Source organism: Peromyscus maniculatus, chromosome 1, assembly GCF_049852395.1.
Source record: "Peromyscus maniculatus bairdii isolate BWxNUB_F1_BW_parent chromosome 1, HU_Pman_BW_mat_3.1, whole genome shotgun sequence".
Taxonomy (NCBI): domain Eukaryota; kingdom Metazoa; phylum Chordata; class Mammalia; order Rodentia; family Cricetidae; genus Peromyscus; species Peromyscus maniculatus.
This window is the reverse complement of record NC_134852.1, coordinates 108,019,474-108,081,899: the sequence shown is the minus strand read 5'-3', so window position 1 is coordinate 108,081,899 and position 62,426 is coordinate 108,019,474. Positions and strand designations below refer to the sequence as shown.

Sequence of the window (62,426 nt, the reverse complement as noted above, 5' to 3'; positions counted from 1 at the left end):
TGCATGCATGCACACACCTTAATATAATACCTGTTATCAGAAAACAGCTAAACAAATTATGGATAATTATTATGAATAATATTCATCCTCTAAAGAGAATAAGGTATCCATAGAAGCATAGATTATTGATAACCAAGACTTGTGAGAGAGAAGAATGGGAGATTATTGCTTAATCCATGCAGAAGGGTGTTTTTTTGAGATAGGAGTTCTCCATGGAGCCCAAATTGGCCTGGAAGTCCTGGTCCTGCCTCTGCCTCCTTCTTGATGTGATTATATGTATTCCCAGGCCCAGCTTGGGTGCAGAGTTTCTGTTTGGGGATCACTGATTGATATTTTGATGTAGCCAACACACACACACACACACACACACACACACACACACACACACACACACTCACACACACTTAAATACACACACACTGTCACCAAATTACAGATTCGTATGTACACTAACATGGAAGATGTTCAAGATGAAATGAAAAGGGAAACTGGGACTTTACGGTATAAATTGTAAAGTGTGTGAGTGTGTTTGTGTGTGCTCACAGAAAGGAACCATGTCACTTTCTTAGCAATTGTTGAGGGGGGTGGGATTGGCTAGGCAGGCAAGGAAGGGGGAAATTCTTGGTCTTTTATGGTAACAAAAAAAAGTACTGGATTATGGATGAATCAGAATTTTTTTTTTCAAGACAGGGTTTCTCTGTGTAGTTTTGGTGCATGTCCTGGATCTCACTCTGTAGACCAGGCTGGCCTCAAACTCACAGGGATCTGCCCAACTCTTCCTCCTGAGTGCTGGGATTAAAGGCGTGCGCCACCGACACCCCACTGATTCCCATTTTTTTTTTTTTATTTATTCACTTAGTGGTGTGTATATGTGTGTGTTTTCCTCTGAAAAAGATTAAACAAAACCACCATCCTTGTCTTCAAAGATGTCAGAATCAAGTGAGCAGTTATATTGGGGCAGCATATCAGAATACTTAGTGTAGAAGCCAGTGAGGGAAAACTTGGACCAGCTAGAAGACGTCAGGCGAGGGACTCCCTGCAAGAGGTGACATTTTGGCTTCAAATGCCAAAAGGTGGTCACCAACGGGAGAGGCAGAGCTCCAGAATGAGACCAGCCTTTTTAGCTGCCAGCCGGATTCCAGACCCCATGGAATATGGGAAGGCGGTTTTCGCAAGCCTGTCTTCTGGTGTTAGGTGAAGGGGACAGACAGACAGCTCCTTCTATTTCCTGGTTGGATAGAGGTTGTGGGGACAAGCCAGGAGAGCTTTGGCGGTTCTCCAAAGAAATATCCCCTCCAAGTTCCTGAGGGAGTTCCATTTGCTCTCTGAGGTCGGGGGTGGTGGTGGTGGTGGTGATTTTAGGTTTTCCCTCCTGTTTTATGAGCCCTGTGTCCTGGAAGCCCACAGGACTGCCCGGCAGCGCCCTCTGTCGGCGGGAACCAGAGCGGCAGGCTCTCGCCCTTGCGCCTGGGTTCGGACCAGTCCCGGTGGTTAAACAAGAGACAGCCTGGATGGACTCATACTTAAGCCGGCATGAGAGCCAGTTCCACAGGGGGAGAGGGGAGATCTTGCCAGGAAACCCAGCTATTGGGAGTGAGGCTGGACTTGAGGAGTTAAGATAAAAAGAAGAAAGATTAGGAAAGCTACCTGGAGTTTGGGAGAGAGCTACAGCCCTGCCAAATCCTGTATATAGCTCCCTCCCTAACTCTGTTACAGGGTCTCATTAATACCCGAGGCTGTTCTTGAACTCATCACTTTCCTTCCTCAGTCTCCAGAGTCCTGGAGTGCTGGGACTGCAATGTGCACCACTATGTCTGGCTTTTTTCTAAGTAGTGTTAAAAAATATCAGATATTTATAAATATCAACATGCTCATTTCTAGGCTTGATAACAAGACTCAGCAAATGTAAAGTAACTATACCCCCCCCCCCTCAAGTGATGGCTGTTAAATTTGTGGTTTTCATCATGTGGTAAGTTTTTCTCATTTGAAATGCTGGAAACAGAATCACAGCCCTATGCTAATACTAAGCATTGAATTATACCCTGCCCCCTTTATTAAAATAGTTTATTTATTTTTTCTTATGTGTATGGGTGTTTTGCCTGTGTGTATGTGAGTGAGCCATGTGCTCGCAGGCACGGAGTCCAGAGGAAGACATCAGATCCCCTGGAACTGGAGTTACAGATGACTGGAAGGGAGCCTCCATGTGGGGACGGGGAACTGAACCTGGTCCTCCACAAGACTAGTCAATACTCCTGACCACTGAGCAATCTCTCCAGTCCCCCTCCCCCCCACACTTTTTTTTTTTTTGCCATAGGGTCTCACCACATGGCCCAGGCTGACCTCCAATAGGCAATCCTCCTGCCTCAGCCTCTCAAGTGCTGAGATTAGTTTTGTGACACCAAGAGTAGCCTTATGTAAGTTTCCATTTACTGCATATTTATATACTCATAATGTAAAGATGCATGAAACCAGAAAAATTATGATGCATCCTTTATTATATACTGTGCCACATATATAGCTCATGGCATGCAATATATGTATATATGCTACATGTAGTACAGTAGTGTGTATCTGCCTGTGCATGTGTATGTGTGGATATGTATATTATATGGAGAGAAGGACGGGAGAAAAGAAAGGAAGGATGGAGGAAGAGGGAGAGGGAGAAACTCTTTCTCCCTTAACATTCTGCATTTGAGATTATTCCCAACTTTTTCTTCATTGCTAAACCCACAAAGTGATTAATTCTTCTGGAAACTTCTCCGGACTCCCAGGCTAAGCCAAACACTTCTTATCTCCATCTGCCTGTGCTTTTGTGCTCACCTGTTTCTGCTGAACCAGCACATTTGGTGCTTGTCTGTCCTTCCCTGACAGCCTCAGACCCTGAGCTTCCTGGGGTCCGACTGGGAGTGTCTTGGAAAGATGGGAGGATTTTTCTCCTGCCACCTGCCACCGGTGAACAAGCAGATGCTTCTGAGTCTGGAAACACATGGTGTGTGTGTGTGTGTGTGTGTGTGTGTGTGTGTGTGTGTGTGTGTGCTCAGACTGGAACTTGGCATGGAGGTGAGGTCAGGTTAGTTCACTGCTGGCAGGGAATAAGGCCAGGAAGGCCAGTGAGACCAGGATTCGGCTTTGAACTTTCATCGGCAGGTGGGTCTCTAGATGGACTTTGTGGCGGCTCCTCGTTCGTTCTCCCAGGTGACCCGAGAGCTAACGTCAGAGGACGACAGCCACAGCCTTCCTCACCTCGTGCAGCCCTGCCAGCTTCCTCTCTCTCTTATATGCTGGGCTTCAACGCAAAATTTCACTTAAATAAATATCATAGGCTGTGAAATCAAAGAGATGAGAAGTATGGCAGGCATAATAATGACCCTAAAGGTATCCGTCCCTTATCCCCTGGGACCTGTGGCTATGACGGCTTACACGCCAAAAGGGAATAAGGCTGCAGAAGAATTAAGATCGCTAATCAGGCCGGGCGGTGGTGGCGCACGCCTTTAATCCCAGCACTCGGGAGGCAGAGCCAGGTGGATCTCTGTGAGTTCGAGGCCAGCCTGGACTACCAAGTGAGTCCCAGGAAAGGCGCAAAGCTACACAGAGAAACCCTGTCTCGAAAAACCAAAAAAAAAAAAAAGATCGCTAATCAGCAAACACTGAGACTGGGGGGCATCTGGGACGATCCATGTGCTTAGAAAGAAGGGCAGAAGGGGGAAAGGGAAGGAGGCAACGGAGCTGAGAGAGAGGCCTTGATGGGAGAGGGAGAGGAAGGCATGCCCGATGAAGGAACACAACAGATTCTCGAAGCTGGGAAGGACCACAGAGTGAATCCCCTCCCCCAGCACCAGAGAGGTCTGCACTCTGCTGACATCTTGATTTTAGGTCAGTGAGATCCATTCTTGAACTTAGACCTCCAAAACTGTAATGTCATAAACAGATTTGTGTCCCTCGGAGACACTAGATTTATGGTGATGTGTGACAGCAGAGATATGAACAGAAGCGGCCATGGGAAATATATTCAGAAGGGAGGAATAGGGTTCCCGCACTGCAAGACTGACAGTGAGGGACAGAATCATGCAGAAGCCCGAACAGGAGTCTGGCCCTGTGAAGCTCTGGCCCAAAAGGAAGAAGGCTCTTTATGGATAGGTAAGGATGCTTGTGGTGGTATTGTGTTCCCCAAAATATTGTGTACCCTAATAAATTTATCTGGGGTCAGAGAACAGAAAAGCCACTAGATACTTAGGATGGGCAGTGGTAGCACACGCCTTTAATCCTAGCATTCCAAAGTCAGAAATCCATCTGTTCAAGGATACAGCCAAGCATGGTGACTCACACCTTTAATCCCAGAAATCGAGCCTTTAATCCCAGGGAGTGATGGTAGAAAGGAAAGATATATAAGGCATGAAGACCAGAAACTAGAAGCATTTGGCTGGTTAAGCTTTCAGGTTTTGAGCAGCACAGTTCAGCTGAGAGCCATTCAGATATGAGGACACAGAGGCTTCCAGTCTGAGGAAACAAAATCAGCTGAGAAGTTGGCCAGGTGAGGTTAGCTGTGGCTTGTTCTGTCTCTCTGATCTTCCAGTGTTCACCCCAATACTTGACTTCAGGTTTGATTTTATTAATAAGAACTTTTAAGATTCTTGCTACAGATGCTCAAGAGCCAGAAGTCTGAGAAAGTTTGGAAGAATGGCGTCTATTGGCCGAGCTTTGTTCTGGAGCTCCTTTTATTTTGAGACAGAATAGTTTGTGCAGCCCAGGCTGGCTTTGACCTCCAGATCCTCCTGCCTCTGACTCTCATGTGCTGGGAGGTGTGTGCCGCCACCTCCAGCAAGTTTATGGATCTTGATCATGGTCTCTTCCATCTCCAGCAAAGACTCCTGCCAGCACTTGTCCAGAGTGGGCAAGAGGTCCCCAATCACTTCCTGGGCACTGGCTAGATCCTAGCTTGGGGGCTGGCCCTGGAGGGTAAGATCCACCGTTCTAAATATGTGCAACTCACTGAGAAAGGGATTGACCAAGGCCGAGGATGCAAGCAAGCTCTTTGGGTCCTGGTCTTCCCAGATGAGCTCTCCCTGGCCAGTTCTTGACTCAGGGGAGCCCAGTGGAGTGAAAATAATAGAAGCAGTGAAAAATACAACCTGGAAGAGAGAGCGAGAAGCCAGATCCCCAGGCCTTTCCCTCACCACTTATCCTTTGGAGCACTTGAGGTGGAGTCAGGAGACCAAGTAGTTCAGGGCCAGCCTTAGCACATAGGGAGTTCCAAGCAAGCCTGGGCTGCACAAAACCTGTTTAAATAAATAAGTAAGAGCTGGGCACTGGTGGTACATGACTTTTTTTTTTTCTTCTTCTTTTTTTTGAGACAGGGTTTCTCTGTGTAGTTTTGGTGTCTATCCTGGAACTCACTCTGTAAACCAGGCTGGCCTCAAACTCACAGAGATCCACCTGGCTCTGCCTCCTGAGTGCTGGGATTAAAGGTGTGCACCACCACCTCCTGGCAGTGGTACATGCCTTTCATCCCAGCACTTGGAAGGCAGAGGCAGGTGTGAGTTCAAGGCCAGCCTGGTCTACAGAGCAAGTTCCAAGATAGCCAGGGTTGTTACACAGAGAAACCTTGTCTTGAAAATAAATAAGTAAAATAAATGCATAAATAAATAAATGCATAAATAAATATCATTCACCCTTTTGGTAAGCAAGGAAGGAAACAGGATCCTGAATTGCAGAGCAGAGGAAGAGGGAAGATCTGGACTGCCGAGGTCACTGAAGCCTGGGTTCAGGTCCCGAGGCGGGGAAGGAGCATTAGCTGGAAGAAATGAATTGTCCGACTACCAGATGAGTCTCCAGCCTCAAATAGCTACAGCTACCTTTATTCATGCATCAAAAACAAGCTGTTTTTCCATACTAACAAGTGTTCCCATCCTCCAGCGTTAACCGCTGGCAAAAACAAATATGCCAAATATGTTTTCTCCTGCCTTACATCAAAGCCTCTTTAAACCAAAACAACACTTACCATTTCACTAGCTTGGCCAAATATCAAGCCAGGTGCATCCTGTCTTTACAAAACTAAAGGGGATAAACACAGGTACACATTCTTTAAGAACAACAACAACAATGTTGTTCAGAACAGATTTATAGAAATGGGGGAGATCTACCTCAGATCCCATCAGCACTGAATCGGAACAGCTCCGGGGTCGCAAGTGACAGCTGGTATCCCCAGGCAAGAAACCTGAGAAGCATCAGCTCCCAAAGAATTTTAGGGGAATACATTGGAGAAAAACTGGGGTTTCCAGGAATGATCCCATCTTTCCAATGCATGATTGACAAATGACACTAAAACCGCCAAGAGAATCATCACTATTACTATAGAGAAGAGAGTGTGCAGGCCGCACGGTCCCAGCAGTATTCTGCACTGTCTCAAAGTCCACTGGTTCTTGCCATGTGAGACTGCCCCCGTGGGCTTTGCCTCATCTGGAGTCCCATTGGACAAGCACTCACATACTGATCCAAAACTAGGCCACAGGGCTCCCCACACTGGATTGCCTTCCAAGGGTTTCCAGATAAGCACAAAACAGTGACAAGCATTTTCTGGTGACAGGGTTTTAGAGTAAGTGACAAATGTGGCAGGTGAGGTTCTCCCAGCAGAGGAAAGCAAAATGTGGTTGGAAATAGAAACTGGGGTCTGTTTCCTCATCAGTAAACTTTAGGGGCTGGGTGGCCACATCACCATACAGTCTTGCAGCCATGAGCGTCTGATCTTTGTGACGGACAGGATGATGAGGGAGCACTCTGAGGAGGAGCACTCCTCCTGCTCGACAGTCTCGGGAGCCCAGTGTGGCCTGGGATACTGGCCCGTGATCCCATTGCATCAGCCACAGGAAGGACTGGTTTTTCCCAGAACTGGGGGTGGGGTGGGCTGGATGGGGGAAGTGGGCAGTGGGGCTGGAGAGCAAGACCTGCCAGCTTCCGGGGTCCACTCTGGTCAGGAGTTCGTACAGAGCCGTAACAGCCCTGCTTGCAGCGGGTTCTCTGAAGAGCAGACTCATATTACAGCCAGCAGAAGTAGAGAGAACCCGGCCCTCTTGGTATGACTGAGGACTCCAGGGAAGGGCCCCTGTCCCCTCTTCAATAAACAGTCCTTAGACTCTTGATGTCTCCATATCCAGAAGAATTTCTTTCAGCTCGAAAAATCGCCCCATTTAGCCCAGTTCCTCCAGTTTCTAGCGGGGAGACTGAGGTCTGCGGAGGCTTGTCGTGTGTGGAGCCAGCTGTCCCTTTCAGGGGGTTCGGGGGTGACAGAAAGCACTTGTTCCTTGGTCTTGGGGGATAGACCACAGAAGCTGGCTCCACTGTCTTCTTCCCAGGCTGGCCAGGGCCCGAGAAGCTGCGTGGCTGGTTTCTAAACAGCAGAGGCTGCTGCTTTGGAGGTCCCACGGGTGACTCTGGTGTGTTACCTTCCGTCTCCCTGATGTACGGCACAACGCGGACAGTGTGGTGGTGCAGCCAGGTTTCATAAGTTCACCACGGCTCTCCCCCAGATCGCAGCTGCCTGGCGGGACTCAGTGCTGACACACGGGAGGAGGCTCTGGGGCACTGGCTTCTCTAGGGCTTCGAGCGCACTGTGTGGGCTAAGCCACGGAGGGCAGGGACGGGGCAGATCAGAGAGAAGGCCTCTGACTTTGGGGTATGCACACATGTAAGTGGAGGTCAGACTCCCCGCTTTATACTGGGCTAGCTACACCCTTCGGTCTGTCATGCTTCTGACTCTGGACCTCACCTGTCAGGGCTGGAGTGAAACTGTCAAGGAAAACAGCCTAGAGGGTGGGGGTAGATGGTCAGTAGCAGGATGTATGCCTGAAAAGGCTCTAACTTTGTGTTTAGCCCAGAAAGGAGAGGGGAGAAGAGGGGAGGGGGAGGGAGAGAGAGGGGGAAAGGGAGAGGGAAAGAGAGAGATTTCTAGCAGCCTAGCAGAGCAGCTGGGGGCCCACAGACATTAGGTGACGCGTGCGTGTAGATAGCATTTTTAAACTGGAAAGGCTGTCCCTACTTTGGTCTGCAGTCACCTGGGCTCAGGGCCAGCTGAGGTTACTTGGGGCCTGGCAGCCTGGGTACCACTTGCTCAGCTTACCCTTGCACCACATCCACACGCTGTTCCTGGCCAGGCCCTTGACCGCAGTCCCTCTGGGGCCAATGCAGCTTGTCCAGCCTGGAGCACTCAGGGTGAGGTTACTCCAGGAGTCACGTTAGCCAGCCTCAGTTTCTCCATGTGGTTGTAGTCTTGGAAGGGAAGACGTGTGTGTGTGTGTGTGTGTGTGTGTGTGTGTGTGTGTGTGTGTGTGTGTGTGTGTGATCTCAGAACCCAGGGTCTCGCTGTTGCTAGGCAAGGGCTCTATCTGCAGAGCCATCTCCTCAGCCCCAGGCAGGGGAAATTAACTGTAGCTGGAGAACTAGGCCAGCTTCTACGCTTCTTTCCTCTCTGAGGGCCTCTCGCCTGCCTCGGCCCAGCTGAATCAGATATGGTATCTATAAAAGTAGGAACACTGTACCCCTGAAAAGACCCTGTTCCCCCTTCCTGCCTCCCTTCTTTCTCTAGAGCTAGAATGCCTGAGTCCAGCCTTCGGACTACTGTCTGTCTTTGTGCACCCGTGCGTGGGTGTGTGCATGAGTGTATGTGTGTATGCTTGCATGTAAAGGCCAAAGTTCAACCTTGGGTGTCATTCTTCAGGAATCCCCCCACTCTTTGAGATCGAGACTCTCCGGGACCTGGGGATCACCAATTCAGCTAGGCTTGCCAGCCCAAGGATTCCCTGGTTTCCATCTTCTCGGTGCTGGGTCATAAGCACACACTATCACACTCAGCATTTTATGTAGGAGCTGGCGAGCAAACTCAGGTCCCCGTGCCTGTGCAGCTCAGTCTGTCTTCTGATGGGAACACAGGCTGGTCACATTTTATCCAGGGCTTTCTGGCTGTCATGGAGACCTGGAGGCTGTCTTGGTCAGTAGTCTGCTGTCTGGGTGTTTCTGATCATGCAGACAGACACCTCTCACTCCTTCCTGTGGTTCCCATGTGTTCTGTGCCGGTTCATGCACACAGTTCATTTACTCACCTGATGGCTAACCTTGTTTTCCTTTCCTGCTAGCACACTCACTCACTCTGTTCCTCTGCTTCAAACCCAGAAACGTGTCTGGGAACAGGCTGGCTTCAGGTGGGATTTAAAGATCCACACAGAGGCAGAATAAACGCTGAAGCACACTGAGCAAGGAAGGCCACGCCTGTGATTCCAGCACTTGGGATCTGAATTCGAGGCCAGACTGGTCTACAGAGTGAGTTCCAGGACAGCCAGGACTACTCAAACCCCCCTCCCCCCAAAAAGCAACCCCAAACAACAAAACCGTGAGGCATGAGGGCCAGGTACCCTGGAGGAGCCCCCCGCCCTTGAATCTAAGGTGCGGAGGTCATAGCAAAGACTAACCCTTGAGGTTTCTAACTGCTGCAGAAGAGGCCCAGGGATGACCTGGCCACTGGGTGAAAGAGGCAGGAGGCAGCTGTTGCGGGGCCCTTCTGGCTGTCCTCCACGCCACGCTGGAGGCAGCTCTCCCGGGCCTGACCACAACAGAACACTTTGTTTACCAGTTCTCCCTTGCGGCCCTGGGCTTGGGCACTAGGCAGAGGGTAATGCCCTTAGGGACCTGGATGTGGATTCAAGAAGAGTTTCGCAACCAGGGCTGCAAAGGCCTTCCTTCCTCTGCAGAGTTCCAAACCTCCCGGTTTATAGGTGCATGCTCGAGCAGGGAGTCTTGCTGCATGGCGGCTGTGAGCAACACCTAACACCAGGACCCTAACGACACCGTCCTGCCTCACGGCCTTAGGTTGGACCCATGTTCAGCATGAGTACTGGAAGAAATTCTCTCCAGAAAGGGTAAAATACATGACTACAGGGCTAGAAGTTAACCAATGAAATACTTACTTCAAAGAGCACTTTTACCTCTCACAGAGGACCTGGGTTCAGTTCTCAGCACTCACATGATGTCTTACAACACCTGTAAATCCAGTTCCAGAGGATCCAGTACTCTCTCTCGGCTTCCGTAGGCATCAAGCATGAACATCACATGACCCATCCCCCAAACCCTCTTTAAAGGGGGCTTCGGTGATGGCTCAGCCGTTAAGAGCATTGGCCGCTCTTTCAGAAGACCTGGGTTTGATTCCCAGCACCCACACAGTGGCTCACAACTGTCTGTAACTCCAGTTCAGGGATCAGATGCCCTCTTCTGACCTCTTCAGGCACCAGGCACCGTGTAGTACACAGACATACAAACAGGCAAACCACTCATACATATAAAATAAAATGTTTAAAAACCGACCAATCAAAACCCTCATGTACGCAGGGCAGCAGCGGTGGTGGCGCACGCCTTTAATCCCAGCACTCAGGAGGCAGATCTCTGTGAGTTCGAGGCCAGCCTGGGCTACAAAGTAAGTTCCAGGAAAGGTGAAAAACTACACAGAGAAACCCTGTCTCGAAAAACCAAAACAAACAAACAAAACAAAACAAACAAAACAACAAACAAACAAAACCCTCATGTACTTAACTCTGTTCATTTGTTTATTTATTTTCTTTTGTGGTGATGTGATCAAATGCAGAGCCCCTGCACGTTATGAATCCTACTCCTGAGCGACATCTCCAAACCCGAAATTGTTTTTGGTTTTAGTTTTGGTTTTCTCTGAGGCCAGATTTTACTTTGTAGCCTATGCTGGCCTGGAACTCATTATTTAGCCCAGGCTGGCCTCAAACTGGTGGTGATCCCACTGCCTCAGCTTCCTGAGAGTTGGCCTGACTGGTTCCAGTCATCACAGCTGGCAAATTCTTTAACTTAACACATTTGGAAAAACTGCTCTTTCCCAATTCAGTTTAGGAAACAGTTGGATGCCGAGTCTTTGACTCCTGACTGATATGGGCTGTGCTGGGCTAATGTGTCCCTGCCAACAGCTCTGTCACAGGCAGGTGCTTGGTGGAAAAGTACTCCTGTAAAGAGGACAGCTAGGACTTAAGCATGACAACACCCGCTGTGACTGGACTGCCGGCCCTGGTTTCAGGGCTTTGCCTTGCAGCAAGCTCTTCCTTTTCAGGGTACTGTTCCTGTGTTCCTTTCCAAGCCAGTTACCTAGATTGAAGAAGTGAGTTGTGTGCGCTGGGCGGGAAGGGGGGGGGGAGCAAGGGGCAAAGAGGCAACCTGACTTCAGGTAACCTCAAAGAACTATTGATTGCCTGCAGTCAAGTGTACCGGCTGCCAAGGGGACAAAGCTTCCCTTTAACTGGCTGGGCAAGCTGCTGAAGGAAGAGCTGGCCTCTCACTGAGGCAGTCATGCAGACCTGAAATGACAAGCAGAAGGCTGGCAGGCTTGTCTCTCGGTAGATGGATCACCTGATACAGACACCGGGGACCAAACTCTGGGATTGGCTTAAAACAGGGCTGTGTTGGTCCAGTGGCTGGCTTTTGGCACTCTGTCAATCTGCTGTCTGCTCAAAAGCCTAGAAATAGTGCCGGGGCAGTCTGCTGGACTCTGTGTGAAAGGGAGCAGCCATGCAAGTTCTAACTAAACGCTACCCCAAGAACTGCCTGCTGACGGTCATGGATCGGTACTCGGCTGTGGTGCGGAACATGGAGCAGGTGGTGATGATCCCCAGCCTCCTGAGGGACGTGCAGCTGAGTGGGCACGGGGGTTCAGTCCAGGAGGGAGCCCCCGATCTCTATACCTACTTCACCATGCTCAAGACCATCTGTGTGGAAGTGGAGCACGGGCTGCTGCCGAGGGAGGAGTGGCAGGCTAAGGTGGCGGGCACCGAAGCCAGAGACCCTGAGAACGAGGCCGCCGAGGCAGAGGAGGCGGAAGAAGAGAGGCTCTCGGGGGAGCTGGACCTAGAAGCTCAGTTTCACCTGCACTTCTCCAGACTCCATCACATCCTTACCCACCTTACCCGGAAAGCCCAGGAGGTGACGCGGAAGTACCAGGAAATGACGGGACAGGTCCCGTAGGCCTCCAACTCCGAGGAAGGTAACGGCAGTCACGCTAGCCGGTGATAATCCATGAAGGGACACGTGGGAGGGAGGAGAGGAATGGTGCTATAGCTCAGCAGGAGGAGGCAAGGGAACTCTCCCGGCCAGGGTGTTGGGACTAACAAGTGGGAAGGCCCAGAGCTGGGCCTGCCTCCCTAGCATTCTCACCCAGAATTGATAAGCAATGACTGAACTCCTACAGAGAATGGAAATGTAGCCTATGAATCCTTCCCTCCTGAGTACACGGGTGCTCGAGTGCGTGTGTGCGTGCATGAGTGTGCGTACACGCGTGCTGTGCATTTGTTAGTAAATATATGAATGTTTGTAGACTATGACTGGAATGAATCTATTCTCAAAGTCAACCCACCCCCACCCTCAGACAGGGTTTCCCCTGGCTGTCCTGGAACTCGCTCTATAGTCCAGGCGGTCCTCACAGAGATCCACCTGCCTCTGCCTCCTGAGTACTGGGATCAAAGGTGTGTGCCACCATGTCCCGCTTTCAAGGTCAACTTTTTTAAAGCTTTTAAACTTTTGTTATTTTTTAGTGTATGTGTGAGTGGGGGGTGTGCCATGGCACACCTGGGAAGATCAGGGGACAACTTATGGGAGTCAATTCCTTCCACCATGTGGGTCCGGGGGATTGAACTCTCATCATCAGACTTGGTGGCAGGCACCATCATCTGCCTGGTCCTTTTATAAAGCTGCTATTATACTGTGTGTGTACATGATGTGTGTTATGAGAGAGTATGTGCTGGTATGCGTGTGGAACTCAGGACAATTCTGTGGAGTAAGTTCTCTCCTTCCTCCTTTAACTCCGGTTCCAGAGATCACACTCAGGTCTCCAGGCTCCGAGGGTGACCTTTACCTGCTGAGCCATCTCTCCACCCCAAAGCCACAACTCCTCCTCCTCTTCCTCCTCCTTCTTTGAGACAGGGTCTCTCTAGAAAGCTCTGGCTGTCCTAGAACTTGCTATGTAGATCAGGCTGGTCTGGCAACTCAGATTCTCTCCTGCCTCAGCCTCCAAGTACCAGGATTAAAGGCATACACCACTATGCTCAACTTCAAAGTCTACTTCTTTAAAAATATGATTATAGAGGGCCGGAGAGATGGTTCAGTGGTTACGAACACTGACTGCTTTTCCAGAGGACCTGGGTTCCATTCCCAGCACCCACATGGAAGCTAACAACTGTCTGTAACTCCAGGTTCAGAGGACCCGACACCCATAGCAAGACACCAATGTATATAAAATAAAAATACTTTCCATCCTCCTGCATGCCCCTCAGATTCTGGGACTGCAGCTGGCACTGTGCCTGCGTGCCAAAGATGAGGTTAGTGTTTTCATTTAGCAAGTGAAGATCCTAACCAGGATATGTGTTCGTGTATATGTGTTCTGTGACTTCTGCGTGTTGGTGCCCACACTGTCTCAGAGCATGGGAAACTGCCCTTTCCTGGCACACAGAGGCATGCAGGTAAAGCTGCTCCCAGTGCTCCTGAGATGGTCAGGGATGCTCTAACCATCCCAGGTTGCAACTGGACAAACAGCAACTGTCTTGAATTATGCCAGTCACAGGAGGGCATGACATGTGCCTGTTGGGAATCCCTGAGTCCATGTGCCCGTGCATAGAGGCTGGGACTGTGAAACAAGAATAAACAGCAAGCAAACAAGTCATGGTAAAGGGTAGCATGTAGGAAAAGGGCCTGGGTCATGGATCCCCCACAGGCAGGGATTGGGAGAAGTCAGATTGCAGCATCTGCTGGTTTTGACCAGGGGCCACCTGCCAGCCCATTTCAGTTACACACCACCTTATGCAGGACAGAGAGAGACTAGATTGGTACCTCCAGGGTGGGTGAGGTGGTTGGGCAGGTAAAGCTACCTGCCACCAAGTCTGACAACCTGATTTTGATCCCTGGGACTCAGATGGTGGTAGAGAGAGTCAACTTCTACAAGTTGTCCTCTGTGCCCCATATGTGCACTGTGGCCGGTGCGTTGCCCCCCCCCCCCCAATAAATATAAAAGAACTGTACCTCCATTTGTTAGTAAGGAAATTAAAGCTGGAGAATTGAGTGACTCTTCTGAAGTCATGGAGTTGGTAAAGGGACTAAAAGCCAGGTGAGACCTTGTGTACCCCTGACACCAGAGGCAGAAGCTGGAGAATTGGGAGGTCCAGACCGGCCTCAAAAAGCCCAAACCTAGGCCGGGTGGCAGTGCACACCTTTAATCCCAGCACTTAGGAGGCAAAGGCAGGGGTGGGTGGATCTCTATGAGTTTGAGGCCAGCCTGGTCTACAGAGCTAATTCCAGGACAGCCAGGGCTACACAGATGAACTCTGTCTCAAAAAAATCAAAAACTAAACCAAACCAAAAACCCCCAAACCAACAAAATCCCTAAACCTAACCAAGCAGACAAACACACACACACACAAACAAAAAGCAGGACCGGCCTGACTTTGAGCCGAGGGTCCCTCCCACCATACTCATTCCGTCCCTTTGGAAAGACCAGACCAACGCGCCTCCCTTCCCTCAGGGACCCGACAGAAACTCTGCTCCAGGTACTTTCCAAGCTGTTTTCCTTTCTCCACCTCAAACCTCACCTGTCAGCCTCGGCCCTCCTTCCCTTTCCCTCCAGGGGAAAGCCCAGCTTCCCAGGCTGCCTTCCAAGGAGCTCCTTGAATACAACCAGGCTGGGTCGACAGCCAGGAGCCTCAGGAGAGCCGAGCCTCATTTCCTGCTCATCGATGAACAGCAAAGAGCTGGGGAGCTGAGGAGGAGCTACTGTGATTCCTCGATTGTTTCTCCATAGCACATTAATAGTAGTCAAGTAATGACTGGCAATTGAATAGTGTTTAAATCACTTGCATATTAATTATTCGATGAATTACCATCACGTTAAAATTTTGTTATTATCGAATGGTTGGGGATTTAGCTCAGTCATTGAAGACTTTGCCTAGCAAGCCAAAGACTCTGGGTTTGGTCCTCGGTACCCCTCCTGGAGGGTGGGGAGAAATTATTATTGTTGTGTGTGTACGGTGTGTGTGTACGATATGTGTGTGTACGGTGTGTGTGTGTACGGTGTGTGTGTATGGTGTGTGTGTACGATGTGTGTGTACGGTGTGTGTGTGTGTATGGTGTGTGTGCAAGCACGGGCAGGCTCCTGTGCTGCAGGATAACCTTTGGAAGTTGGCCTCTCCTTCCACCAAGGGTTCCAGAGATCAAGGTCAGGCCACCCAGGATTATGCTGCCAGTGTTCTTAGTAGGTTAAGTCATCTTGCCAGTCCATTTTTTAAATTAACTGTTTTTTTGTTTTTGTTTTTCTGGAGCTGAGGACCGAAACCCAGGGCCTTGTGCTTACTAGGCAAGTGCTCTACCACTGAGCTAAATCCTCAACCCCTAAAATTAACTTTTATAGAAAGACATTGGAGACCTGTTAGGCATGGTGGTGCATGCCTGTAATTCCAGCATTTGGGAGGTAGAGGCAGGAGGATTAGAAGGTCAAGGCCACCCTAGGCTGCATGGCATGCTTGAGATCAGCCTGTGCTACACAGGTCCCTGTCTCCAAACCCACACCAAATCAATCCAACCAACCAAACACATGGAAAACACTGGAAGACTGAGAAGTAAGGTAAGCTTCCAAGCTGCTTACCCCAGCTTGACTCGGGTCTGTGTTCTCTAGAGCAACACAGCCTGCAGCCTGTGGTGGGAACGGGAACTGGGGACAGCAGAGGTGGTTGAAACCACATTCTCCAATGAACCAAACAACTTTAGAGGCCAGAGCAGCACTTGTATACCATAACAGCCCTATGGTATACGACCTGGTCTTCATCCACGGAGGCGGTATGGAGACGAGTTCAAAGACCCGGGCTCTTCTCTTAGCTCCACTATTGTCCGCTACGCACCCTAGGCCTCTCTGGAGCCTTGCTGCTTCTCAGCTTCTGTTAACAGGATGGAGAGAAAAGACAGTGGTAGCCCAGCTCTGACAGCCCTTGGTGCCTCAGGCTTGAAGTGCTACTAGCTTTCAAACAGTAACACTAGCACTCTTTGTCTTCCTCTGTTTCAGCAAGCAGGGGCAGTAGTTGTTTGAAATTACAGACAGAGTCCCCAGGGCTCTCACCAGGTTTCTGTCGCCCTCTCAAACCCACATCTTTGGCTCTCCACAGCCTGTGTACCCCACAGGGCCTCTGAGCAGAAGAATGAGGGCCACTCAGAGGTCAGAGTCCTTCCATGGGCCTAAAGGAAGGAACCCTCCGTCTGTACCCCACTCCCACGAGCGCTGCAAGTCCAGGCTTTGACACTATCTTGTTCTGTGATCTCGGAAGGAGCCTCGGCCCCTCGAGACCCACGAGCTTCTACACTCATGGGTCTTTGACTCATGACTATATAGATTCATGTAACTGAAAATAATTTTGTTTTGTTTTGTTTTTTGGGACAGGGTTTCTCTGTGTAACTGCTCTGGCTGTCCTGGAACTCACTCTGTAGACCAGGCTGGACTCAAATTCACAGAGATCCGCCTGCCTCTACCTCCCAAGTGCTGGGACTAAAGGTGTGCGGCACCACTGCCCGGCTTGATTACATTCTTTTTCTTTTGACGTTTGGCTTTGTAAACATTTACACATTCTGCAGATCGCTTTACCCGAGAGAGGGGAGACTCTGACGAGGGCTCAAAGGTGCTTCAGCCTTGAGATCAGAAAGGAAGGCCTGGACCCAGCCGGAAGTGAAGAGGACTTGTATCCGGCATGCTTCCCCAACCCCCGCTGATGGCGTTTGTGGACTCCGTTGCAAGCTCACCCTTAAGACTTTCTCTTCCTTCAACTTGCTTCAACCTCTCTTCCTTAGCAGTTTGAGGTGGTGACTGAGGTTCACACGGCGAAGATCCGTAGAAAGCGAAGGTATTACAAGTGGCCGAAGTTCACACCCCACCTTCTGGATGCCATTTGGTGCCCCATGTCTCAAGTGCCTTACCCCCCCGGAGCCCACATTCCCTCACATATGAGACAGAGTGCTGTATCTACCTCACATGGCATGTGCTGACATTCCAGCAGTCGGCGTTTCTCCTCCCTTCCTTAGAGGACATGCCGTATGTAGCTCTTGTTTTTCACTTCCTGAAGGGGGCTGAGGTAGTTGAGTGTGTGGGATGAGCTACTCACCCTGTTGGATCTGATGACCACTGATGAGGCTGAGCACAAGTGAACTATAAACCTATTTATTGCAGTAACAATTAAAAAGAAAAAAACAACATGGTGTGTTGGTATGTTTTTTTAAGCACTTTCTCTAATATAATTTCCACAAGTACATTCGCAGACACCAAATTCATCTGATTTTGCCCAGAAACAATTTGTTATATCCATACTGTTACCTAATTTGAAATCAAGTACCTACCAATTTTATTCACCTCTAAAATCTAATCTGATTATATATAGGTCTGTAAAGAAAAAAAGGGTTTGAGCAGCATTTGGATTTGATGAGCTGTAAAGAACTGTCTCTCTGGAGGCAGAGACAGGTGGATCGCTGTGAGTTAGTTCCAGGAGAGCCCAAGCTACATAAGACCCTGTACCAACACATACCTTCTGCCTCCTAGGTGTGGTCTTCTCGTGGCGATGTTTCAACAGATTATGGCAGCTACTGAGCTGTCTTTTCCAGCATGATCCGTCCAGGTGCAAAGCTTTGTCAGACTATCCATCCTGTTGAATCTGCCCAAACCCCACTCTAAAAATGTTTAAAGGGGCCTGGCAAGATGGAGCAGTGGGCAAGGATGCTTGCCACTAAGCCTGAAGACCTGGAGTTTGATCCCTAGAACTCACATAAGGAGAGAACCGTCCTCCACACACTCGACATGGCACGTGCACACCCCCCAAACATAAAGTGTAAATAAAAACCCTTTGGTGAGCCAAGAATGATGACACCTTAATCACAGTGCTTGGACAAACTGAGGCTGGAGATCAAAAGTGCAATGTCAGCTGGGCTACAAAGGAATGAAGTCTCATAAAATCCCAAACCCAAACCAAAGAAAACACCTTGGTTTTATTTACCCCAGAACTTATTGGGATCAAGTTGAAATCTCTTTGCACGACGCAAACCCTTCATAATCTCGCTTGGTTTTGTACCTCCTTGCACCAGAAGGAGGAACGGGAATGTTGGTGAAGGGTCAGATACTATCTCAGGCTTTACAAAGCAAAATTGTCACAACTATTCAAGTCTGTGGTTACAGCATTAAGGCAGCCACACACAGCTTTCTAATAAAACTTTATCAATACTGGGGCTTCAGATACAGCTCAGTTGGTAGAGTTCTTGCCCAGCATGCTTGAAGTTCTGGCTTCAGTCCCCAACACTGTATAAATTGGGTGCTATATGGCACACACATAACCACAGCACTGGGGAGGTAGAGGCAGAGGAACAGAAGTTTAGGGTCATCTTCGACTACATAATGAGTTCAAAGCCATCCTGGACTAGAGACCTTGCCGCCCCCCCCCCCACATACACAATCAAGCCTCCTCATAACTTTATCAGCAGTAAGCCAAATCTGACCTACATACTAGTTTTCCTAATGTATTTTTTGTATTTCTAGGAATGGAATCAGGGCCTTGTAGCTGGTAGAAAATGTTCTACTGTATATATACTCTACTGAGATATATCCACAGCCTCTAAACTTAAAAATATTTCAACTGGGGGCTGAAGAGATAGAATAGCACCTAGGAACACTGGCCGGCTGCTTTTCCAGAGGACCAGGGTTCAATTCCAATCCCCACATGGTGGCTATGGTGATATACTGTGTACCCTAATAAACTTGCCTGAAGATCAGAGAAGCAGAGCAGCCAGCCACTAGTTCTTTCCTCTACAAAATCCTCAGCCCAAAGAGAGTGAGTCCCTGTTTCCTCACACCTTATATACCTTTCTCTGCCCTGCCATATTACTTCCTGAGATTAAAGGTGTGTGTGCTCCCCAAGCAAAGGCATGAGATCTCAAGTGCTGGGATTAAAGGTGTGTGCCACCACCACCTGGTTCTGTTTTCGCTCCTATACTGATCAATCTCATGTAGCTCAGTGTGGCCTTGAACTCACAGAGATCCACATGGACCTCTGCCTCCTAAGTGATAAGATTAAAGGTGTGTGTCACTACTGCCTGACCTCTATGTCTAATCTAGTGGCTCTGTCCTCTGATCCTCAGGCAAGTTTATTAGGGTACACAATATATCACCACAGCTAACCACTAACCATAAGTCCAGTTCTAAGGGGACCCAGGGCCCTCTTCTGGCCTGAGCACACACTGCATACATACATGCAGGCAAAACACCCACAGATAAAATAAGCAAATTAATTAATATGAAAAAGAAAGGCCTGTACTGATATTCACTAATAAATTGTTTAAAAAATATTTCAGGGGGCTGGAGAGATGGCTCAGATGTTAAGAACCCTGGCTACTCTTCCAGAGGATTGGAGTTCAATCCCCAGCACCCACATGGAAGCTCATAATTGTCTGTAACTCCAAGATCTGACACCCTCACACAGACAAATGCGCAGGCAAAACACCAATGCACATAAAATAAAAATATATAATTTAAAAAAATATTTCAACTGCCTCCAGTTGGGGCTAGAGAGGCAGCTCAGTTCTTAAGAGCCCTGAGCACAGGCTGCTCTTCCTGAGGACCCAGTTGGATTCCTAGCACCATCGAGGCAGCTCCAAACCGGAATTCCTGTTGAAGGGGATCCGACACCCTTCCCTGCTTCTGAGGGTGCTCACTCTGTGCACAGACACACATGTAACCAAAACAACAAAATACATACAATAAAAAGAAATGAGTCTTTAAAAAAAAATCTTTCAAATGGGCTGGCAAGATGGCTTAGGGGTTAAAGGTACTGCTGCCAAGCCTAGAAACCTGAGTTTTATCCCAAGACCCATATAGTAGAAGAAAGGATTCCTGCAAATTCTTCTCTGATAAATAAATGCAAAATATCTTTAAGTCTTTCAGATGTCTTAAAAATGGGAGAATAAGGGGCCAAGGAAGAGGGTGGATCTATGGGTAAAGGCACCTTGACAACAAGCCTGATGACATGAGTTCAATCCCTGGGTCTCAGCTGGTGGAAGAAAACTGACTCCCGGAAAGACGCCCTCTGAGAGTCACACATGTCATGGTAAATACAAGTGTTTCTCTCTCTCTCTCTCTCTCTCTCTCTCTCTCTCTCTCTCTCTCTCTCTCTCACACACACACACACACACACACACACACACACACACACACACACAGATTAAAGGTGTACACTACCATGTCTAGCCAAAATGATTTTTTTTTGTATTGAACCAGTTTTCTTAAAAAAAAAAAACAAAAAACAAAAAACAAAGATTCAATGGGTTGGTGGTAATGCACACCTTTAATCCCAGCACTCGGGAGGCAGAGGCAGGCGAGTCTGAGGCCAGCCTGGTCTACAAAGTAAGTTCCAGGACAGCCACGGCCGTTACACAGAGAAACCTTGTCTTGAAAAACCAACAACAAACAAGGATTCAAAGAGGGGAAGGAGGAATTGGAGGAGCCAGAGAGGTGGAGGACACCAGGAGAACGCAGTCCACAGAATCAACTAAGCAGGGCTCATAGGGGCTCACAGAGACTCCAGTGGCAATCAGAGCTTGCATGGGTCTGCTAGGTCCTCTGCATATGCTATGGCTTCTGGCTTGGTGTTTTTGGGTGACTCCTGACAATGGGAGTTGGGGTGTGTGTGTCTCTGACTCTTTCACCTGCTCTTGGGACCCTTTTCCTCCTACTGGGGTTGCCTCACCCAACCTTGATGTGAGGGTTTATGCCTGGTCTTATTGTATCTTGTGCCATGTTCAGTTGATGTCCCTAGGAGGCCTGCTCTTTTTTGAAGGGGAAATGGGGGTAGGGTGGAGGGGTGGATCTAGGAGAGAGGGCAAGTGTGGGGGCTAGGAGGAGTGGAAGCTGCAGTCAGGATGTATTGTATGAGAAAAGGATAAATAAAAATTAAAACAAGGACTCAGAAGTCAGGCTGAGTGTTGGCATCCACCTATAATTCTAGCTAGCACTGGGAGGCTGAAGTAGGACTGCTGTTTTGAGGCTAGCCTGCGCTACACAGCAAAATTGTCTCAGGATGAGTATGGCAGTATGCACCTGAAACCTTCAAACTTAGGGGGGAAAGGTGGGAGGATCAGGGGTTCAAGGCCATTTTCAGGTCAGCTGGGTTATAGCAGATGCAGCTCCAAAACAAATATACAAATAAACAAATATTCATGTATTTATTTATTTATTTTTGGTTTTTTGAGACAGGGTTTCTCTGTGTAGCTTTGCGCCTTTCCTGGAACTCACGCTGCAGCCCAGGCTGGCCTCGAACTCACAGAGATCCGCCTGATTCTGCCTCCCAAGTGCTGGGATTAAAGGCATGTACCGCCGCTGCCGCCGCCGCCACCCGGCTTGGTTGTTTTTTTTTTTTTTTTTTTTTGAAACAGGGCCTCACAATGTAACCTTGGCTGACCTAGAACTTGCTATGTAGATCAGGCTGGCCAAAAACTCATAGGGATCTACCTGCTTCTACCTCCCCAGTGTTAGGATTAAAGGTGTGCACCACCACACCCAGCTAAATACATAAAAGAATTTTTTAAAAAGACCCTTGCTGAAGAGATGGCCCAACAGTTAAGAGTGTATACTGCTCTTGCAAGGACTGGAATTCAGTTCCAAGCACATACACTGGGCAGCTCACAAGCACCCATATAAACTCCAGTTCCAGGGCATTTGACATCCTCTGATGGCCTCCTTGGATACTCAAGTGTACAAACCTACACACACACACAGGCACTTGCATGAGCACACACACACACAATTAAAATAAACAGAAAACAGAAAAAAAGCAGAGTACTTATAATAACTTTAATTACACTGATTAACCTAAACTTCAACTGTCACAGAAAGATATTCCATAAATTCAGAAAATACTCAGGCTGTGGTGAACAGACAGGAGCCTTTGAAGAATTCAACGCACTGGATGGAATGTCTCAAGAATTTCACCGTAAGTCTTCTTCTCTGTGAAAGAATCATGGAAGATTCATTTTTAAGTTATACTTTAAAAATTCTATTTCTTGGGCTAGGGATGTGGCTCAGGAATAGAACATTTGCTGAGTGTGTATGAGGTCCCAGGCTTATTCTTCAGCATTCAAAATTAAACAGATACAGGTTAGTTAGGGTGGAGAGCTAGGCTCAGCAGTTAGGAGCACAGGCTGCTCATGACTGTCTGTGACTCCATTTCCAGAGGATCCAGCATCCTCTTCTGTGTATGCACAGACACACACATGGGCAAAACATCCATACACACACACACACACACACACACACACACACACACGATAATGATGATGATATAATTTAAAAAAAAAGATCAAAACAATTCACCTTATTGATGGAAACCCTGATGATGTTGGGTCTCCCCATAATTCATGTTGAAGCTCAGTTCTCAAAGCTTTACACAGAGAAACCCTGTCTCAAAAAACCAAGCCCCCCAAAAGAAGAGGTGGAGCCTTGGAATGTGACTAGGTGGTGAGACGGGGCCATTCGGAATGGACAGTTCTTAGAAAAGACATTTTATATGGACTCGAGATTCTGGTCTACAAAGAAGATGTAGGATGGAGTCCATACAACCAGACAGTACCTGAAGTCATGGACGACAGTAACCAGGAAAAATGAGACACAGTAAACAAAGAGGTTTTTCATTTTTCAATGAACATGAAATACCTTTTTCAGGAAAATCTTCTGGATGTAATTTCATATACCCAAACATGTCATGGTCCTTCACAGCATACAGATAGTTTTGACGTTTTAAAAAAAAATATCCAACAAAGTAAAAGGAAGTAACAAATAGAAGCTGGCGATGCAGACCTGTAATTGACAAATCCCCAAAGCAAAAATCAGTCAAAGTGCATAAAGAATTTCATGTTTATGTTACATCTCAGAGAACACTGCCCCGCCCCACCCCCAGGGTCTCACAGCCCAGGTTGGAGCTGGTACTTCCCTTCTTTCCTCTTCCTACCTTTCTCCCTCACAGAGAACGGCAAGACTCTTCACCAGAGTTGAGTACTCTTCCCCTTTATAGCCTCTTTCCCACCCCCCACCCCGAGTCCATCAATTCTTCTAGGGAAGTAGTTCTCCCCGTCAGGGAGTTTACCCCTTTCAGTGCAGAGCCCCTGCCAGCTTTCACCTGCTCACCTCTTACCCTCACTCTGCACTGGTTATCGCAGTGCCCAGTGACTACATCACATACCTGGTTCAAAAAAATCACCTGGCTGTTGTGGTGAGCACTTTTAATCCCAGCACTTGGGAGACAGGCAGGCCAATTTCTCTGAGTTCCAGTCTAGCCTAGTCTACATACTGAGACTTTGTCTCAAAAAACAAAAAAACAAGCCGGGCGGTGGTGGCGCACGCCTTTAATCCCAGCACTCGGGAGGCAGAGCCAGGCGGATCTCTGTGAGTTCGAGGCCAGCCTGGACTACCAAGTGAGTCCCAGGAAAGGCGCAAAGCTACACAGAGAAACCCTGTCTCGAAAAACCAAAAAAAGAAAAAAAAAAAACAAAACAAAACAAAAAAAAAAAAAAAAACAAACAAACAAAAAAAAAAAATCAAAAGACAAAACCAAAACCAAAAAACCCCTATACATTGGGGGTTACTTAAAAATTTCTTGGGCAAAGCATGCTGTGAGTAGAAACGGTTTAAGAATACTGAGCTAGACCAACCAAGTTTGTATTCAGTAAATGCTATAGAGGAAACCAGTCTTCAGCACCACCATCTCCAAAAGTAATACAAGATGTTGAAGGAATTCAGAAGGTCAGACTTCCAGTCCTAAGTGCTGTGTACATACTATTTTGTTTCTTACAGAGATAGGAAATTTCCTTGGAATTAAATCACTAGTAGGGTAGAGATAGTGTCACACCACAAAGCATATGTTCTTTTTCTTTTTGGAGAAAGGGGCTCACTGTGTGGCCTGGCTGTGTGGAACTCACTCTGTAGACCAGGCTGGCCTCAAACAAAAAGAGATCTGCCTGCCTCTGCCTCCCAGGTGTGAGCCACCACACCTGGCACAAAGCATCTGTTCATCTCCAGCTTCTTGAAGAAAAGCTGGACTGGAAACAATGACGTGCCAGCCCATCTGTACTTTCCATGGAACATTTTTCCTCATATTTGCACCTCTTTTATGCTCCCAAAGTACTCTCTATCACGTGGCTTCTATCAGAGCACACATCTACTACTCCAAGATCAATAACAGATATTTATTTGTATTTCTGACTGACTTGCTTCTTAAGGGCAGTTCTTCACCCCACATTCTTAATATGTACCTCAATGTCTGGCACAGAGAAAAGTTTAGTCAATTCCTTCTCATTCAGCATCTTTTGTGTGTTATGAATCTTATCTATAGAACTCACTGAACTGCCATAACAAACACATTAAGATCCATTATTCTCATTTATTAGATGAGGAAACTGGCAGATTGACCACATGACCTGCCCAAGTGACAGAAAACAATGGAATAAAAATATGTAGTTCTCAAGTGACAGGCTTTGATGAATGTGGTGTGTGTGTGTGTGTGTGTGTGTGTGTGTGTGTGAGAGAGAGAGAGAGAGAGAGAGAGAGATACAAACAAAAAGAGATCATGTCCATCTCATGCTGTCATCTGTCCCCCACATACCCACACACAAATAAATATAACAAAGTTCAAAGGCACCCAAAGTTTCTTCCTTCCTTCCTTCCTTCCTTCCTTCCTTCCTTCCTTCCCTCCTTTCTTTCTTTCTTTTTCTTTCTCTATCTTTGGGATTCTACAGTTCTTAGCACAGTCATTGTGTCAGCTATAACCAATCTTGACTTGAAAGCCAGTGGCATACTAGAATATAAGACTTGCTAGTTTATTGACACTCTCCAGCGTCTAGGAGTTTGCACATATTAGCCCCTTCCCCAGACTTATGAATCACATTAGTATTTTAACAGGATACCTATTCTTGCATGCTTCAAGTCTGTGAAGCACTGGTTCTGAACACACACTAACGCAAGTTCCTCTCCCTAACTCCTTAGTCATGTGACCATGGGCAAACTGCTTTTAACATGTCTTTCCCATGTCTTTTTTTTTTTTTTTTTTTTTTTTAGACCTACAGCCATCACGCTCAGAAGTGTGACAGCATGGAATGTGCAACAGTTTATTAAGCACGAAGTACAGCGCGAACTAACTGTGAGGTCTAGAATTCTCAGCCGCGCCGCTCTTGGGTTCCTTTAATCTGGTTCGGTTCGGTTCTGAGGAGCTCCAGGGGGCACACGGCTAGGCCGGAAAAGCACGCATCCGGGGGTGGACCATGGCGGGCAGCACCCAGCCCCTCCTCCGGGCGGCTCCCGTCTACGCAGCCCTCACCTGCTTGCAACACAGGCCTCCTCCACAACGCGTTATCCAGCAGGCCGGTGCAGTAGCCCAGGAAGCCAATGTAGACAAGCCGCGGGTCGGTGAGCTTGGGCGGGGGCAGGCTCCGGGCCTTATCCGGCAGAAATGTGAAGGGCTCGTTGCCCGGCCGTCCGGTCATCATATTGATGCCGGTTCTACGTGAGGTCTGACCTCAAGACTCCAACTATAAGAAAAACCACGACGACTACCGCCGCCACCGACACCGTTCTCCTCCGAGCTCCGGGCTGAAGGGCATAGCGTACGGCGGTGCAGCGTCCAAAAGCCTCCCCGCGTGCGCAGCCTTAGGGACACCTGCACACGAGGTTCCGGGCAACTAAGTGGCCCACAATCCGTGAAGGCTGCCGCTAACACTGGAGTGAGGGTTTGGGGGCAGATGCCAATCCAGTCCAGGGATACAGCAGATGACCCGAAGTGGGCAAAGACGAGGAGACACTGATATTTATTTTTGCCCACTTCTCACATAGGAAAAATTTCCCCAATTCTCCCTCATCTGCCCGCCCCCCTCCATGGCTCTTCAGAAAGATTGTATTCAACAAACACCCACAAGTGGTCGTGATGGATAGTTTATTGAGTGTTCCCTAAAGGATTAAGGAGTGAAAGAAAGAAGGTATCTGTAACGTTCTGTCAAGCAATTGCCTAGTCTCTGCTCACCTTCCTAGAATAAGGGACATTTCCAGATTTGAACAGTTCCTTTTTGAAAGCCCTTCCTGATACTAAACTAAAATGCCTTCGTGTTCCGTCCATTATTGGTGGCATTTAGCATTTTATCCAGAAGAATGCTCATTAAACCATAGGTCAATACTAATATATATGCATGGAAGACCTGAGTGCTAGTCAGAGGTGGTGGCACAAGCCTTTGACCCCAGTAGGCGGATCTCTGGGAGTTCCAGGCCAGCCTGGTCTACAAAGCGAGTTCCAGGACAGCCAGGGCAGTTACACAGAGAAATCTTGTCAAAAAAAAAAAAAAAAAAAAGAAAAGAAAAGAAAGAAAGAAAGAAAGAAAGAAAGAAAGAAAGAAAGAAAGAAAGAAAGAAAGAAAGAAAGAAAGAAGAAAAAGACCTGAGTGCTAAATACCAGCCCAGAGTAAATTGTGGGGATGTTCCCCCATTTTTGCGCTCTCCTTGAGAAAAATTCAGGGAGACACCCAGAGAAAAGCATCAGAGCGTGTGAGTGAAGCTCTATTAAAAGAATAGTTGTATGTGACCCGTAACCCTAGCAGCTGGCAAGCAGGATGGTCATCCTTGGGTACATGAGTCCCTGTCTAAAATTTTTTTTAATAAATAGACAAAAGCAACACAGTTTCATCAACACGTGCAGAGCTTGGGTGAGAGGAAGGGAAAAGGAGACGACATGGAGATGACATGGAGGGCCTGGGAGTCTACATAACCGCTATATCAGTCCTGTAATTAGAAGGTTAAATGGTTGTCTTTCCCCTGTATCTGTGTTCAGCGCTGGTTTGAACTGGAAGTTATTTCTTCCTTCTTGAGATTTGCTCACGGTTTTTCATTTGTCCCCACAGAGCCTGCTAGCTAATTATCCTGTTGTAAGGAAAGGAGGAAGGGGGCTTAAAAGAAGAAGGGCCGGAGTGTCCTATTAGGGCGCCCAAGGAAAAGAGTGAGACCCCTTTCCATGGCTCCAGCACTCACCTCTAATGTCTGCCTAACCAAAGACCGGGACTGTCAGGCCTGGTGGAACAGCCACTCGGGCGGGCAGATACACTTGGTTTGGGTTTTTGAGACAGGGTCTTCTCATGCCTCTGTGTAGCACTAACTGACCTGGAATTTGCTGTTTAGACCATGTGATCTTCAAATTAGTGGTTAGCCTCCTGTCTCTCCCCGCTGAGTGCTGGGATTAGAGCCCTATACAGCTCTGCTCACTTTCACCCTATCAAGAGAATTCTTCCTGACAAAAAAATGTACCCCTGAACTGAAATATTTTAAGTAAATATTTTCAAGTAGAAATTATTTGAGAAAGCATATTAGAATATTGTTGTTTTTGCTTCTTTGATGGGCCTGCCACCCAGCTTCCAAACAAATCAACACGGAGGCTTATTCTTAATTATGAATGAGTGGCCTTAGCTTGGCTTGTTTCTTGCCAGCTTTTCTTAATTTTAAATTAACCTGTCTTTTGCTTCTGGGCTTTTTTTTTTTTAGCCTTTCTCTATTTTTATATACCTTTCTTTTTTACTCTGTGGCTTGCTGTGTAGCTGGGTGGCTGGCTCCTGGAGTCCTCCTCCTTCTCTGGCTCCTTCTTTCCTCTCAGAGTTCTCCCTTTTTTTTTTTTTTTAAGATTTATTTATTATGTATACAGTGTTCTGCATGTATGCCTGCAGGCCAGAAGAGGGCACCAGATCTCATTACAGATGGTTGTGAGCCACCATGTGGTTGCTGGGAATTGAACTCAGGACCTCTGGAAGAGCAGTCAGTGTGCTTAACCTCTGAGCCATCTCTCCAGCCCCCAGAGTCCTCCTTCTATATATTATCTCTGCCTACCAGCCCCACCTATCCTTTCGCCTGCCTAGCTATTGGCTGTTCAGTTCTTTATTAGACCATCACGTGTTTTAGACAGGCACAGTAACACAGCTTCACAGAGTTAAACAAATGCAACATAAACAAAAGTAACACATCTTAAAATAATATTCTACAACATTAGAATTTTCCTGGAGTGCACCAAATGATTTGAAAGTTCACATCTTATGGCCCAGTAATTACACATCTCATAATCTGTTCTATAGAATAATAAAACATTGCAGCCGGGTGGCAGTGGCTCATGCCTTAATCCCAATACTAGGGAGGCAGAGGCAGGCGGATCTCTGTGAGTTAGAGGCCAGCCTGGAGAGAGCTCCAGGAAAGGCGCAAAGCTACACAGAGAAACCCTGTCTCGGGAAAAAAAAAAAAAAAAAAAAAAAAAAACATTGCATGGTGTGTTGGCTCACATCTATAATCCCGACACCTGGGGGCAGAGGAAACAGTTCTAAAAGTGGAGATCAGTTTTGACAACAGAGTGAGGCCCTGTCTCAAACAAAACAAAACAAAGAACAAACCAGGGGTCCGGAGATAGCAGTGATAGGACACTTGCTGAGTGTGGCTAAGCCCGAGTTCCACCCTCAGTTCACAAACACAGGCAGAACAAAAACTATTAACATGAAAAATCATTTCTGCATTTTTTTGAGATAGGGTCTTGAGTGCAGGAGAGATGCTTCAGTGGTTAAGAGTGCTTTCTGATCTTCCAGAGGACCAGCACCCACATTGTTGACTTATAAGTGCTTGTAACTCCAGCTCCAGAAAATCATAGGCCTTCCTGCAGCCTCTGGGCCATATACACACAGACATGCACATATGGTGATACTTTATTTGTACTGAAATGTGATTTTATTTGTATGTTAATAAATAAAGTTGCCTGGGGGTCAGAGCTAATAGTAAGCCATAGCAGAGCTGGGCATTGGTGGTGCATGCCTTTAATCCCAGCACTTGGTAGGCAGAGCTAGGTAGATCTCTGTGTGGTCAAGGATACAGCCAGCATTGGAGACACATGCCTTTAATCAGAATACCAACCATAGAAGACCTGGAGGTCTGTACAGACAGGCAGTGACGAGGCAGTCATGTGGTTGGGTTTACAACCAATGAGAAGGCACAACAGAAAGTCTATATAATGACAAACACACAGGAAGTAGGTTTCTCTTGGCTGAAGAGGATCGCTGAAAGAGGAAGGGTAAGGCTCTTAGCTCTGACCTCTTGGGCTTTTATCTTTGCATTGGCTCTGTGTTTCTTATTTAATAAGACAGTTACTTCTACACAGACACATAATAAAAACAAAGCCCAAGCTGGCCTCAAACACACTATGTAACTGAGACTGGCTTTGCACTCCTGACCTCCTGCCTCTGCCTCCCACAAACTGGGATCGGAGGTGTGTATCAGCACACCCGGTTTGCAGAGTGACTTCTTATTGTTGTTTTGCTTTGCTTTTTGCCACAGTGTTTATTTTTAAATTACACCAAGAGAATGAAAGCCACCAAAAATATTCTCCAGAAAGAATTCCGAATAATTAAACTACTAAACAAACACACACTTACACTATCACACATATTCTTGAACACACTAAGGGTCAGCTTCTCATTTGGGTGTAAGGGGCTCTGTAATGGCGGTTCACCCACCCATCCCCAGCACACCACTCCCACAATCCTCTGGGCCTCAATCTCAGACTTAATTTTTTTGACATGTATCTAGTATGTGTTTGTGCATGTGCACATGTGCCATGGACATATGTGGTGGACATATGACAACTTTTGGGAGTTTGTTCTCTCCTTTGATTCCCTGTGGGTTCTGGGGACCAAATGAAGGTTGTCAAGCTTAGTGATGTGTGCCTTTACACATTGGACCATCTCACCTGCCTGATTTATTTATTTTTTCCAAGACAGGGTTTCTCTATGTAGCCCTGGCTGTCCTGGAACTCACTATGTTGACCAGGCTGGACTTGAACTCAGAGATCACCTGCCTCTGCCTCCTGAGTGTTGGGACTAAACTCATCACCATTCTTGTGGTGGTTTGAAAGAAAATGGCCCCCCAAAAGAGTGGCACTGTTAGGAAGTATAGTCTTGTTGGAAGAAGTGTGAAGGTGGGCTCTGAGGTCTCTTTTCTCAAGTTTCACTCAGTGTGACAGCTGACTTCCTGTTGCCTGCCTATGAAAATGTAGGACTCTCAGCTCTAGTACATGTCTGCCTGCATGCTGCCCATGTTCCCCATAATGATGGGCTGAACCTCTGAACTGTAAGCAGCCACCACAACTAAATGTTTCCTTTGTAAGAGTTGCCATGGTCACGGTGTCTTTTCATAGCAATAAAAACCCAAACTGAGACAACTGTCCAGCTCCGATTTTTTTAAAGTAAAAAATTGAGAAGAAATTTACATAGTAATACATACTTGTAGTCTCAGCACTTGAGAAGTGGAAGCAGGATGATTCAGAGTTCAGGAGTATTCTCAGCTACATAGTGAGTTCAGGGTCAGCCTGACCAACACAGGGAGATCGTGTGTCAGCACATAAACAATTGAGTGCTGAGGATGGAGGCCTCATCCTAGCAAGGAAAGCTAGTTAGAGATGAGGAGAAGGAGGAAGGAAAGGGCCTTTCTCTCCGGGTTCTGGTTGTCTCTTGGCTGACACCGAGGAACTCGACATAACTGACCAGTCTACCTGAAAAAAAAAAAAGTACATACATCTTTTTTATAAACAAGATCTTAAAAAGGATTTTATTTATTTTTCTTTTTTCTTTTTATGTATTTACTATATTAAAAAGGAACATAGTAAAAATGCTCTGGTATAAATATTTTTCACAGAATAAATTCTTAATTTGCAGTGACCGAGCAACAGGATCTTGAAACAAGGAAGTTTTGTTAAAAAAATTTCAAAATTATAATCCTTGTCATCAAACATTTTGCCATTTTATCTGTGTATTAACATCATTGTTACTCTAAAAAGAATTTTCATCAACACTGTTTTTTATGTAAAAATATACATGTAGATGATATTTAACCTCCTGAGTGACTAATCATACATCAAATACAATTTGATGAAAGAATTTTAAAGTTCTTAGAATGAACTAGTATAGATTTATAATGTATGTTCAATTGTGATAAAATTCAAGAGCATACCACAGAATTTGTACTTAAATTCTGAGTTAGAAAATATGATTTATCCCCTAAGCAAAACCAATAAACTGTTTTAAATAAACTTAATAAAATGGATTACTGAGAAGTCCTATTTTCTCATTTATTAATAAAATGCAGATAGTCATTTCAGACTACCAACTTGGATGTTTCCTATTATAGACACCAAAAAGATTTCATTACCAAGAAATTTCTTGCAACACAAAAGGGTGAGATAATTAAAATATTTGCTTTATAATAAACCAATCTATACAATTCATCATTCCTAGGCTGAAATGACTGGAATGGCGGCCCATTCTCTTGTGTAAAATCCTTCTCTTCTGAAACCCTGAGGGAAGGTATTTTTTTTTTCCAAGACAGGGTGTAGTTTTGGTGCCTTTCCTGGAACTCACTCTGCAGACGAGGCTGGCCTCAAACTCACAGAGATCGCCTGGCTCTGCCTCCCGAGTGCTGGAATTAAGAGTGTGTGCCACTGCTGCCCGGCTGAGGGAAGGTAATTGAAGTAACAAATGTGGAGCCACAGTTCCCAGTTCTCTATGAAACTGTGCTGGCTTAAATTTTTTTCCTTTCCCAAAGACAGGTGGAAAATTGTGGGGCTACTCTGTACAGTTTTTAAAAGTACTTCCAGAACAACTTAATTAGAAGGGACTAAAATGGCCCTGTAAGCAATGTCCTTGGAATGCTTGTTAGAGATGAGGGCCATTTCCCACCTCTACTACTGTCCCTGTGTTATCACAGACATGGCTCCAGCCATTATGATCCCTGTCGTCAGAGTAGAAATCCTCTCGGCCTCCTCTGTAATGATAGTCAGACCCATGATCAGAGGAGCGCTGCTCACGGCTATAGTGTCTATCTCCTGGTTAGGGGTGAGAATTCCGTCTTTTTACGCTGTAATGACAGTGCATCTTGGTGCCACTGGGAGCTGGAAGACTGGTTAAAGCTGTGAGTGTGTGATTCACCTGATGGCGAAGATCCCAACTGATCTGCATGTGCAGAACCAAGTTTCCCAACACATGACATCTGTCTGAAAACATTGTTCACCACTGCTTGCCGCTGATAATCTTCTGGAGAAGAGAAGGACCTCTGGACCATCTGTGCTGATGGAGTTATATTACCCACCGTCCTTTCATAGCTGTTAGGAGATGTGGAGGTAGAGCTTGAATTTCCAACATGATGCTGGGGATATGACACAGTGGCATCCTGAGAGGAGTGACTACCTCCTGATCTAAACTGAATTTTGATAGGCCTCTTGAAAAGTTTGATGAGAAGATTCATGGTGTAAGGAACAGACACTTTGTGTTTGAAATTCACAAATGCAAACTGTTTCAGTTTGCCATCTTTATCTTTTGGGATTTTCACCTTTATGACTCGCCCAGCCTGGTGGAACAGCTCGAAGAGGAGCTCCTCTGTCACCCTGGTCTTCGGGTTGCCCATGAATAGAGTGCAGTCGGCCCCGCGGCTGCCGCCCCCACCTCCACGTCACTTCCAGTCTCGGGCCTAGTCTGGCAGTTCACAGCCAATAGGCTGGCCGACCCACCGACCAACCCTACTGCACATCTCAGGAAGACTGGATTTTATTTTAATTGTGTGTGTGTGTGTGTGTGTGTGTGTGTGTGTGTGTGTGTGTGTGTGTGTGTAAGTGCCCATCGAGGCCAGAAGAGGGCACTGGATTCCTGGAACTGGAATACTCACAAGCAGTTTATGAGGGGGGAACTGAACTAGGATCTTCTGCAAAAATAATATGGACTCTCAACCACCAAGTCATCTCTCCAGGCTCACAAACAATACTGTTAAAATGCTTAATGAACCAGGCCTGAAGTCCAAACTCCTTGCATGTACAAGGGTCCTGTATCAGTACATCTCCCAGCCCCCCCCCCTCCTTTTCCATCTGTGAGCTACACAGTGTACCTGGTAAACCTGTTCAGGGACAGAGTGTTGCAGAATATTCCTTTACACTGTGTGAAGATGTGTCACTGTGATTGGTTTAATAAAGCACTGAATGGTCAGCTGCTAGGCAGGAAGGGGTTAGGTGGGACTTCCGGGGACAGAGAAGACTCGGGGAAGAAGAAAGGTAGAGTCACCAGCCAGACTCGGAGAAAGCGGCACGAGCCGTAGAGACCTGAGGTAAGGAGGCACGTGACAGATCATAGATTAAAATAAATGGGTGAACTTAAGTTATAAGAGCTAGTGGGACAAGCTAAGGCCAAGCTCTCATAATTAATAAGTCTCCATGTTGTTAGTTGGGAGCTGGCAGTACAGAGAAAGACTTGCTACAACAGAGTTCTTTGGATAAGTAAATATACCAGTGATGCTGGAGGTGGAGCATAAGGCCCTGGGTTCAACCCTGAGCACCACATAAACTGGGTGTGAAACCTGGACAAACTCAGGCTGCCTTTTCTTTGTGTGTCATTTTTATTGTTGGGTTTTAAGACAGGTTCTCGTGTTTTCCAAGATGGCCTCAAACTTGCTATGTAGTTGAGGCTGACTTTGAATTCTGGATCTTCCCGACTCTAACTTTCAAGTGTTGAGATTACAGTCATGTGCCACAATGCCCAAGTATAAACTATTTTATTTTTAAATTGTGTGTGTGTGTGTGTGTGTGTGTCTGTGTGTGTGTGTCTGTGTGTGTGTGTGTGTGTGTGTAGGTGGTGGGGAAAGTATGTGCATGTGAGCGCATATACTGAGGCCCTAAGACAGCATCAGATTCTCTGGAGCTGGGATTATAGGTGGTTGTGAGCCACCCACTGTGGGTGCTGGGGACTGAACTCAGGTCCTCTGGAAGAGCAGTATACACTCTTAACTGCTGAGCCATCATTTTACTGACCCCCCCCCACTCCTAACATTTTTTTCTGAGGTCTTGTCTCTGCCACCATGCCCAGCTTTAATTTTTTTAAAGTTACATTTTACTTTTGTGTATATGTGTGTGGGTGGATGTCAGAAGGTGGATCTCTGTGAGTTTGAAGCCAGCCTGGTTACACAGAGAATCCCAGGACAGCCAGGGCTACATCGTGAGACCGCGTCTCAAAAGAAAACGAAACTGCTGCTTTACCTTCCTCATGGTGTGTGTGCTTTAAACCACGAGCAGCTTGCTACTAAGGCCACAGCCTGGGGGAACCCCCCCCCCCCCCATGGTCTTGTTGCTGCCTCCACAGGTAGCTTTAACTAAATCTCTAGCTAATAAAACTCAAGATTCAAAGGCTGGGGCAAAGCCCTGCGAGCTCAGAGTTAGAGTAGCATCTGGCTGACCTTCCCTCTGAGCGGCGACCGGAAGCCACTCTCCTTCCACGCTGCCCTGATTAAAAAACCACGCTAGGCTCCTCCCTGCTGCCCCTGTCAACTGGTTGCGACCCCGTCTCTCTGAGCCCAGGTTAACTTTATTAACGCAAATGCAACACATCTTTGCCTAGACAAATATTCCAGAACACAAAACAAGAGGGTGAGCACCCACTATCTGCCAAGTTTAAAAGTATGAATGCTAGCGGGGTACAGTGCCCGGAAAAGAATATTCCGGTATTCCGGGCACGATAGTCTAGGGACTGGTCTGTGTTGGTGGCAAAGGTGTATTCCTGTTTTTTTTTTTTTTTTTTTTTTTTTTTTTTTTTTTTTTAACCATGTCAGGGGTTGACTTACATTGACTAGGAAAAGAATTATGAAGCTAAATACTGACAACAGATCATTGTGTGGAGCCCAGCACCAACCGAAGCATCGCCAGCGCAACCCCTGCACCTGAGGCTCAGGGAACTTGGAGGAGGAGGGGGCAGATTGTGAGAGCCAGAGGAAGAGGGGCCTGCTGGGAGATGTCGTCTAGAAACGCCAGGGAAGCTACACCCATGATGTCTCATCAACATGGCCACCTAAATAAGCCCTGAGCCAGGGGGACACCCACAGACATGTTAACACGGAAAGAGTCAATCTCACAGTCCCCAAGCCCAGACCAAGAACTGCACACAGCTATTGAACTCTGAGAGTGGAGAGGACAGTTTTCCTCAAGGAAGAGCGCACCAGTGGGTGATCCAATACCAAGTGGTCAATCCCTGAAAACAGCCACACAAGTAACATTACATGGGCAGACACACATATATTTACACATTTAGGAGTGTGTGTGTGACAAGTGACAGAGACCAGCATGGAAGTGGTACACAGATGTGCACAGACGTGCATGCAGACAAAATAATCATACACACACAAGTAAATAAAAACAACAAAAACAAAGCAAAAAAATTGAGGCCAGAGGTCATAATTTGATTGTGGGGGTATGTGGGAGGGGCTGGAGGGAGGGAAGAAAAAAAGAGGGAAACAATGTATTTTAATTTCAAGAAAATTTTTAAAAATTAAAAAAAAATAGACCAAAGCGCACTTGCTTTGGTGGGAGTGGGGAGGAGCTCGGACTGCTCTGCCAAGCTCAGGAAATCCCCACGGCAGGCGGGCCTCTCCCCACAGCAGGCGGGCCTCTCACTCTGCCAACCTTCAGAGCAAGTCTACAAACCGTAATTTAATTTGCACTGGCATGGAATCCAAGTTGATCATGCCAGGTGTGTGCGTGCGTGCGTGCGTGCGTGCGTGCGTCCACTCTCTTGCACACACACACACATACATGCATGCACACACAGAAAACACAAGTCAGGCATGGTGGCACACGCCCTTAACCCCAGCACTGGGAGGCAGAGACAAGAGGAGCTTTGTGAGTTCAAAGACAGCTTGGTCTACATAGGGAACCCCACGACAGCCAGGGACAGACCTTGTCTCAAAAACAAACAAATAAAAAAACCTTTCACTTTTAGGTCTTTTAAATGGTGGTGGTACACTTGGTTTCTTGTGTTAGCTTATAGTAGTGTTTTTTGTTGTTGTTGAGACAAACAAGGGCTTCCTACGTAGCTTTGGCTGGCCTGAACTCAAGAGATCCTCCTGCCTGTTTTGTTTTTAAATTATATTTGTTTGTGTGTTTCACATGGCACATACAGAGGTCAGAGGGAAACTTTCAGGAGTCACTCTTGCCGTCCGTCCATGACTTCTGGGGATCGACAGAACTCAGGTGGCGGGGTCTGTGGCAGACACCTTTACCGTCATCTTGATAGCCCTATTTTGCTCTTTTACTTGAGTCAGGATTTTCATGTAGCTCAGGCTGGCCTCAACCTCACGATGCAGCCATGGATGCCCTTTAACTTCTGATCCTCTGGCCTCTACCTAAATGTTGGGACCTGTGTTGAAAGTCTAGACTCTCTTGTGTGAGCTGAGGAAAACAGGTAAAATAATACAGCTATTCATGGCAGCAGACCCGAGACAGCGGGAGCATATGTGGGAGATGGAAAGGAAGAGGAGAACAGAGGACTCAGATAAACAGCAACTGATAAACACCGAACATTTAAAACACATTTCAGGCTGGGCCAGGCACAGTGGCAAATGGCTATAATACCATCGCTCAGGAAGCTGAGGCAGGCAGAGCTCTGTAAATTCAAGGCTAGCCTGGTCTACATATTAAGTTCCAGGCCAGCCAGGGCTACACAATGAGACTGTCTTAACCATACCCCCCAACCCCCACCAAAGTTTCAAGTCTTCTTTTATACAATCATTTTAGAGATAAAGACACCATGGTAAAGAATGGTTAAATAATTTTCAAGATGGCTGTGAGTTAAGGTGCTTGCTACTAAATAATTGGCGTTCAACCACAGTACCCACAAAATCACTACGCTGTACTAGGTTTACTATTTACACACACACATATATAAATATATGCAAACAAAACAGCTTGTTATTTTTGTGTGTGATGCTGGGACTGAGCACACGGTGCGAAGGGGATGGGGAAGCTAGAGGCATGCCTTCCTTCCCCTTTGGTACAATCGCCATCTTTACTGCTCAAACAACAGACAATGCACAGGACTGGATCAGCACGCCAAGACGACACTGACTTTGGACTTTCTTGGTTCTGTACTGGAGAATGGATAAATACGTTTAAAAGTTCCTGTGTCAGCTAGTGTTGGCTGAATTTGAGTGTGTAGCACACGGTAGGAAAACTAAGGACCTAGATGGCGTGTATATGTAGTAGCCTCAAGAAAAGGGAGAAAAGGAGGCTGGAGAGATGGTTCATTGGTTGGGAACAATGGCTGCTCTTGCAGAGGACCAAAGTTTGGTTCTCAGCTTCCAGACCATGTGGCTCACACCACCTGCAACTCCAGTTCCAGGGGATTCAACATCGTCTTCTGGTTTAGACACCAAACGCACATGTGGTATACATATATACACACACAGGTATAGGCACATATGAAATAAAAATAAACAAGTCTTAAAAAACACTAAATAAAGGGAGAAGAGCTGAAGGCACTCCAGTGTGGTCCCAAGAGGAAGGGTTGGACGGCATCCTTATCCGAGCCGCAGGGCGTGAGAGAAATGACGAGAGGCTCTTACTGTGGGCTGGCGTCTGTGGCTTTGCTGAAGCCGCACATCAAGCATCTCCCGGCTTGCCGAGTGTCATCGCAGTATCATTTCAATGCGAACAACGCTCCTGGAACAAGGTGTACAGAACAGAGACAATACACCACCTGCCCGTGTGCACGACAACAGGAAAAGAAGTGTAAGACTCGGTAATGACCCAAAACATTTTGATATTTTATGCATAAATATAAAATGGCACTTTATTTATTTATTTTTCCTTAGGTATGGAATCTAATTATGCATCATTTCCTAACACAGGTCAGTACCGGCTACAGAAAATTACGCTGTTAATCACCTCCTGGTTCACCTTCAGTGGGCACAGTGGACTATTTTAACAAAGGAAAGTGAGAGCTTTCTCAAATGTGTTTTGCTGCTTAGAAAGGGCAAGTGGCTTCTCACCATGGAAACAATCGGGTTGCTAGGCAGGGCAAGGCCAAGTGTGGCAGAATGGTCCTTAAACAGATCTACTGAATAAATAGATCCTGCTTCTGGCAACTTCCTTCAAGTGCTGATGACTATCCCATGACGTAACTGTTGGCTTCCACCCACACTTCTGTAGTCACTGCTTCTTTGTCTTGCCGACAAGACAGCCAGTCAGCACTGAAACATAGAGCCTGGTCCAGGCGTACGTGATGCCCACTGCACAGTACACTGAGGTCAGCAACAACGGAACGAAGGGGTACTTCCGCTCCCAAGAGGTGAGAGGGAAGACGACTTCACAGCAGACTTCCAGAGGCCCCAGGCCGAGGAGGTAGACCGTCTCCACCCAATTCAAAAGAGGCTTTTCTTTTCTGAAGGAGAGAAGTCTGATTTTAGATGAGCCAATCTAGTCAGCAAACATTGCCAGCTGATGTCTTATCCTACCCACACTCCTCCAGCCAGCACTGAGGTCAGACTGCACTGACGTTTCCCATGTAGAAAACACAGTATGCCATGGCACTCACTCCATGACCTCAACAGTTCAATCGCTACATTTACCCATGCTGCTCAGACAAATTAGATGTGTACTGAGAGGGCAGACAGGGTCTGGGCATTGTGACGGTAGAGTGAAAACATACACGGAAACAGGGATTCTAAAAACACGCTTTATTCTGGTCAATGTAAGTAGCTTAGAGTTTTGGTTGTGAGCCTAGCTTTTAACTGCTGAGCCATCTCTCCAGTCCAAAAAATTACAGGAATCATAGTACCCAGTTTAGAAGGTAAAAAAATTCTGACCACAATTTTCTAATAACTTTTTACACAGTGTAAGTATATTTTAGTTTTTTTCCATTTGTATCTGTAGCTATATAACCTTATCCATAACAAATTATCTCATATTCTGTTCTTTGGTTTTCAAGTAAGGTTTTAAGCTAGGTAGTCTTCTTCACATAACCTCCCACACTAAGGATACAACGTATGCTGTCACATCAGAAGGAAAGGGTTGGGGGAATTTCTCCCTCTACTTATCAAGTATTTTAAGTTACATTATTGTTATAAATTAGTGGGGCTCAGAGGTTAAGACCACTGGCTGTTCTTCCAGAGGTCCAGAGTTCAATTCCCAGCACCCACATGGTGGCTCACAACCATCTGTAATGAGATATGGTGCCCTCTTCTGGCCTGCAGGAATAAATTAGTAATAACTGTGTGTGTGCACTTCTGTGCATATGCTGTGTATACACGTGGAGGCCACAGGTAGAAGTAAGGTGTCTTCATAACTGCTTCTCTTATTTTTAAAATTATTCATTTTATGTGTATGACTGTTTTGCCTTCATGTATGTCTGTGCACTCACTATGTGTATTCCTGGTGCCCGTGGAGGCCAGAAAAAAGGTGTTGCATCCCTGGGATGGAGTTACAGAGAGTTTTGAGTCACCACGTGGATGTTGGGAATCAAACATGGGTTCTTTAGAAGAGCAGCCACCAAAACACACACACACACACACACACACACACACACACACACACACACACACACAGAGAGAGAAAGAGAGAGAGAGAGAGAGAGAAAGAGAGAGAGAGAGAGAGAGAGAGAGAGAGAGAGAGAGAGAGAGAGAGAGAAAGAGGATGAATCAGTGTTTTGCTGAACCTGGGCATCATGGATTGGCTATACTGGCTGGCCAGCAAGACTGAAATGCCGTCTCTGCCTACCCAGTGCTGGGACTGATTACAGGTGCACATGGTGCCTGTTTTCTATGGGTGCTGGGGATCTGAACTCCAGCCCTGCTGCTTACACAGAAAGCTTCCCATGTGAACCATCACCCCAATCCCAACTTGAAATATATTTGAAATCCTCTTTGACCATTTAAGAGCAAATATCTCACAAAAGGGAATAGAACCTTAAATGTGCTTTTCACATTACCTGAAGAGTGTCTTCAGAGATGAGATACTATAAATGGTGAATAGTAACATGAGTAAGATTTTAATGGGAAGTTCTGTTAAAAGACAAAAAAACACAGATGACAAAATAGCACATGGACATTGCTAATATTCTTTTCTTTCTTTTCCTTTAAGACAGGGTCTCTCTACATAACCCAGCTGGCCCAGAACTCTCTATGTAGACCAGGCTGGCTTTGAACTCCCAGAGATCCACTTCCCTCTAACTCCTAAGTGCCATCACACCTAGCTAACCATTTCTGAGACAACTAAATATACTTAAAACTAGGGGCAAACTACAAGTTTTATTTATGAGAAAGAACAAAAGTCTCTTCTTCCAGAAGACTTCCCGGATATTTAAGTTAGAGCGCACTGGCTTTTAGACCTGGATGGAAAGGGCCTGGTGACCAACACATCTTCCTAACAGGAAGCTGCTTACCTGGGGCAGTGAAGAGCAGAGGGAAGAGGGAGTAATGTCCTGTCGTGGCCAGAATCAGAAAAATCGTTGCATCTCCTGCTTTTTCCACAGACAAAAGGCTAAAAGTAAAAAGTCTTACAATGATTCCTTAACACAACTGAAATGTGATTGCACAGTTTAAATAAAATGTCTATTATTATTTTTAGGACTGGCTACAATAAACACCGATAATCCCTTTATAAAGTGAACACTGATAATCCCCTATGAAATAAACCCCGACAATCCCTTTATAAATGAACACTGATAATCTCCTATAAAATAAACACTCATTCGGTTACAAGTCCAACTCAAATGAGAACCGGCTGTGTTTGTTTTAAAAAGTTTTTCCAAAGCTTTATTTACTGCATGTGTGTGCCATCTGCATACCCACAGTATGTTTGCATGCACACACGCATGTCTGTGACTGTGTGCATGCATGCCTGGTGCCATGGAAGTCAGAGGGCACAGATCCCCTGGAAGCAGAGTTATAATGTCAAGTGGGTGCCGGGAACTGAGCTGGGTCTTCCAGAAGGCAGAGCCATCTCTCCAGGCCCTGGGTGTTGTTTTTAAAGCAATTAATATTGCTCACAAAATGTTCCAAAGAGAATAGGGGAGTAAGACACCCCCCCACACAGAGAGAGAGAGAGAGAGAGAGAGAGAGAGAGAGAGAGAGAGAGAGAGAGAGAGAGAGAGAGAGAGAGAGAGAGATATTGAGAGAAGAGAGCTTGCTTTGTTGAGTTGCCTTCCTCAAAGAAGTGAATGGGAGCTGCTTAGGAGAGAGTCAAAGAAATTGTGCTCAAGAATTTCACTTCCAAACCTACAGTTAATCTTTTGGATAATCCCTGGACCTGCAGTGTGAGTTCAGACTAGAGTCTGCTATACTGGAAGGTCTGTGGTTCCAAAGATATGACACTGATCATAGTTTAAATGATTTCTCTTACTTTGAGAAAACCGTCAAAAATAGAAAGAGGCAGGTTCCATTCTTATCTATGTACTGGATTTTAACAAGGTGTCAAGTGGACACTGTTCCATTTACAGTACTTTTACAAAAAGCACTGAGCATGGTACACACCTTTAATCCCAGCACTCGGAAGGCAGAAGTAAGGGAATTTCTGAGTTTGAGGCCAGTCTACAGAGTGAGTTCCAGGACAGCCAGGGCCACACAGAGAAACCTTGTCTCAAACAACAACAACAACAGCAACAAAAACCCAAAAACAAACACTAAAAAAAGTGAGATGGAGCTGGAGAGATGGCTCAGCGGTTAAGAGCACTGACTGCTCTCTCAGAGGTCCTGAGTTCAATTCCCAGCACCGACATGGTGGCTCACAACCATCTGTAATGAGATCTGACACCCTCTTCTGGCCCGCAGTCATATATGCTGTATACATAATAAATAAATCTTTAAAAAAAAAAAAAGATTTGTTTATTTATTATGTATACAATGTTTGTTCTGTCTGCATGTATCCCTGAAGGCCAGAAGAGGGCACCAGATCTCATTACAGATGGTTGTGAGCCACCATGTGGTTGCTGGGAATTGAACTCAGGACCTCTGGAAGAGTAGTCAGTGCTCTTAACCGCTGAGCCATCTCTCCAGCCCCAACAAATCTTTTTTTTTTTTTTTTTTTTTTTAAAGTGAGACAAATGAGAGGATCACAGAACTCAGCAGCATGTGTCACATGTGCCAGGCTGAAGTCCCAACTGTGTCTTGCCAGCTTTGTGACTTAGTTTTTAAGACAGCATCTTGGTAGATAGCCCAGAATGGCCTTGAACTCATGATCCTCTTGTCTCAGCCTCCTCAGTACTGGGGGATACAGGCATGTGCCACCAAAATAGGCTTAGCTATGTAACTTTGGTAAGTCATAAGCTCTCAGATCCCTGGTTTCTGCAGATTCTAAGATGGATTACATTAATTCATTCTAATCACCCTAAAGGTTGCTGAGCAGTTCAAAATAAAGCATGCAAACCAATAAGAAAGAAACAAACAGCTCTGGAGAGTCTAACGTGGACACACGTGGAGACATTTTTGTAATGCTCGGTCCTTACTTGACTAACAACACGGAACAGGGAATCCCAGGGCTTTATTTTTACTGATCTAATGATGCCAAGGGTGCCAGCCTTTCCCAAGCCACGCTCCCATCCAATACCCAGACCTATTATGGTATTTAATCACCAAATATATAGAAACAATGTATGGATTTTTGCACATCTCAGACCCTCACAGGTCTGCAGATCCAAGCCAATCAACCCATCATCCTCATTCTTTAGCCCTTGCCTATCCCACTCCACTAGACAGGACCAGAACAGCACAAAATAAGACACTGTGAAACATGCCGACTCACTGAGTTATCTGCTTACCTCATTGGGAGAATCGCAAGGAGTATGGCTTTTTCATGGACATGCCAGCCAAACATGAAGGAACTCAAGGCACAAAGAACCAGGCATCGGACAAAGCCTCTGGGCCCTTGGGGTTTAAACCAAAGACAGAAAATAGAGGGCTAGAAACAACAGGCAAAGACAGAGCTTCAGTGTCATTTAAAGTCAGCTTTGCAGAAGCAAGGCACAGGTCAACAGTCTGTGTCATGTCTGAATACAGCACAACTAGGGGCTTCTCCACTTCACCAGCATAACCCAGCACTCTGTGCAGTCCCCCAAAGCTAGCTTTACAAAAGAAAACACAAGACCATAGGAGTGTGTGTATTTACTTCATCAAAATGAACCTTATCCAAATTAATAAATGGTAAGTTCTGGGATGTAAAATTTAACAACTTACTATCTGTACAATTAGGTAATATTCATTGAACTTACTAGGTCAAACTATAAAAATTCATAGCTATCTTGGGGCTAGTGCATTAGATTTTACCAGTTTTGTGAGCTGCAGTGAAATTTACAATAATAAAGCCACTGCCCTCTATATACACAGCTTACAAAGCTGAGGTTTTATGTTTGTTTGTTTATATTTTCCTTATTTCTCTTTCTCTTTCTTGCATTATGCATGTGTGTACACTTGTGTGCGGCAAGGGTATATATATGCACACAAGCAGTCAGAGGAGGATGTTGGGTACCGTGCATTCTATCACACGTGTGTGGGGTAAGGACATATGCACACAAGCAGTCAGAGGAGGATGTTGGGTACCGTGCATTCTATCACACATGTGTGGGGTAAGGACATATGCACACAAGCAGTCAGAGGCGGATGCTGGGTACTGTGCATTCTATCACTGAGTTATTCACACATGTGTGGGGTAAGGACATATGCACACAAGCAGTCAGAAGAGGATGTTGGGTACCGTGCATTCCATCACTGTGTTATTCCTTTGACACAGAGTCTCTCATGAACCTAGAGCTAGGCTGGTTGTCAGCAAACGCCAGCCACGTTCTTGTCTCTGTTCTCCACACTGCTGGGTTAAACACACGCATATGTGTGCAGCCATACCTGGCAGTTTTTATCACTGGGGCTGAGGATCTGAGATCCTCGTGTTTGCACATCACGTTCTCACTCACTGAACCACTGCCCTGGCCCCAAGGCTGAGGTGCTAGAATTTTTTAAACATCCGCTAAAATCTTTGAATAATCAGCAGAACTTAGAAACCTGCATACTAGTACTGCCACACAATTAAATGGATCAGGTGTCTTGCCAGGAGATTTCGATCATTTAGAAACCAAAATTAAAGCTAATGTGTACTTATCCTACCAAAACTATCCCAAAGCTGGTCACCAAGCACTGACGAGTGTGAGGGAGGCTCTGACAACAGCTGACCCACACCAGCTGCTGCTGCTTCTGGTTTTTTTACTTTTTGTTTTTTGTTTTTAAGACAAAGTCTTGCTATGTAGCTCAGGTTGGTCCCCAAGGAGCAATCTTCCTGCCTCCACCTCCCCAGAGCTGGGATCACAGCCTTGTGCCACCATGCCTGGCTTCACAGCAGCAGACTCTCATCAGATGTGTGAGAACCGCTCTTCCTCTCAATTCATTACCACCATCAACACAAAATATCCTGCTTTCCAGACACATTTGATCCCTTAGCCAAGGATGAGAAAAACAAAACAAAGCTTGGATGTTCTGCCACAGAGATTTCCTCTTTCTCCACAGCATGCTCCATGCCTCCGACTTGGGCTTTTCTTTTTCCTCCTGCCAGGATGGACAGATGGCTTAAACAGCCACTGGCAAGATTCTCCCAGAGGCTTCTCTGGTAATCTTCCCTCACTATGTTCAAAGTTCCTGAGAATTGCTAGGCAATACTCCAGTCTGCAGGAATTCAGCCATGGAATTTATCCTGCAGTTGGAAAAGCTTCAAAGCCGAAATTCAGTCAGGACTGTGATAGGAAGAGGAAGAATCCACAAGTGGGTACCACCTGCCAGTTCTTACCAGTATGGCTATCAGTGTGCAGATGAGGGTTGCCAGTGGGGAAACTGAGGGAAGAACTGTGTGCTGGAACTGCTGAACCAAACCACTTGTCATCGAGGCCCTGGGGATCTGGTTGGGATCAAGAAGTTTCAATTCCAAACCTAGAATAAGCAGACATTTTACTTTAATCAACAGGATTCCCTATCTTAGGAGTCAACTTTGAGTAACAGTTTTAAAAGGCTACTAAATCTTACGGCTGTTCACAGCTGGATTTCATGGTTTAAGTCTGTGCTGTGCTGTCTCCGGTACATGCTTCTTTCTGGTTTCAGAAGATAATCTATAGCTACAGACTAAAATTGGAACAAGCTATTTGTGCAGCCTACAGGAACCTTGTGGGCAGGCAGCATTTGAGCAGCAATCCTCTCCACCGCTGAAATGATGCAAGTTATTTAAAATGCAGACCACGTCACACCAAACTTGGAGCCTTTCATTTCCTGTGGTATTAAGTTCACATTCCTGCATACAGCAGCCTTCAGTGTCTGTTCCCTTTCTAGCCCTCCAGTCTCCTGTGCCCGAATGTGGCTTAGTCACAACAGACCAAGTGTGAGTGCTCAGCATACCTCTGCTCAGACAACTCCCTTTGAATGACTCACCCATCTGCCAACTGACTCAGTCATGCAAAGAGGGCTCCTCAGTCAAGAGGCAAAGCTGCTTCGGGTTCTCGGGTTCTCGAGGGCTGTGTGTGTGCTCACCTTCTCTACCTTGCTATGTCCCGAAGACACAGAAGGGACTCCGAGTTCTTGCTATGCCCAAACACAGAAACTCAGTAAGTACTGTCAGATGCACCGAGCCTAGAACATCGATGCAAGCCCCACCCCAAAAGAACTCCAGTATAAACCCACGCAGTCCAGACAGCCTGCGCACCCACACAGACCTTTCTATTGCCACCGAAAGGCAGCGATGTGGGGAGGACGTAGCCTACTAAGTGTACTTTTATTTACCCTTTCCCCTTCAGTTTCTGGTTCTGTTTTTCCTTTTTTGTTGTTTTGTTTTGAGACCCAGTCTCATGTAGCTCAGGCTAGTTTTTAACTCCTGACTCTTGCCTCTGCACCCCAAGTGTTGGAATTACAGGTATATATCCCCATACCCAGCCACCTCTCCTCTTTTTTGAGACAAGACCTCATGTAGTCAACCCAATGAGAAATGACTGAACTTCTGATCCTCCTGCCTCCACCTTCTGAAGTGCGGACTGCAGGTGTGCCCACCACACCGGCGTGTGCCCACCACACCGGCTGGTGCACACCACGCTGGAGGCAGAACTAGGGTTTGCACTCCACCAGTTGAGTTCGTCCCCAGCTCCCAATTTTACCTCGAAATTCACGGCTACTCCCTGAGTTTCTGAATCTGACACTAACTTTCCGTGTAAGCATCTTCGGGGAGCAGGTACCCAAGGTAAGGTACAGCAGTTTCCTGACTCAGGCAGGGTAATTAGGCCTTGTACTGCACACTAAGCTAAATGGACAACAGCTTTTCAAAATACAAATGTTTGAAGTTACTTTGTAAGAATGCCAGTTACATTGATGCTGGATTGATGAGTAAGGGATGAAACCAAATTATGACTTCTAAAAATAAGTAAGTAAACAAAATATCAATTTCCTATAAGAACATAACTCCAGGTCCAGGGGGATCCAAGCCTCTAGCTTCTGTGGTACCAGCACTCAAGTGTACACCCTATACACACACACACACACACACACACACACACACACACACACACACACACACACAACTAAAGATAATCCTTAAAAAGCATCTAAATATTTAATCTATACCCAAGGAAAACATCTACAGCCACACTGCTATAAGGGATGTTTGTAAGTAATGCAGTCTGCTTACTGCACAAAAGACTTGGTCTCAAGCAATTCAGCTCTGCTCATCTTGAGCTGAAGTGCAGGGCTGGAGACCAAGTAGTCCAGAACACACATCCAAATACAAAACACGGGCAGGTGTTTCCCCTCCTGAGAGGACTAGTCCTTTCAGCACTCACAGTCTAAGTGAAAGAGCGGGGTATCATACCAATGACAGCCAGTGCTTTGTCCAAAGCATTGTACAAAGCCCAGAAGTTGGGAGCCCAGTAGGCATGGCAAAGGCCCCTCTTGAAAGGAAAGAGTCGGGAAAAGACTTGTGGCAGCTGGTTCTGTTGAAAAGGAGAAATGAAACCAATTAAACAGCCATCAACTTTTTCCAAATTTCTGAAACAGACCGGGAAACCTGCCTGTGGCACGGTGCACAGAAAGGTCAGCAGTCTGGGCTCCAGTCTTTGTCTCTACAAGTGGATGATCCCAATCAGGTCACAGACCTCTCTTTGCCTGACCTTTTCAACCGGCCAGTGAGAAAACACATAGAAATCAGTGAATACCCATTCATTCTACTAGGAAGTACAACAAAATGTACAAGGTGCAGGGAGAGCACAGGATGTGGTCCATCTAAGCCTGCTGAAGTGTTGGGGAGTAGGGAACACCATATTAGATGTGGTGTTCCTCCATCTTAACAGGGAGTAAAAAAAAAAAAAAAACTGATTTTGGGGTGTGAAGCAAGAGAGAAAAAAATATTTGGACATCTGTCCCAGGCACTTTACAGCATTTACTGTGTACAAAGGACTGCCAAAGGACTGTTCTGAGAGGCTAGCAATGTTAATAAGTCGGTGCATTTAAGTAGAATCCACAATGAGAACTAATTCTCTAGTGTAACCACAGCTTCATGCTACTTGAACATGCACAGAAATGTGCAAAGAACACCTACCTTACCTTTGGCAGGAAAGTAAGGAAGGAGCTTTTACAGCTGCTTCACACACTCCCTACTCTATTGTTCTTTCTAAACAACAAAACAATGACTTACATTACTATTCAAAAAGCAAAAATTAGAAATAAAATAAAATGTCTTACCAAGGCTATAAAAGGGCCCAACGAAAGAGCAGAAACTAGGAACACAATCAGTCCCAGGGAAATAACACGGACAAAGCTGAAGCTGCCCCATCGGACAGCGCCATCTACGGAAGAGGAGAGCCATATTACCAGGAGCATCCATGGGGATTCAACACACAGCCCAAATGTCCTCCCGCTTCAGCCTCCCTAGTACTGGGATCAGGTGTGTGCCATCATGCCTGGGCACACACTGTTCTTTGTGGATAGTGAAGGGTTTACAGGTCAGGACCCAGGAGACACCTGCTCTGCTCCGTAACAGTGTAAGCTGCAAGGAAGACAAGAAGGCTTTTGCTACCACTGCTAAGACTTGCCTGGTTTGCTTGCAGTGAAACAGTAAGATCGCAGTAGATAGATACCATAGGCTGGGGCGACATAGAGGTAGATGTGCTTGAAATGTAGGAGAACGGCAAAGAGAAACGCCCCTTCCATATGCCTTTTCTAGGAGACAGAAAGGGGAATGTGTCACTTCAAATTCCAGGTGGAGGGAATGCAGTAGGTAGTATCCTGCAGTGGATCCTAGAACGGAAGGAAACATTAACAGAAAAGCTGATGAAAATCAAATAAGCCAATGCTGCGTTCTTAGCCTTGGAGAACGGTTGTTTAAGAAGGTAGCACTGAGGGAAATGAGAGAGGACTTAAAACTATTCGTCTAACTTTTCTGTGCAGCTAAAATTATTCTCAAAAAGAAAAAAGACAAAACCCACCTATTTTTAAAGTAGAAACCTTTAAAAAAAAACAAAACAAAAACAAACAAACAAAAATTGGAGTCTTGCTATGTTGTTCAGGTTGGTCTCAAACTCTCAAGTTCAAACAATCTTCCTGCCACAGGGCCTCCTAAGTACTAGGACTACCATGCTATATTTTACCACACCCAGCAAAATAATAACTATTAAAATGTTTAAGCATTTCTCTGTTATTAGTGTTTTACTTGCATGTTTGTGCACATGTGTGTAGTGCCTGCAGAAGCCAGAGGAGGGCACTGGATCCCCTGGTACTGGAATTATAGATGGTTGTGAATTGCCATGTGGTGCTGGGAATTGAAGACAGATCCTCTGGAGGGGCAGCCAGTGCTCTTAACTGTTGAATCATCTCTCCAGCCCAATAACTATTTTTCTCTTTTTTCCCCCCTGAGACATGGTTTCTCTGTCTGTTATGAAACTCACTCTGTAGACCAGGCTGGCCTTGAACTCAGAGATCCGCCTGCCTCCACCTGTGGTGATATTTTATTTGTACTGAAATGTGATTTTATTTGTATGTTAATAAAGTTGCCTAGGGGTCAGAGCTAACAGCAAGCCATAGCAGAAGCCAGGCGGTGGTGGCGCACACCTTTAATCCAGATCACATGACAGGTAGATCTCTGTGTGTTCAAGGATACAGCCAGCATGGAGACACATGCCTTTAATCTCAATACCAACCATAGAAGACTTCATGGTCCGTATAGACAGACAGGCAGTAATGAGGAGGTCATGTGGTTGGGTTTACAACCAATGAGAAGGCAGAACAGAAAGTCAATAAAAACAGATACACAGGAAGTAGGTCTCTTTCTGAGGAGAAGGACGACAGCGGCAGCAAAGGGTAAGAAAGGCGGTTTTAAGTCTCAGCTCTCAGCTACTGCTCTGACCTCTTGGGCTTTTAACTCTGTATTTGGCTCTGTGTTTCTTATTTAATAAGATGGTTACATCTACATCAGCTGTCTCTGTCTACTCTTGCAAGACTCCCAAAAGTTGCTTGCATCCTTCTGAGGTCTTTGACGTAGTTGAAGACTAGTTTTTAGATACTTTTTAGTTATAAAAGATAAGTTAGATATGAAACCTTAGACTCACAAATATAGGATAGATAGGATATCTTCTTTAATTCTGCCAAATACAAATAGACTAGATATTATAAATAGACTAAACAGTGTTAATTATAATTCTTGCTTGATAATTATTTTGTTATCTGTAATTTTACTATGTGAAAGTTAAACCTTTTGAAAAAAAGAAAGGGGAAGTGCTGTGGGAGGTTCTGTATGTTAAATATGTTGCTCTGATTGGTTAATAAATAAAACACTGATTGGCTAGTAGCCAGGCAGGAAGTATAGGCAGGACAAGGAGAGAGGAAAATGATGGGAAGTGGAAGGCTGAGGCAGAGAGACACTGCCAGGCGCCGGCATGAGAAGATGTTAAGATACCAGTAAGCCATGAGCCACGTGGCACATAGATTAATAGAAATGGGTTAATATAAGAACAGCTAGCTAGAAGCCTGCCACGGCCACACAGTTTAGAAGTAATATAAGTCTCTGTGTGTTTACTTGATCTGAGCATCTGTGGGACTGGCAGGTGAAGAGAGATTTGTCCTGACCATGGGCCAGGCAGGAAAACTCTAGCTACATCTGCCTCCTGCTGAGATTAAAGGCGTGAGCCACCATGCCCAGCCATGAACTATTTCTTAATGGATGTACAGTAAAAATACAATGAAATGTGGCACCTGGGATCCACCTCACTGCCACAGGGAACTTCTGTAAGGAATGCAGTCCATTGACAGGAGAGATTCAGCAGGAACTGCTGCTCTGCTCATCTGAGCTGAAGTGCAGGGCTGGAGACCAAGCAATTACATTGATGCTGGATTGATGAGTAAGGGATGAAACCAAACTATGAACACAACATGGGCAGGGTTTTCCACTTCCTGATAGGGCTAGTCCTTTCAGATTCATTAAGTGAAAAGGCTGGGTACCACACCAACAACACACAGGGTTCTGTCCAAATCATTCTATTTAAAAAGAATCATGTGTATGTAATGCTACACTATGTTTTCTCTATTTCTGAGATTTAAATTTTCTACAATAACATTTAAAAAATTCAAAGTAGGAGCTGGAGGGATAAATCAGCAGCTAAGAGTATTTCCTGTCCTTGGAGAGGACCAGGCTTCTGTTCTCGGCACCGACACGTTGGCTTACCACTGCCTGTAGCTCTAGTTCTAGTGACACGATGCCCTCTGACATCTGTGGGCACCTGTACACACCTGGTGCACATAAACTCACACAGGCACAACAATACACATACCGATAGAATAATAAATCATTACTTCGTCAGGTACATAGTAAGCATCAAGCCTGCTGCTAAGACACAAGGTATGTCATACCGGGCAGAGGTGGAGCACACCTTTAATCCCAGCACTTGAGGGGCAGAGGCAGGCGGATCTCAGTGAGGTCAAAGCCAGCCTGGTCTACAGAGTGAGTTCCAGGACAGCCATTGCAGTTATAGAGAAACCCTGTCTCAAAACAAACAAAGAAAAAAGATATGGGGTATGTCATCAGTAACGATAAATTATATTCTAAGAAGCCAGAGGCAACATAGTTAACCTGGCCAAAGAAGAGCTAGGATTAGAGGATGAATGAATATAACCTATAATGTTGTGAAAGAAACAACTGTTTTGTGTGTATGGGTTGTGCTGGAGATTGAATACAGGGCCTAGCGTATCCTAGGCAAATATTCTACTACTAAGCTACATCCTTACCCTAAACACACAAACAAACAAAAAAAAAAATCAAACAAACAAAAACAGTAACAACAAGAACGAAAAACTCCAATGGTTAGAGCACCTGCCAATGTGTGTGAGACCCTGAGTTTTATCTCCAGTGTGGTGTCGCTATGTCACCGCCCAGACTGACCCTCAGTTCCGAGGTCCAAAGGATCCTCCTACCTCAGTCTTCCAAGCAGCTTAGACTATAGGGCACACTACCATGCCAGGCTAAGGGGTACTTCATCCACAGAAGTAAAGGTATCCTGGTTAAGATAACAAAACTTCAGACAAGCCCAAGCCAATTCTCACAAAAGAAGTCTGAATTCTACCTGGCTCATAGAAATTGGAGAAGAATGAAATATGGCAATGGTAAGCCCCATCTGAGCCATATACTTTATTAGCACTAAGATAGAAACATCAGTCATTTGATTTTGAATTCCACATTTCCATCACACTAGTCTAACTAACCTACAAGCTTCTCATGGAAAAACACCAGTCATTTAAACAGCAAATTCTTCTGGAGATTCTTCCAGACAGAAACAGTCCAGCCAATCACAGAGCTAATCCACACCTGCCACACTGTAATGAGTTTTTAGGATATCATTTTCCCATCTGTAAAATAAAGAAAATTACCATCCTAAGAGCAGGCAGACTTTGTGGAAGTACCAATAAAAGTATCTATATGGTGAAATTCTGAACAGTGCATCAAATAAAATCTATCATCTACTACAACGTTATCTTTATAAGCTAAAAACTAAAAGGGGAAATCTGATGAGGTTCTTCTGTGTTTACCTGAAATAACCATGCAATGGACAGCAGCATTAATCCAGATAAAAAGCCATTGTACTGGAAATGAATATCTGGATGGACGTCAAGGAAGATAGGATGCTAGATTCATAATCAACTGTGCTATGAATAAGTATAGAATTCGTGGATGCTTTCTTAATGAGTAAATTAAAAGTAATAGTTTAATTGGTTCTCAAAATTAACTACTCAGGCACAAAGTATTTTAGTAACTAGAATCCAGTAAACTTGAGGAGAGCACAGTTTGGGGAGTTAAGTAACCCAGACCAAGCCCCGATTCAAAAGCAGTTCACATTTAATCATCACTATACAAAGAACAACCTATTAGTTACACCACAGAGTACACCAAGGATACGGTCGACAATCAACAGCCCGAAGTTCCACAACAGCAGCACGGAGAGAACAAACTTGGGCTTCTCTGTAAGTTCTTTGCTTGTTTTTTTCCCATCAATGCATTTACAGCACCTACATGGACACATCGGGAAAGAAACAGAAGTAACCTGAAGCTTCATTACAACATCACAATACTTCTACTCTCAGCCATCCATTTCTGACAAACTGTCCATGTCATCCATGGTTGACCTCAGGGATCCACATCCTTTCCTTGGGTATGCTGGTCAGATACAAGTGTTCATTTGACAAAACTAAAGCCAACAAATAGCAATCCAAGCCCTCAAAGTAAGGATTTTAAAAGCAAGAGCGCATACACTAGTTCAGTCCTTGAAAGTGAAAAGTGTGGACCACGTGTGCAGCTCTGTTGGTACAGTGCTGGTCTAGCACACGGGGCCAGCACCAACTAAGCACAGCAGTACATGCCTATATTCCAGCTCTGATGAGTAGAGGTAGGAGGATTAGAAGTTCAAAGACATTATCAACAACATGGCAAGTTTCAGGCTAACCTGAGCAACATTAAGACCTTTGGGAGTGGGGGGATTGGGGGGTGGAGAAGGAAGGAAGAAAGGGAAGGAGTGAAAAATGCAAGGTGTAACTCAGGAGCAGAATGGTAAATGCTACATGCTAAGAATGAGAGCAAGACTCTGGCTGGGTTCAACCCCCAATGTGCATGCATGACTCATATATATATATATATATATTCACACAGAGTAAACATTTAGACCAATCTTGGGCTACACTGTGAGATCCTATCTCAAAAATAAATAGTTGCTCACTACCCAGGCAACGATGACGATGACAATAAACCTTTATGGAAGTGACTGGGGGATGGCTTGTCAGAAAAGTACGTGCTGTGCAAGCTTGAGGACCTGAGTTCAGTCCCTAGAACCAGCCTCTCCCTGGCCTGGAACTTGCCAAGCAGGCTGGTCACAAGTGCCAAGGATCTACTTGTATCCACCATCTCAGTGATGGGATCACAAATATACGCTACCACACCAGCCCTTCTCACAAGGTACTCTGCTTGTTTGTATGTCTGTGTAGAATGTGCATGCCTGATTCCTGCAGGTCACTGGGTCCCTTGGATCTGAAGTTATAGACAACTGTGAGCTGCCACAAGCATCAAACCTGTGTCCTCTGGAAGAACGGCAAACGCTCTAAACCACTGAGCCGTCTCTCTGGCCAACCGTAAGATACTCTGAGTTTACTGAAGGAAAACTGCCTAAGACTGGTGAAGCACAATGGATATGTGTACATAATGTGTGTGTACTCCGTGTGGGGGTGTGTCCACAAAACAGGGCAGGTCACAAAAGCCTCTGCAAGTGGCCAAGGAAAGGAAGGCATGTGGAGTTACTACTGTGAGAGAAGTGGCCTGGAATTCTATGTGGATTAGTTCTTTCAACACCTTCTCATACCGTCACCCCAAACCCTAACTATCCCCATTCCTTCACAAAACCTCTCAAGTCTGCTCCCTGCAATTACTCTCAGGCATTTTAAGGCTCAACTTGGGTTTCTGCTGTTTCAGGATTTGCTATTCTATGAACAGGGTTGTGTTTCCTGCAAATCAGCAGGAATACTATAATTTCTCAGTACCTTCCACACAGACCAAGTCCACACAGCACACATTTGCCACTTACTCGTGAACAGCATAAATGAAGAGTGCATCTGTCACGATGACAGAAAACCTCTGGAAAAGCAATGTTCTTGAGCTGCAATAGTTCAGGTTATGGATAGTAAGCATCTCTTGATCAAAGTACTTGGCAACATGTGACAGGGCGTACTCAAACCATGCGAAAAAAGGGGGGTAATCCAAGGTCCACTCTGAAGTTGCCTGTGATTAAAAAAAAAAAAATCAAAATTAAAAGATACCCTAAGTAACTAAACAAGGTATAAATACTTAAAATTGTTCACTCTCTGCTCTTTTAAAAAGCATAATGAAATAAAGTTGCACTTAAAATACCCTAACTATACAGAGCTATTTGTATGTAAGGAGAATTAGAAGATGATGAACATGATGCACACCTACAATCCTAGCATTGAGAAGACTGAGGCAGGAGAATTCTGAGTTTCAGTCCTGAGATTCCTTGGCCATGTATCGAGGGCTAGATTCTAACCATAATCTTCCTTCTCTGTACTTGCACTTAGAGATATATTTTTTTAAATTTTAAAAGTGTATATGAGTCTTTTTCCTGCATGAATGTAGGTGCATCAGGGGTGTGCCTGGTATCCGTGCAGGTCTGAGGGTGTCAGAGATACCCCTGGGAATAGAATGACAGACAGTTGTAAGTCACCATGTAGGACCTAGAAATCGAACCCTGTTTCTCTGTAAGAACAAGTGCTCTTAACCAGAGCCAATTCTCCAGCTCCTCGTTATTCTTTTCACTGAAAACTTCTTTCTCTACAAGTCCAGTACAGGCTCACCGGATACTAACTGGTTCATCATGGGGACTGTGGTTCAAGGTCTCTCTGTGATTAAAAGGTAAATAAAACCAAAGTAAGACTCAAGACAAAATGCTCGCTCTCTGCTCATTTCTATTTTTAAGTTCTTTTTTGAAGTCCTAGGGGCTGGATTTAGGCAAACATTATCACACTCAGCCACATTCCCAGGCTAGCCCTCTGCTTATGAATGACAGTTAACTGCTAGTCTGGAGAAGTCATGACCTGTTCACACCCCCCTGCAGGTATAAAACACAGATCTTTAGATGATCCCAGGCAAACCCAGAGGCTCCCAGTCTCTAAGGAACCCAAACACTAACGTCTACACTTACCATGTAGTTCCTCTCATGGAGGATGGAAGCAAAATGACTCACTGACCTGAGGAAAGAAACCTACAAGTTCTGTTTTCAATCTCTTTCTTTAAAATGACTGTTTAACAGTATATACCAGAGTAGAGGCTTTGTAACTTCCATAGACAAGTTCAACAGAACATACTCAGAGATGATTTCTTGCTAGGATAGGGACAATAAAAAAGTTTAGGAAAGTCCATGTAATTTTAAAAACTCTACTGTCGATTTAGACTTCATTCCCATCTATAAGTTCTAGCAATAATTAAAAATGTCAGGGCTCAATCTCCCCCAAAAGAGCTGCTTATATTTTTATTGGGAGTAAAGACTTTCGACTTTATTTTACCAACACATTTATACACTTTAAAAATGGTGAGTAGGAAACAAAGAAATGGGCTGCTGCTAAGAGATGACCATCTTTCCAGAACAAAGTGTCCTTGAGTTTCTTTGCCATCCCCACTGTACACTACTCAGTCTCTCTGTACACCATCCCTATTCTGCACCAACTCCCACACTGGGCACAGAGGGCCTCTGGAGACCAAGGGTTTCTATCTGGGGCCATTGGGATTAAAGGCATGCATCACCACCGCCCGGCTATAATTTTCTTTCTTTCTTTCTTTCTTTCTTTCTTTCTTTCTTTCTTTCTTTCTTTCTTTCTTTCTTTCTTTCTTTCTTTCTTTCTTTCTTTCTTTCTTTCTTTCTTTCTTTCTTTCTCTTCCTTCCTTCCTTCCTTCCTTCCTTCCTTCCTTCCTTCCTTCCTTCCTTCCTTCCTTCCTTCCTTCCTTCCTTCCTATCACCTATCTATCTATCTATCTATCTATCTATCTATCTATCTATCTATCTATCTATCTATCTGTTTATTTTTAACTCAACAGATATTAACAGTCTCTTTGGTGTCCTTCCCACCTAGCTGGCCAGTTGGAGGTCAGTGAAGAAAGGTGAGGTCACAACTAAGGAGGACTCTATAGACAATCCACTTTTCACCTGTCTACCCTCCTGGGATGGCATAAAGATGCTCCCTGGCCAACTCCACCCGGTCCAGGCTTATCTCCTGCTGAGCCTCTTGCCACGCCACTGCACTCTGGTGTGTTAGTTTTCCTTCTTGTTGGTAGAAAGAACAAGAAAGCAGCAGCATCCTTTATATGACCCTCTTTCTTCTGTGTAAAGTACGCAGACACAGGAGTCGCCCTGGCAGGGAGAGTGGCCCTAGGGCAATGGGTAGTGGTGTTAGGAGGAAGTGCAAACACCTGGAGAGAACAAGAGACTTAAAGGGAAGGGACCACAAACAAAACTCAGCTTCTTAAGGATGTAAAAATAAAGTCAGCAAAGGAGACTAAGAAGGAACAGTCAGAGAGAAAGGAGGAACCGGCAAAGTAGAGGACTGCCTTTTCATACATAAGCTAATAATTAATGTGTTCTGAGTACTCAGATTGCACTAAGTGCTTCCCACTTGTTTCATCTTAATTAGCAACATTTCATAATTGGAGACACATATCACTCAGCATGGTCATTAAGTAGGAGACCTATCAAACCTGCACAATCTGAAACCACAGCCCAAGCTCTAGACTACTAGGCTACATAGTACTTTTCCTAGTTGGTGTCCACATGTGCAAACTATGATACCTCAAGCAAAAACAACCAGTTAAAGCTCCCCAGCACTTCCATGAAATATTTATAATATTATATGTAAAAATAAATTCACTCCCTGGGGACAACTGTTTTTTTAGGCTTTTTAAGTACAAAGGACTACACAGACTTGGGAAAATAAAACAGATGAGGATGTAGGTCAGTTAATAGAGTGCTTGTCTGCATGCATAAAATATTGGGATCCCCAGTACTGCATATATGGGCTCATCCTCAGCTAATGAATTCAAGGCCAGCCTGGGCTACATGAAACCATCTTAAAGAAACAAAAAGAGGCTAGAGAGAGATGGCTCAGTGGTTAAAAACGCATATTGTTCTTGCAGAGGACCTGACTTCAGTTCCCAATACCTAAGTCAAGAGGCTCACAATTGCCCATAACTTCGGCTTCTGAAGATCTGACGCCCTCTTCTGGTCTCTGTAGGCACCTACTTAAATGTACATGCATGATTAAAAAAAAAATCTTGCCAGTCGGTGGTGGCCCACGCCTTTAATCCCAGCACTCGGGAGGCAGAGGCAGGCGGATCTTTGTGAGTTCGAGGCCAGCCTGGTCTACAGAGCGAGATCCAGGAAAGGCACAAAGCTACACAGAGAAACCCTGCCTCGAAAAACCAAAAATAAATAAATAAATAAAAATAAAATAAAATCTTAGAAACCACCCTCCAAATCCAGGATAGTATCATGCTGTTTTAGTTGTGTGCTTGCAGGCATGCCTATCTACGCAACGCACGTGGAGGCCAGACACTGACTTCAGGTGTCTTCCTTGGCCCTCTCCACTTTAGTTTTTGAGACAGGATCCTTCACTAAATCGGGGGTTCATCAGTTTGGTTAGACTAGACTCACTAGCTAGTGAACTTTATAGATTTGCCTGCCTCTGCCTCCCCAGGCTGGAATTACAGACGCATGCCAATACACCCACCTAAACACAGGCCCTCATGATTATGTAATAAGCACTTTACCAGCTGAACCATCTCCTCAGCCCTGGAAAAAGATCTTCCTGAAATCAGAATATCACTAAAAAAATTTCTTTGGGGGTGGAACAGAAGGTCCAGCAGGTAAGAACACTTGCTACTACTCTTGCAAAGGACCTGGGTTCAGTTCCCAGTACCCACATGGCGGTTCCCAAGCCTCTGTACCTCCTTCCAGGAGATACATTGCCCTCCTCTGGCCACTGCAGGCACCAGGCATCCACATGGTGCACACACATACAAGCAAACCGCTCATACACATAAAATAATCTTTAAAACAAATTCCTTTCATTGGGGCTAGAGAGAGAGCTCTTAAGAGCTCTTGCTACTCTACTAGAGGACCTGAGCTCAGTTCTCAGCACCCACATCAGGTGGCCCACAACTGTTTGTAAATCCAGCTCCAGGGAGGATCTGAAACATCAGGCCTCTGCAGGCACCTGTACTCATGTGTACACACACCTCTCCATGTATATGCACACAGTTAAAAAATAAACCTTTACGATTTTTCTTTTACTGTGTGTACGCATGTGTGTATGTATGTCACAGTGCACAAGTGAGGTCGAGAAGAGCTTTCTATTTTTAAAAAAATCAGTAGTGTGTGTCCACACCGCGTCATGCATGTGGAGGCCAACCCCGAGTGGCTCTCTCCTTCCACGGTTGTCAGACTTGGCTACAGAGCCGTCTCCCTGGCCTAGAGTGGCCCACTTGTGTCAGTTCACAGGTCTTTCTCTTTGCACAGTGCTGGAGATCTACTCCAGGGCTTCACGCACAACAGGCAAGTGCTCAAGACATTCCCAGTCCTGGAAATCTGCTTCAACAATAGGTGCTTCTACACAGCCTTTTTGTTGTTGTTGGTGGTGGTGGTATTTCATTTTGAGATAGTGTCTGGCTACATAGTCCAGGCTGGCCTTGAATCTTGATCTTTTTGCCTCAACATCTGCAGTGCTGGGATTACAGGCATGTGCCGCCATGCTGGCTTACATATAATTTTTTTGTGATTATTTGTTTTTTCAAGACAGGGTTTCTCTGTGTAACTCTGGCTGTCCTAGAACTCGCTCTGTAGACCAGGCTGGCCTCGAATTCACAGACATCTGTCTGCCTCTGCCTCCTGAGTGCTGGGATTAAAGGCATGCACTACCACTGCCAAGTTTACATATAATCTTAAAAGGTGAAAATGAAACTTACCTCATAATACCACTGAGATATTGGCAAACTGTGAGTAATAGCAAGCCAGTTTCGGTGTACTTCAAAGTCCGTGGAACGGCTATACAAGGCAATTGTAGGAACAGAATGAGATTCTGAAACAGCTGCATCTCATTACAGCCTATAAAATGACAAGGTGTGTGTGTGTGTGTGTGCGCGCGCGCGCGCGCGCGCGCGCGCGCACACACACACACACACACATACACACAAAGTCCTAAAACATCTCACTTATTAGGAAGTCAGAAGGTCAGGCCTCCCTCTAAGTTGTTGGAGGATCTAGGAGTTTGTGAAAGGGTCTCAGAGATATCCAGGGGCTGACAAAAAGCTTAAAACAGGTTCTCAGACCACTGCACAAAAATGACTTTCTCTTTCTCACAAATAACTCTAATAAAACCCATACTCAGAGAAAGCCCTACAGAGGGGCTTCAAATATTCAAAATTACATTTTTATTACTTTCTGTGTAGGTATATGTGTGCAAGTCAGAGGACAATGTAAGGCAGGTGGTTCTCTCCTACTACATATGTCTCAGGGATGGAACTTAGATTGTTAAACTTGCCACCAGGGGCCCTTTACCCACTGAGCAGCTCACGAGCCCAAGGATTTTGTTGTTGTTTTCAGACAGGTTGTTGTTATATAGCCCTGGCTAGTCTTAAACTTGCTTCATAAACCAGGCCTTGAATTGGCATCAACTGTCTTGCCTCTGCTTTCAGAGTGCTGAGATTGTAGATATGAACCACCATATCTAGCTCTTGTTCCATCGAGACCATGCTCTAACATGGGCTACACTCCCTGCCTTGGAAACTCTCCTGAATTAACATCAAGCGGTTTTGTGCATCTACCCCGGCACCAGCCCCATTAGAGACAAAGTCTGGACATGCAATCCAGGCTGGCTTTATACTCTTTTCTATTTTTTACATTTATTTATGCACAGGGGAAGAGCAAGCTGCCACACAAGTGTGCACATGAGTTTGTGTGTTTGTGCTCAAGTGTGTGTGCAGATCAAGGGGACAGCTTGAGAGAGTTTGTTCTTTCCTCTCACAACGTAGTTTCTGGGAATCAGCTCAGGCTGTCAGGCTTGTCTGCAAGTGCCTTACCCTGGCCTTGAGTTCTTGATTTTCCAGCCTCCATATCCCAAGTGCTGGAATTATTACACATGCACCCAGCTTAAAGGCTCCTCTGCCTGCTAAATTATCATTCTACCACCTGCTGTCAAAGACTGCGGAATGCCACTCATAACAAACAACACCACTTACCATACTTGTAATTTATGTTATCATTTTTGGGAAAGGGGTTTGCTATGTAGTCCAGGCTGGCCTCCAATTCATGATGCTCCTACCGCAGCCTCCTGAGTACTGGAATTATGACATTGACTGCCATGCCTGGATTTAATTTTTACTATTTTGACATCATTTTAGTCAGATTTGGAAATGAGATTAGCTTTGGTAACCAAAACTTTTAATCAAGTTGTGAGTTTCCCCATCTCTATTGTGAGCAATCAGAAAACCGTTTTCTCCTTGGTGCTCGGATTTAGTATAGGGTTTAGAAATAAAGTAGGGGAGCTGGAGAGGTAGTGCACTGATGCTCTGCCAGAGGGCCTGGGGTTCATACCCAGCGCCTACGTGGTGGCTGAAGCAGAATGATCTCCAGTTTGAGGCCAGCCTAGGCTACAGTGTGAGACCATGTGTCAAAAAAAATTTTTTTTATATAGGTGTAAGTATTTCTTCCTCATTTGATGATAATATACAAACGACTGGCTATAAATATTTGGAATTGTGTTATTAAATTTAAACCAAAGGGAGAGAAAGTAAGTTTTGCAGTATCAACAGTTCATTTTTCTAATTAATGAATATGAAGAATGAAAGCAATGACATCTTGTTGAGCTTGGAGAAAAAAGCAAAACCAAGGCTAGGAACGTGACATTGAATAGCAGGCAAGTTCAGCGGTACATGGCTCAAAGTCAGGACACTCTCCCAAAGATGCAACCTTAGCAATCTGTTCTTGTGCACACACTACAGAGCACAGTTATAGGAACTAATAAAGTTATGACATTACTGGAGAACAAACTCGTTCGTTTGAGCTGGAGAGATGGCTCAGAAGCTAAGAGGACTTGCTGCTCTTACACAGGACACAAGTTCAGTTCCTAGCACCCCCAGCATCCTATAACTGCAGCTCAAAGAGATCCATCACCTTCTGTCCTCCAAGGGAGAGCGCGCACGCACACACACACACACACACACACACACAAATAAATCTTTTTTTTAAAAGGAGAACATATACTCTTACAGGACTATCACTGTATATGCAGTCTATCAGCGACAAAAAGCATTGTCATCAAGTGATACATGACTGTACTTGGGATGCACACAACTAAATGGTGGTTCCCGTGCTTTTAGATTTGACTGTACACTCATTTTCACAGAGATCTACAAGTTTTCCACAGCCCTGTGTGATCTGATCACTGCGTATGTTATCCCGTGCCACTTTTCTTCTTTTTCAGCTCTTAACTACAATGACAACTTTCTGCACTTAGAATCCTGAGTTCTTTCCTACTACAGGGCTTTTGCACTCTTTCCTATGTCGGAACCATTTTTTCCATTGGTTACTCTTTTTCATACTGAGATATGAACCCAAACACCACCTCCTACAAGAGTAAAAGCCCTGCTGTCAGCTGTCTCCCTTATAAATCCTTTAAGAGTCTGATGTTTGCCGCTCCCCAGTCCACGGAGGAGAGGACCTGAAACGCTTCGTTGACCACTCCCCTCTTCAGGATTCAGACCGGCGCCCAGTCTTTTAAGCAGCAGACTGACTGGTGGGGGTGGTGTCATTAATTTGCACTTGAAGGGTGAGGGCCCTGAAGCTCATAAACTTGAAAGCGACTTGCCCTAAATCAGACAGCGTAAGGACTCATCCTGGCCAGACATGGCTATACTCTAGCTCCCATGTTAAGTATCAACCCGTGTGGCAAAAGGCGGAGAGAACACATGGCCTTTCTTTCTTCCTCATACCCAGAACGTCCATACAAGTCTTGCCCACCCTGCCGCCCAGCCCCTGGCTCTGCAGGTCCTTACTAGGTGGGGATGAGAAGGCATTTGAGGAGAGTCACTCCGAGAGCCAAAGCCGAAAACCAGTGACCACTACCGGCTGCAGGAGCGAAGGCCGCCATTCCTGTGGTCCCGTCACTTCCGGGACGCTGCGCATGCGGGGAAGGCCTTTAGAGGCGGCGCCTGCGAGCTCTGCGCATGTGCTGACTGCTCAGGGCGCTCGCCAGAGAGCGCGCCGGCATTTGAACCTCCCGCCAGGTCTGCGTGCTCTTCTGCAGGGAGGACTCAGCTGCGCCCGCGCGGACCTTTGTGCCGACATTTATTCATTCATTTATTTTGGTTGTTGCTAGAACGTGCTTCCACTCAAATAGTGCCTGACTGTCTGCTTTGGGTCTTGACTTTTGG

The 62,426-nt window shown here is 45.7% G+C and overlaps 3 protein-coding genes and 1 pseudogene across 6 annotated transcripts; 1 reads left to right on the top strand and 3 right to left on the bottom strand.

Annotated features, from left to right (window-relative positions):
* The first annotated feature begins 11,453 nt into the window (after window positions 1-11,453).
* Window positions 11,454-17,269, top strand: Thrsp (thyroid hormone responsive). Its single transcript, XM_006979893.4, has 2 exons — window positions 11,454-12,037; window positions 16,657-17,269. The coding sequence occupies exon 1, from the start codon at window positions 11,566-11,568 to the stop codon at window positions 12,016-12,018; it is 453 nt and encodes a 150-aa protein (XP_006979955.2). The 5' UTR covers window positions 11,454-11,565; the 3' UTR covers window positions 12,019-12,037; window positions 16,657-17,269.
* Window positions 17,270-21,890: 4,621 nt separating this feature from the next.
* On the bottom strand, window positions 21,891-25,718 carry Ndufc2 (NADH:ubiquinone oxidoreductase subunit C2). The gene is made up of 3 exons (XM_006979894.4): window positions 25,419-25,718; window positions 22,763-22,906; window positions 21,891-22,057 (listed from the first exon to the last, which is right to left on the bottom strand). Exons 1-3 carry the CDS (start codon window positions 25,585-25,587, stop codon window positions 22,008-22,010), a joined length of 363 nt encoding a protein of 120 aa, XP_006979956.1. The 5' UTR covers window positions 25,588-25,718; the 3' UTR covers window positions 21,891-22,007.
* Window positions 25,719-31,852: 6,134 nt separating this feature from the next.
* LOC102908657 (RNA-binding protein 7 pseudogene) lies at window positions 31,853-37,317 on the bottom strand (annotated as a pseudogene).
* Window positions 37,318-37,720: 403 nt separating this feature from the next.
* Alg8 (ALG8 alpha-1,3-glucosyltransferase) lies at window positions 37,721-62,165 on the bottom strand. Of its 4 annotated transcripts, none has more exons than XM_076547458.1 (13): window positions 62,049-62,165; window positions 58,962-59,040; window positions 54,022-54,215; window positions 52,350-52,459; window positions 51,983-52,050; window positions 48,001-48,127; window positions 47,651-47,754; window positions 46,782-46,902; window positions 44,727-44,866; window positions 42,718-42,857; window positions 40,345-40,442; window positions 39,892-39,964; window positions 37,721-38,346 (listed from the first exon to the last, which is right to left on the bottom strand). In XM_076547458.1, the coding sequence occupies exons 1-13, from the start codon at window positions 62,141-62,143 to the stop codon at window positions 38,115-38,117; spliced, it is 1,581 nt and encodes a 526-aa protein (XP_076403573.1). In that variant the 5' UTR covers window positions 62,144-62,165; the 3' UTR covers window positions 37,721-38,114. The 4 variants fall into 4 exon arrangements, with proteins under 4 accessions (XP_076403573.1, XP_076403583.1, XP_076403575.1 ...); XM_076547468.1 differs by having other exon boundaries at window positions 42,718-42,823; window positions 44,727-44,834; XM_076547460.1 differs by having other exon boundaries at window positions 48,001-48,205; window positions 62,049-62,164.
* Between the last annotated feature and the right edge of the window lie 261 nt (window positions 62,166-62,426).

Coding starts and splice junctions, on each gene's coding strand:
- Ndufc2 (XM_006979894.4), bottom strand. CDS start 25,587: ATGATGACCGGACGGCCGGGCAACGAGCCCTTCACATTTCTGCCGGAT. Junction 22,907..25,418: donor GAGGCCTGTGTTGCAAGCAG/GTGAGGGCTGCG, acceptor TGTCAATTACAG/GTCTGCATCGCCAGCTTCTA. Junction 22,058..22,762: donor AGAAGATTTTCCTGAAAAAG/GTATTTCATGTT, acceptor ATTCTTTCACAG/AGAAGAAGACTTACGGTGAA.
- Alg8 (XM_076547458.1), bottom strand. CDS start 62,143: ATGGCGGCCTTCGCTCCTGCAGCCGGTAGTGGTCACTGGTTTTCGGCT. Junction 54,216..58,961: donor TATCTCAGTGGTATTATGAG/GTAAGTTTCATT, acceptor TTTTAATCACAG/GCAACTTCAGAGTGGACCTT. Junction 39,965..40,344: donor TCTGCTCTTCACTGCCCCAG/GTAAGCAGCTTC, acceptor GTCTTTTAACAG/AACTTCCCATTAAAATCTTA.
- Thrsp (XM_006979893.4), top strand. CDS start 11,566: ATGCAAGTTCTAACTAAACGCTACCCCAAGAACTGCCTGCTGACGGTC.